General features: G+C 41.9%; 1 protein-coding gene across 1 annotated transcript; it reads left to right on the forward strand.

Moving 5' to 3' along the window:
- The first annotated feature begins 3,597 nt into the window (after positions 1-3,597).
- mybpc2a (myosin binding protein Ca) lies at positions 3,598-43,266 on the forward strand. Its single transcript, XM_078269201.1, has 27 exons — positions 3,598-3,678; positions 8,531-8,614; positions 8,757-8,905; positions 10,826-10,943; positions 11,180-11,228; positions 14,948-15,004; positions 15,091-15,266; positions 15,546-15,678; positions 18,945-19,069; positions 22,750-22,855; positions 23,225-23,394; positions 24,445-24,610; positions 25,128-25,234; positions 25,320-25,349; positions 27,680-27,819; positions 28,080-28,239; positions 29,056-29,160; positions 29,319-29,507; positions 29,647-29,781; positions 30,740-30,907; positions 31,222-31,310; positions 34,708-34,903; positions 35,975-36,114; positions 37,070-37,229; positions 40,558-40,694; positions 42,430-42,616; positions 42,923-43,266. Exons 2-27 carry the CDS (start codon positions 8,557-8,559, stop codon positions 42,955-42,957), a joined length of 3,285 nt encoding a protein of 1,094 aa, XP_078125327.1. The 5' UTR covers positions 3,598-3,678; positions 8,531-8,556; the 3' UTR covers positions 42,958-43,266.
- Positions 43,267-72,089: the final 28,823 nt, after the last annotated feature.

Here is a 72,089-nt window from a genome sequence, read left to right on the forward strand (position 1 = left end):
ACAGGGTTGGCGGTTCGATCGCCAGCCCCTCCTGTCCACATGAAAATAAAGTGTCCTTGGGCAAGACACTGAACCCTGAATTGCTCCCGATGGTCAGCCAGTACCTTGCATGATGGCTTGTTGCCATCGGTGGGTGAGTGTTAATGGGCGAGTGTAAAGCAAATTATGCTTTGCATAAATGCGCTATAAAATGCAGCCTTTTACCATTTATATACCAGAGCAAGACGTTTATGATATAGTGTAAGTGTTGGCTTCAAACGATCAGGGCTACTTGACCACCAATCAAAGCCCTACACGGCAGATTATGGTGTTAGCGGGTTTCTAAATTAGCAAGTGTAAATTAGCTGCAGTTAGCAGAGCTACATTTTGGGCTATATGTAATGGACCAGAGGAAACTTACCTGAACTTGTGAGTACATAAAATCTCAGACTTTCCTCTTCTTGGTTATCTTCTGAACTTCTAGAAGGGAGGATAGTATGAATAGAATACTATAATATTAAAGCCAGAAGATGAACTGAACTGTGGCAATACAATGTGACCCTACCCAATTACCTGAATATAATTTGGATCCAGCCTGACTCGGGGTCCCAGATCAAGTATCAAACACCAGGAACAAACTGCAGTCAATGCAGCAGTCTAGAGAAAAGATAAGATAGGAACTGTCTTTGTCCAGAGGGAAAGTGTTGTGCAGCAGTTGCAGTACAAAGTAGGAAATAGTGCAAATATAAAATATCAATAGGTACAAGGTACAAGTATAAAAATATCAATAAACAGTGGACAAAAGCCAAAATATAAACAAGGTTAAGGATTATAAATTGCTCATATCTTAATAGAACAGTAAATCTGCATGAAAACAACATAACTCACAGTTGAACACACGTGTAACAGGAAAACCACTTCATTAGTTTGGAGTGATTTCAGGAGGTCATTATGTTGTTTGGCCTGATTTGCACTGTCCTGTCTGAATAAGTGTATGTGTGTGTGTGTGTGTGTGTGTGTGTGTGTGTGTGTGTGTGTGTGTGTGTGTGTGTGTGTGTGTGTGTGCACTCATCTGCTAAATTAAACACAGATTTATCTCTAAAATGACCAATATCATTTACAGAACCATTGCTAAGCATTATTCTGTCATAGTTGTGTGTGTGTTTATGTTCAGTCTGTATATGTATGAAATGCTTACATTACATTATATCTACATTTCCACTCATTTGGTTCTCTAATCTGCTTAACCTGTGCCTATTCTTCATTAACAGATGTCCAGCCTGCTGTAGGTAAGCACTTTGCTTTGTCTGTGTATAAGTGTGTGTGTGTGTGTGTGTGTGTGTGTGTGTGTGTGTGTGTGTGTGTGTGTGTGTGCGTGTGTGCGTGCGTGCGTGCGTGTGTGTGTGTGTGTGTGTGTGTAGAGTTTCAGTCTGAAGATGTTGTAGTTGTCTCAGTGAACAGGCTAATACTGTATTGTCTTTAATCCGATCTTTGATGAACAGCTTTGAACACACACACACACACACACACACACACACACACACACACACAGCCTGAGGTGATCAGCGTCACTGTAGGAAGTATTTTAACCCATTGTCCACACTACTAATTTCCATGTACCAACTGTTTCTTTTCATTCAGCGAACAATGAGCCTAGGGATGGTAAGGAACACAACACACTATTTCCCAGCCTGTTTGTGCTTTCTTTTTCTCTGCTTGTTTTGTGTCAACCACTTTGTAACATGTATATCTGTTACTGAGTGTTGGACAGACTGAAAGTGTTGCTCCCAGAAGCCTGGGACTGCTCTGGTGACAGCCATCATTGGTGGTTAAGATCGAAGGTTTTCTCACAGCAGATGGATTCATTATTGCTTATGAACGTGATAATTCTTTTTTGCAGAGATATAGCCTTGAAGATTTCTGGACATTGAGTATAATAATGATCACAATAATAACTTTATTTATGTAACAAACAAAGTGACAAAGTGCCTCACAGCAAACAGATAAAGGGACGTAGAAGAAAAGGAGGAAAACAATGCAAAGACACATCTTGAAAGCAGCTCGAGCCATCAGATAAACTGTCAGATGAAGCAATTAAATAAAATACAAATATAACAGACAACAGAGAAGTTTATGACAGCAATAAAACCAAAGTGATTAAAGTGGTTAGATTGCTTCCACCAAAGCATCCGAGAGAACGTTTGAGAGTGTTTTCAATGTGAAATGAACTGATAAGGTCTGGTTTATAAAAAGTGATATATCCTGCCTATACTTATGCTGGGTATATATCAAATGTGTGTGTGGATATGTGGATATACTACAATATACTACTACTGACTGATATAACAGTGCAAGACTGCTGGTAACCACACTGGTAATATGATGTATGTACAACATGAGATTGAAGGAGTTTGAGACACTTATCTGGTGGTGCTCTGATCATAAATGGAGAATATACTGAATAAATAATGACTGTGAAATTACACTACTATACGTTCTATGAATAGAGTATATTTTATGGATGGAATGGATAGATATGTTACTATTTTAGTGCAGTAATTCCCAGTCAGGGATAGAATATTTAATAATCTCTGATTTTACGGGTCCATAAATTCCTAATCATTTCCTAATAATTCTCTAGGAAGGTTCTTAGAAAGAACTATGCAATTTGGCATTAATTATAATTAAATAATCAATTCTAATTGAATGCTTTTAGTGAGTAGCAGGTATAGCTGAACAATGTGCAATTTGTTGATGTAGTGAAGTAGCAAAGCAAGTATTACAGGGGGCATAACACATATGTATGTAAAAACAATACAAATAAATTAAAACAGACAAAAAAGTAAATAAACAAGGAATTGTCATGGTTAAAATAACAACCACTCAGTTAAGATTAGGGAACAATCGTGGTCATGGCTAAAATAAACCAAGGTTGACTGTTGAAACAGGAAACGATCAGCAGTCTCCTGTGTTAAAGTCTGACATCTTGACCCATCTCTCCACCTGAACTCCTCTTGATGTGAACTTTGCTGCTGTAATAATTTAACCTGACTTTTTGCCAAATGGATTAAAGAGTCACTGAATGGCTTTGTCACCTTAACAGAAACATAATTTGTTCTTCTTGGGAGGACAGTCTTAAACTAAACTAGTCCCAAACTCTGTCTCTATTTTTCCTAAAATAAGTTCCAAATTACATTTATTATTTCCAGAAAAGTTTCTAGAAATGATAAGGAAGTTACGAGGAAATTCTGGGCCTGTAAAATTAAGTTTTACTGAATACTTTAAAGTGCTCATATTATGCTCATTTTCAGGTTCATAATTGTATTTAGAGATTGTACCAGAATAGGTTTACATGGTTTCATTTTCAAAAAACACCATATATTTGTTGTACTGCACATTGCTGTGGCTCCTCTTTTCACCCTGTGTGTTGAGCTACCGAGTGAGGCATCTCACTTCTATTCCATCTTTGTTGGGAGTCGCACATGTGCAGTACCTAGGTAAGGACTACTAGCCAGTTAGAAGCAGAGTAGGGCGGGCCCTGACAAGCAAGCTAGTGTGATCCAAAACAAACCCGCTTCAGCTGGTAACCATGTCTTTGGCTCAGCCGTTTATGTTTGAACCTGAGTCTGATCCTGAAACACAGGCAGAACAAACCAAACCAGCTTCACAACCTAGCCTGGAGCAAGACGTTTCAGAGTGGTAAGGTTATTTAAATGTTAACAAATTAGTCTTTCATACATTAACGTTTTAATTCTGCACTTTCTCCTGGACATGGCGCTACAGCTGTCTGAACTCTTTGGGCCTCCGCTCTAACTAGCTTGGTTTGAGGGCGTGCCACACTAGCAGCTAGACGAACATTATAATGTGTGTTACAAGGTGACGCAAAATGACACGCGTTTGTCACAGAAGTAAAGGCTGGACTGCAATAGAGCTTTTTCGAGCAGTTAGTGAACAGTGTTTTCTGTGGGAGATGGTATCTCCCTTTGGGCTTTTTCACTTTGTAAACCTATTACATGCACAAAAAAGATATATAATACAATAAAGGAAAGGGAAAAAGCCAAAAAGCATAATATGAGCTCTTTAATGTGGGTTAAAGTTTGCTGTCCAAATTCAAAATTTCAAAACTTCCCTTCTCAGAACCGAGGACAGTGTCTGGAGATAATTTCACCATGCAACCCTTATCCCAAACACAGCAACTCTCCAATGTAAAACTGTAAGAGCGTAAACATTCAAAAGTGTCCCCTGGGTGCCATTCCAGGATCGGCTTTACCCATTTAGCATTCTAACTGAAACCTTTTAAATCATCCTGAACATCTGAACTGGGATCTGTCCTCAGGGGCACTTTTGATTAAAAGATCAAATTAACTGAGCCCATAAAAGCAGAGAGAGAGAGAGAGGAAGAGGAAGAGGCGCCGACGGTGTGGCTCTCTGAATTTATGGAGGCGCATGACCTTATTTGACACGTGACCCTGGCTCCATTCTCTCAGCAACTGCTCTCGTCCAATAGATTTCCACCCAAGGCCTTACTCACTCTACGTGGTCCGATGTTATCTTTACCTGCTGCTTGTCCATAAACCCTCTTTTCCTGTAACACTTAAGGCTCATTTATGCTCCCTTACAAAAACACATAACATCTATTTCAAATGATGTAACCGTCACTGCCCACATACTTCCATACGTCTTTTATGTTGGCATGGATGTTAAGCAATACAGTACATCCACTAGAGGAGGCTCGAGCAAATTGGTCTCGCACGGACCTCCACTTTTCCTTTGTTACTGTCCAGCTCACATTTAAGTCCTGTCCAATCTCCTCCCAGCTGTTCTGTAGTAACTTTTTGTCCATGTGCCCAGGCGAAGTAAGTATAGATGTTTACAATTTCTGACCAACTTGCCCAGCCTCTCCTCAAAAGGTTTTTAAAATATCGTTGTTACCTATGGTTATGTCTAACTTGAACTATTGGCTACATTGCCTACAATGCCCCCACAATTTCCAGTGGTAGTGCTCCGTTTTGTCTGTATCTGTAAGCTTTCAGAAAACATGTACAAATACGGACAAAATGAGCGCCGAGTATGGACAGAAGTCTCCGTCCGTATCTATTGTTGAGCATAAATAGCCTTTACAGTATGTCTGACCCTGTTTACACTTGGTTTTAAAATGTGTCTAGGGCGATTGGATCACAAGTGGACAGTGCTAAATACAAGCGTAAATTAAAGCTGCAAGCAGCGTTGGACGGGCCCTCGCTCCTCTGCGCGCGTCGGGGTTACTGGCGAACACTGCTCCTTGCGACCGTGCATTTGCGTTGTCACTCAGACACTGCAAATCGTCACCAATGAAATGGGGACTCCCTGCTGAGTTCAATAATACCTGACATAAGACTCTACGTCATACAGTTCATTAGCTGTGAAAGGGGGCATGGCCAAAGCATAGGTGGGCGGCCCAAACCATCACCAATGAAGAAGGAACTCTCTGCTGAGTTCAATGATACCTCACACAAGACTCTACCTTAAATGGTTCAAAAGCCATAAGAAGGGGCGTGGCCTACATACATGAGCGTGGTTAAAGTATAGGGGAAGGCTCAGTAACACATGTAGACCACACATTATAAGTTTCATGTAAATCGGATGATGTTTGTCATATAAGGCGGATTTCCTGTTGCCAGCGGGGGGCGCTATGACCAAAAGTCAATTTTGGCCTGTAGGTGTCCTCAGGCCTGGACCCTTGTCAAATGTGAGAAATTTCTGGCAGATATGACAATGTACACCAAAGATACAACTTCTTTGTTCATTGATAAATGCTCAAAATGGCCGCCACACCCACACCGTTTGACGAAAAGTTTTTCTTTAAATAACTTTTCATCTTTAAGGTGTTGAGATGGTACACATCAAATTTGAAGTCCATCAGATGAAATCTCTAGGAGGAGTTTGTTAAAGTATAGCACCAAAGAATTTCTAATAAGGGAAGAAGTTCCACTCTCTCATTACTTCCGGCTTCTGAACTGGTTGCAGTTCCACCAGAGTTCCATATAGGGGGCGCTCACAGGCCAGTGCAGAATAAATGGGACTCTATGGAGCTATAGTCAATAGTTGCATTCGAAAGGGGAGGCTAAGAAAATACACACTGCTGGGTGTTAGATTTTTTTAAAGTGGCTTTTTTGTTCTAAAAAGCCTTTTAAAATGTCAATGACGTCATACACATATATGGCCAGAGATACTGCTTTACGGCAACCTCTGAGTCGCTTCCTTTGTTCTCTCGAAGCATCGACAACACAGCTGACAGGTTAGACTCTCCCTGTTAATACACGTGCTAGAAAGAGGTTCGCTAATGTTTTAAAGACCACGGCGAAATATTCACTCTGACATTCTGGTTCTGCTTTGGATGCCGTCAAGCGGGATCTCCGATCGTAATCAGTCCTTCACTGACCAATCAGCATTCATTAGCAGAATGCTAGCGTGTTATGGGCAACAATGACTCAACCTGTAAGAAATCGAAAGGACACAAGTACTCGTTCATTCAACTTTTGACCTATAATCCATGTTGAACTTGCAAAAACTACAATCAAATCTGAGATTTCTCAACGACAATTGGGGCGAAAGAGACAAATTTAGCTGTCTAGCTCCATAGAGTCCCATTCATTTAGCACTGGACCGCGATCACCCCCAGTGGAACTCTGGTGGAACTGCAACCAAATTCGGTACAATGGGGCTGAATAGGGAGTGGAACAGCTTTCCGTTGACAGGCTTTGATAGCACCTTGACTTTTAGGTCTATTTCCTGTTGCCACTAGGTGGTGCTATGACTTTGAGCCAATATTGGCCTGTAGATGTCGTCAGGGTTGGATACTTATGAATCCTGAAAGGTTTCGAGCCAAGTGGAAAATGTACACTCAAGTAACACCCACTTCCTGTTTTGATGGTGAAACTCACAAAATGGCCGCCCCGCCACGGCCATGCCCTATGACGAAATGTTTTCTTTTAATAACTTTTCATCTTTAAGGTCTTAAGATGGCACAGACCAAATTTGAGGTTGATCGGATGAAATCTCTAGGAGGAGTTCGTTAAAGTACGACGTGGAAATGGCCAAAATCGCACTAATTTCGAACTTTCAATTCAAAATGGCAGACTTCCTGTTGGGTTTAGGGTATGTCTCCAATGAGCTTTTTTTGTACGTAGTATGTTAAGCCCCTCATAAAAGGCGATTCATTTGCCGGGAAAATAATAATTCCTTCAGTTTCAATAGGGCCTTCGATGCTGTTGGCGCTCGGACCCTAATGACCAACAGGCCATATTGTGATCTGATCACTCAAACCACTTGCCGAGGTGGTCTAGGATGCATTTGACCACTTATCTTTTGTAGGGTTAATGCTAATAAGTCCTGAACCCTGTCAATGATGTAACAGGAAAATACCTCGTCAATGCAGGACGTGGTGGTTGTTTTGGTGGCAGTGTGCCAACACTCTATAACTTACCCATTTTACGACGAGTTGGACAAAGTGTTGGGTGGTCTTGGCTGTCCACTTGTGTTCAGATCACTGAAACACATTTTAAAACCAAGTGTGATCAAGTCCTCGACTCAGGAAGTGAGAGAAACAAGAGTTTATGCATATTACGCACAGTTAACAACCCTCCTGACTTTAGCACAGTCAAAGGGATTTTTGAACTTGATTGCTGAAGACATAACTCATTAACAGTTGTGTGTTTTTCTGTAAAAGAAAAAAACAGGATCTGTTAATTAGACTCAGAGAAAGAAAGATGTGTTTTTTTGGAATGTGAAAGCACATCGATTTAACATGTGAGTGTTCCTCACCTGAAGTCAAGATTATCATTGGGCCTATTAATGCTTGTGTTAAACAGCACAGATACTGTACAGACTGACGTGTTCCCCGCTCTCTCTTTCTTCCCCCCCCCCATCTGCTGCAGAGTTGCCTCCTGATGGTAAGAGAACTGAACACATTAGCGTATCTGTAAAGCAAATCAACTGACAAGCAAACACCTTACAGAGGTTTCATCAATTTACCTGCAAAAGAAGTGAACGGATAAAAGAGCAACTTGTTTGTTTTTTTTATCACCAAGATAAGAGTGTACAGCCTCAGCTTATGTTCAGTCAGGGTGGCAGCAGATTGCAGAGTCAACCCTAATGTGATGTCTTCAGAGGTGATCTGAGGAGTTTCTTTATTCCCTGGGGCCATTCTGTTCCAGGGGACTCCTTGGTAGCCTGTCATTTATCAGAGGGTCCCAAATGGTTTATGCAGTGTAACATCAAAGGCATTACTTGCTGAATATTTTTGCCTCATGGAAAGACTGTTACTCAGTTTTAGTGCCAGATAACCGTATAAAAGTAATAGCTTCTGAGCTCAGCGGGTGGAATTTATTGGTTTAAGACATCTCATCAACAAATTGATGATGATTAAGAAGACTGCTGATTAGGTGGTTTGCTTGGTCGACTTGTCTCCTGTTGTCATCCGTTTGTTGTGTCTTTATGTGAGTCGTGCCCAGATCATGATTTCCAGCTTTAATCTGTCTTCTCTGATTCATCTATTCACCACCCATCACAGAACATGTAGCAGGGGAGGATCCTCAGATGTCCGAGCTAAGCGGCATGTTCGTGCTGAAGCCGGAGAGTGTCACAGCAACAAAAGGTCTGGCAAGACGAGCCGCCATAAAAGCCCTGAATTATATCCCAAATGAAAGGAGTTGCCCACTTAGTGCCAAATTCCCTCTGGAATACAGACAGCTAATCTATTTGAATTAATTACTATGTCTAATTCTTGTTCGTGGCAGGCAAGGACATCACGTTTGTGGCTAAAGTTGACTCCTCAAGTCTGCTGAGGAAGCCGAACATGAAATGGCTGAAGGGGAAGTGGCTGGACCTGGGCAGCAAAGCTGGAAAGCACCTGCAGTTCAAAGAGGTCTATGACAGGAACACCAAGGTGTGTGTGTTCATACTGTATATGTGTTCATATAACCTTTGTACATTCATTGTTACAGAGGTTAGTAGCCGTGCTAACACTGTGGCTCTAAGCAGAGCAATAGATTGATAAGTTGATTCTACTGTCCTTTACCAAGGAGATGTGTTACCACCGTCTGTACAAGGTCTCACATACAATGTTGGTTGGTTGGTTGGTTGGTTGGTTGGTCGACTACTTTAGTCCAGACTAAAATATCTCAACAGCTATTGGATGGATTGTCATGACGTTTTGCAAAGCTTACTGACTTTGGTGATCCTCTGACTTTTCATCTAGTGCCATCTTGAGGTCAACATTTTAACTTGCCAAATACTTTAGTTCATGAGCAAATACCTGCATACTAATGACATTATCATCAGCCTTAGCTGTAGTTTGTCACTACCTAGTCTCGCTTTGCCTCCTCCAAAGCACGCTGGAGGAGGGTCTGGCTACTACACATAGCATTCGGGGATGGGAGGAAAATGTGCTCTGGTTTATTGGCATTTCTTTAAACCAATCACAATCGCCTTGGGCGGTGCTAAGCACCGGGAAGTATGTGTACGTTTAAAAGTTGTTTTGTAGTAAAAAAAAAGTAGTCGTGCAACAGAAACTCAGATTGGACAGATAGTCTAGCTAGCTGTCTGTATTTACCCTGCAGAGATCTGAGAAAAGGTTAACTACAGTCCTCATAAATCGACCGGAGTTGAAAATGCCAACACAAAGGAAGCCCAAGGCAACGGATATCCGGCCTGAATGAGTGAAATCCGGCGGACTTTCCCTCGGAAACGGAGCAATCCCAGAAGTGGGACATAAAGGATATAGACTAGTCACTACCCAGTCCGTTTTAAACCTATCCTGACCCTAACCATTCTAGGTCAAAGCCTAAACTCAACCATCTTCGCACATGCCTAAAACAAATCGGCTTTCCGGTACGGATCGGGCAGCCAGCGTTTACTGCTAATTAGAAATGCTAGCATGCTAACCGGCTAAATAAGATAATGAACCTCGTAAATATTCCCTGCTAAACATCGCACATTAGCATTGTCATTGTGAGTACAGTATAGCATGCTGATGCTAACATTAAGCACCCCTGTGCCTAGGTACAGCCTCATTGAGCCGCTGTTGAAAAGATATGTTTTTATATTTGTGCATTTAAAAACATTTTCTGAATAATCAGGTTATATAAACTGTTTCCTCCACCATCTTGCCACCTCTTACCATCTTTTTTTATATGTCATAGCTGAAGCTTCAACATTGACATCTTGAACTAAACCACCTGTCTATACTTTGTATATCACATTGCACTTCTCGTTGGATGCAAACTGCATTTCGACACAAACAAACTGTACTTGTACTCTGCACAATGACAATTAAGTTGAATGTATCTATCTATCTATATTCTATCGATCTAAACCAAAAGATATTCTAAGATATTCCAACTATTTAGTTTAGTTTGTGTGTGTGTGTGTGTGTGTGTGTGTGTGTGTGTGTGTGTGTGTAAGAGAGAGAGAGAGAACGTGTCTCATGCTGCCTCTCAACTTTTAAATGAATCTGAGACTGCAGGACTGTAGGTTTGCATACTATCACTTATTTTATATCACAACTTCCTCATTCAATGGATTTCCCACTTCTGTGACACAGATACTTTATACATTAACAAACTGGAGGGAATGATGAGTGTGTAATCAAACAAACGGCCCCGACCAACCAGCTAATAAAAACCAATATTGGCTCGATGGCTTTATCAGCAAACCGATATCGGTCAAACTGTGTTATGCATACTCTGAGCTTGTGAGCACGTCCTGCATATCTGTGCATGCACGTGTGCGTGCACGGGCGTTCATTTAACTGCATATGTTTCTAGCACATCATCTCTCTCTCTCTCTCTCTCTCTCTCTCTGTCAGATCTACACTTACGAGATGAGCATCATCAAAGTAGTGGATGGAGACGCAGGTGGCTACCGCTGCGAGGTCACCTCCAAAGACAAGTGTGACAGTTGTACATTCGAAGTCTCCGTGCAGGGTAGGTCTGGAGACAGACAATCTCATTATTGTCATCTTCCATTCTGCGTATCCACCATTACTATATAACCGGCTTTGTCAGCCAATAACTCAGTGAGTGCGATACGCATTAGGTCCTATCATTTAGTGGCCTAGCGAGGTCATCAGTCCATTATTCCTTTGCTGCTCAAAGCCTGCTGTGTAATGAATTAACCTAGCCGGGCTCTCACCAGTCTTTCTCCTACCGTCTACTTTCAGCTGTACAAGAGGAGCAGCAGGACAACATCTTGGAGTCGTTTAAGCGATCGTGAGTGTCAGTGTCGGCGAGGGTCTACTCAACATGTCACCCGTCACACTGTCTCCCATATGCTCCTCTGTAGATCGCTGCCTCTGGGCATCTGTCAGTCTCAAGGAGTGTCTCTGCCTGTGTGTCTGTCTTTCCCTCAGTTGTAGCCGACTTTGTACAAGTCAGGCCGTCTGCCTTCTCTCTCTTTCTGTCACGTCTCAATGCGTCTGCCGCCTTGGTGTTGCTTGCTTCACCTGGAGTCCCTCATGGTTTAGCATCTTATGTACTTCTTCATATGTCTCGGTGGCAGTCTCTGAAGAGACTTTTTTTAACTATATATATATATATATATATATATATATATATATATATATATGTATCTCTTTCCCTCACTGTCTATTTCCGTCTCTGCATCTGCATGTGTGAAGTGTATCGGAGTGTGTATTCTGTTACTGTGTAGCTTTTTTAAAGAGTTTTTATTTTTTATTTCAGCTGTTCTCAGCCTGTATACTGTATGCATCCTATGTGATCGTAAATCAGCCAACACTTTCGCACTGACATCTCGAGTCCCATGTTTGTAATCTGTAAAAATATAATTTCCCTCCGTTGTTAGAGCGCGAGCAGAAAGGCGCAGGTAAGATGAGAAACACAGCAGGCTAAAAGACAGAATCATATTGTGGTTTAGACAGGATGTCAGTGTGCTTATTTGCAGAATGCTCATATGAAGGAGAGAGAGGGCAAGGGGAGAGGTTGGTGTGATGAATGGAAAGTGAAAAGTTGGTTAAAACTCAAATATGTTGCTGAAGAGATAATGAATGAAACACCTTATTGTGTGGAGGTCATGCAGCTCAACCTCTAAAAGGTAAGCATGGAGCGTACTGTCTCCTATAAGATCCTCTGTGTGTTTCTCTTAACATGTATTACTGTCTGTTTCCATTCTTTAGGATATTCACTTCTGTTCACTGCTTATGTCTGTGGAGGTTTTTTTTATTTCTTTTTTTTAACTCTGTGTCTTATGTGTTTCATGTCTGAAATAGCCCAAAGTTTCAATCATACGTATGCCCCGGGCATTTCAGGCTATTTCCTCTTCTTCATGTTGTTGCTTGGCTGACTGGTTGGTCAGCTGAAAAGGCTACAAAGGGAAACAGAAAATATTCCGTGGAATACATCCTGTACGCTGGCACAGCAGGCTGAATGAAGCCTACAGTCTAGCTCACCTCCTCTGATGGCAGCCACCTGCCACTCAGAGTGGCACGCTCTTAATTATGCAGAACATCAATATAATTGAAACGGGTGAGTTATAAAAGAAATTCACCCCCTGTATAGTTGTCATGAAGGAAAAAAGTAGCTATAGAGACCAAAACCGTTTTTTTGTACCAGGCTGTAAACATGCTTATTTCGGCTACCACAACAACACACAGCACAGCAACACGATCCACACTAGCCCAACGCAAGTAGCGCATTGGAATTGACTGCCACTCAATAGTAAACCATTAATTTGTCTCATATTTACCACAAGCTACTTTCAAATTTCACAAGCTTTTGGCTGACTGGTAGCTGGTGCTAATTCCCATCTGTGCCTAGCTATAACATTAGGTGCTTAGCAAAGTTAGCTTATTTCACCTGTAGTATCTTTACTTATTGATGCCCGGAACATGTCCATTATTTTGGAGCATTTCGCTGCCTCCTCCTCCATCATTTTTTTCCTTTTGAGTCTGACCTTCTCAGCTCCACCTTTCCCTTTTCTTTTTTGGCTTTCCATCATTAGACTCACACACTGTCTGTTAACGTTACCGATAGATGATGACTACGTCATAGGCCGACCAGGGCTATGCCATTTGGGGAGGGGCCGCTCACTGATCCCCCTATATTTCTGAAGATCCTAGACATGGTTGTGACCTGCACTTTAGTTAGTGCTTTCTGATTAGCCTGTGTTTGTATTGAAATAAGAGTCTGCTGCAGCCCGCCGTACGGGTTGAGCAGAGGCTACACAGTTTGACCAGCGGGCAGCGGCCGCATACCAGGCTGCTGGATGGTGTTGCTAAGAACTTGCAATGTATAACTATTATCAGACCGGCCCTTGCGGCCTCGAAAACACTACCAGCCCACCGGGAAAAGTCCCGAGTCTCCCAATTGCCACTCCGCTACTGGCTGTAAAGTTGGACATTTCAATATGGGGGTCTATGGGGATTGACTCCCTTTTGGCCAATTACTTTGTTATGTACACTTTAAGGTTCAATAACAGCAATTCTTCTGAAACATGGTATGTTTGTCCATCACTCTACATCAGCATCAGTTGTGCGTGTCACTGAAAAAACACTGTTTGCATTTCAGTATTTGAGCATCACGTTCCTGCTGCAGCAGCTTTATGAAGTGTTTCTGATGACATCGGCTAATATGAGAGAGATGAGCATTTTGTGCTTTGCTCTCAATGCACATGAAAGAGAGCGCTCCCCTGAGTCCCATTTTCATGTGAATTCTAGTCCAACTGACTTCACCACAACAGATTTGGAAAATCAGTTTTATTGCATCGGTGAACTTTAGTGTAGATGATGAAAAGATGTGTTAAAACAAACTTAGTGTAAAAGCTTCCTGGAGCGCCCTTCTTCCATCATTTGATGGTGCTATCTCTCAAAAGTGCTCAAGTAGGTTGAATTGTAGCAATTGTTGCAATTGCAGTACACTGCTAACATCGTTTTCATGCTCACCCGATCATTTGGTGATCACATGCGCCGCGTGAATGAGGGCATTATCACCCTGGGAAAATGTCTTACAGCATGGCAAGGACAACTTGGATGGATGTTATCCTTGGATGAACTGTTCATCCATAGGATGAACACGATTGCTCGGAATGGCTTTGAATTTATTGGCATTTACCTTTGTCTCTGAAGGGTTCAATGAGCCTCAACAATGCCAGGAAAACTGTTCCAAGTGGAAAACAACAAGCACTCAAGTCTGTAGACACACTGCCACACACAGTTTTGTCACCTTGTTGAGCACAAGAAGGTGACTGATGACTCAAGACCACGTGATTGCTTTTCATCACTTGGAAATGTGCATGTGAGGGGGGTAATAAAGGGTTTATGCAGTGGAACACAGTCGTAGTTTCCCCGTCTGTGAAGTTCTCAACATACAATTCTGCCTGAAAATGCCTCAAGGGTGTACGTCCATTTACTGATGTCTCAGACTTCCATATAACATCACCTTGAGCCACATCTGTACTAACAATATTTTAGCCATGCTTCAGAACTTGTGCAATCACCTCATTAATGCGCTTGTGCTTTTGCTTATTGCTCATTTCTGTCATGTCTGCTGCTTATATGTGCGTGTCTGTTGTGATTTCTGTCTGTCACTTGAATTTAGGGCATGATGGTAGCTTGTAGTCCTCATCAAACGCTCTGCTCTATGTTCTCACTCATCCTATTATTGCATCTATCCAAACACAGGATGAAAAAAGTGTAAGCTTTAACTATAGCCACTAATTCATTAGAACTCTGCTGTTGTATTTGCTTGTGTTGTCTTTCTTGGGTTTATAATAGTCTTTTAATTTCTGTGTGTATTTATAGATGTGTGTAATGTGGAATAAAAAGGGGGATGTATTATTATAAATGTATATCTCCTAATGCTCTTTTTTCTTTTTTCACTAACCAATTCACTGGTGTTGTAAATAACTCAGGTTTATAAACATACTGTACCAAGATAATCCCCCCCCCCCCAAATCTCTTTTCTTTTAATTCCAGTGGAGATGCAGGTGAGGATGCTGGTGATCTAGACTTCAGTGCCCTGCTTAAGAAAAGGTAACATCATCTACAAAGTACAACAGTCATAGGCATACATCATAACTTAAATTTGGGTCTCTTAAATTTGGTTCTCTTCCAAAAAGGGAGAAGAAACACAAGGAGGTTGTTGTAGAAGAAGTAGATGTGTGGGAAATCTTGAAGGAGGCTAAGCCATGTGACTATGAGAAGATTGCCTTTGAGTATGGCATCACAGACCTGAGGGGAATGCTGAAGAGGCTGAAGAATATGAGGAAGAAGGTGGAGCCCAAGAAAAGTGATGGTGAGGAGCGAGGGAAGAGACAGGAGAGGTGTTACGAGGCAAAAGAAGACTAGTGCAGTAGGGGTGAGGTGGCTGGCAGGAAACAAGAGCTCTTAAATGCAGGAGGCCGTAAATACCAGCGACGTTTAAAGGCCTTGGGGGGGCGGGGGGGAGTTATATTGCAGGGACAACAGGTGGAATGTGTGTTAGCATAAACTTGCTGCTGCTTGGCACTTTAACTTTATTATCTGGCTGTTAAAGCAGTGGTTGAACTATACTAACTGGATACTTTCTTGTCAGCTTTCCTGAGGAAGCTGGATTCAGCCTACTCAGTGGACAAGGGCAAGAAGATTCAGCTGTTAGTGGAACTAGCTGACCCCAACGCTCCAATCAAGTGGCTCAAAAACGGACAGGAAATCAAACCATCAGCCAAGTGAGCAAATTACCATTTTAGGTGGCACACTGAACGGTATATGTGTCTGTCTGATTGTGGCATTGTACTAAACCCTGGTTATGTTAAAGAATATACTACAGTAGGACACTTAATTTTGAGGTCTGACTACAAAGTGAGGACAATTGTGGTAAAAAGTTGTGAACCGTTAAACTGTAATATTTTTTGAGGGCCTTTGAGTGCTAGCTATACTTTAAACTATAAACTCAAAATCATGGACATTTGTCTATAACGTTACCTGTAGGTTTTCATGTTCATTGCTGTTGCATCGATGGAGGTTTACCACTCGCTGCCATCTTGGTAGTGGCTTTAGCCAGAAAAAAAACAATCATTTAGACACAGAGCACACACAGACGCCTCCATAACTGAGGGTGATGGGCTGAGACTCCCATCAATCAGGTGTTTTGGTCTCTTGGGGGCATCGCAACAGGCTGTATTTCAAATATTTTTACTGAGCCAAAGAAGATTATACACAGTATATTGTTGTGTCAATGCTTATTTCCATTTATAGGAAAAAATTATAAAAAAAATATATTTAATATTATACAATCACACATATAAAGCAAATTAAAAAGAGAAAGGAAAACATTTCAAAATAAAATAAATAATTGCAACAAGCTGTAAACATTGACAACTTCAAGTTGTTATGGCTAATGCGTTAGCATACAATTGCCAATTTACACATCCAGACCACCTGAAGCAATATTAGCAATTATTAGGAGTCGTGTTTCTGGTCACCATGTCCAATATTTACTCTCCTTTTAGATCTGTTTTGGAAAGATAGGACATATCTGGCTTTTGCTACAATGCTTCATTATGTTAACCAGCTAGTTAGCTAGCTAGCTACTTTGTCTGTGTGCCACTTGGTGCTGGGTAACAAGATTATGTTTTTTTCGGTGCCAAAACCAGCTGCCTGCCACTGCTGGAAATGAGGTTTATGAAAGTGGTGAGATTAGAATTAAACAGTAAAGTTGTGGAACAAAACAAAACTACAACCCTTGAACTTGAAGACACTAAAACGCTTTGTAGTGATTGAAACCTGCAGAGTTGGTTGATAATTATCTGAGGGTTCCTAGCTACAAGTGACCCTTTTGCTATTTCTTCCATTGTTAATACAAAATATTATCACGATAACACACTTCAGAGGTAGTAATATTTGTTACGTCTTGTGGAAAAAATGCACTTTAGAGAGGTTAAAAGTTGTTTCAGTCACATCATTGCAGGTGGAGTTGGGTAGTAATCATTCCTATAGAGTCAATACATGTAAAACTGTATTTTCATGTTCACTGGAGTGTTGAGTTGTTATGTTAGGTAGTCGCAAGGTAATGTTACCTAGCAGCTGTCCATAGCGACTAGCATTAAGAGTAACTTGTAAATAGTTGGACTAACTAACATAAAGCTAGACTTGATGATTATTATTACACCTGGCATTGCATATGGACTGAAAGCCCACTGAGATCAGTCGCAACAATGCTCTATATAGAGAAATAAAAAAGAAATCTTTAGGAGCTCTGACTTTCTGACTAACAGACAGTAAATATAAATGTTAATTTTGAGCCTCTTTAGCCTGCTGAGCTCTCCTCAGTGTCTCTCGCTCCCCTCTTTGCTCTTTCCCCTCCTTCAAAGGCTTCTTTTGGTGTTTTATTGAAGAGGGTACAGCTGTTGCGAGTGGTGTTTTTTCAATGGCTTCACCATCTGCCATTTTGAGTAGCTTAATGCTGTTTATTGAAAGTAAGGCAGTCCTATCCTGTTTTGATGAAGACAGTTACTATGGGAAAGGGGACTTTTTCCAGGCTCTGCACTGTGACCATCGAGAGCTAAACCAATCGAATGCTTTGGGTTACAGAGTTAGAGCCGGTGGGATTAAGGCTTTTCCAGTCAATCTAGGTTTTCTTTGTTTCCTTTCAAACAAACCACTGCTGTGGTTAAGATATACCGCTGAAAATAAACCAAAACTGCACACATTTAGTGTGATTCAATATGAATATGGTACAGAGAATTATGTTGTTGGCTAGTGGTTTTCCAAAAGCTACTAGCCTCTCAGCATCTTTAATAGCCGTACGTTTTATTTGAATAAAGTTCACTATGGTTTGCTACAATTAACTTGAAGAACCAGATTTATAGCCCTTTTAAATTGAAATGAGCACTGTAAACACCTAAATCAAGACTACATAAAATATAACACTGCAGTCATCAAATATTCAGCTCTGATAATGTGTGTAAAGATCCTTTTTGAATGAAAACATGCAACCGAATAAGACACAGACATAAAAGAGTAGCTTCTTATGCATAGGCTAGGTGGTGCATGGGTGTAGAAGATTAATTGAAAGTTGGTGAAAGTGATTTGGATTGCTCGCATGTCACTTAGCAGCCAGCATGCGCCCTCGGTGATGGGAAGCGGAGCACACAGACCAAATGTCCTGCTAAATGGCCATAAGAGCCACTGTACTCCAGCCGTGGGCTGCCGTTGCACACTGGGTCACAGCTGTGTTCCTGTGTAGGGCGGCGGCACAGTGGCACAATACTCCAGCCACCAGTGTTACAATATAAAGGCATGCCACCCGCCAAAGTGGCTAGTGAGATTGACCGTGTTACCCGCCACTGCCGAAATCTACCCGCATGTGGCAAGTTGGCTAATGTCAAGCCCTGTATATAATATATAATTTTATGACGCAGACATTTTCGTCCTCTATGGACATCCGATCAACTTTGTGAAAGTGATGCAGGATTAAGGATCCTGCATCACGGAGGATTAATATACTATTTTATATCATAAACACTTAGTTTTACTGCCTCACATGCTTCATCTGTTGCTATTAAAATGAAACGTACTGTGAATGTCGCCACCTTGAGTTGTCCGATGATGTGAACACATGTAACCATGGGAATATTTCCCATCACTACCTTCCATTGCGTGTGATGATCAGACCGTGGCATTACTAATCCTTTGATGTCTGTCACCATATTTGTACAGCAACTCTGGTGCGTGTCTGGTTTTGTGTGTGTGTGTGTGTGTGTGTGTGTGTGTGTGTGTGTGTGGGAGCATACTTGTGCTTTTGTATCTTTGTCTCGGTCTATTAACTGTGAGTCACTCTCATTGTCTCCAGGCCTCTCTCCATCTGATTGTGGCTGGATTCGCTGAAAGCAGTTATTCATTATTCTCTCTCTCTCTCTTTCTATGTCTTTCTCCCCTTGTTTGTTCTTTATCGCCTTCGTATGATCTTCCCCCATCATCCTCTTGCGTCCAGGTATGTGTTTGAGAGCGTGGGTAACAAGCGGACACTCACTATCAACAAGTGCAACCTGTCTGATGACGCAGCGTACGAGTGCGTGGTCGAGGAGGAGAAGTGCTTCACGGAGGTTTTTGTCAAAGGTACATGAGTCACTGTCTTTGGAGGAATCCTTTCAGCAGCAGAGCTTTTTCTGCTCGGTTTAGCAAATGCTGTCATTTGAGCGTCGAGAGGCTTGACAGCTCTGTTCCCTTCTCGTGTCTGTGTTTGTCATCTATAATCTGTTTATTTCCATGCTTTTATAGCATGCTGCTCTCTGTTGTCTGCTCACTCATTTTTAATGGGTATGTGGAGACTGAAAGTCTGATGTTTTGTTAATTGTCATGTATCACTGTTGTGCTGTGTTTATGTGTCATATTTATCAGAGGTTGACTGATATGTGTGTTTTTAAAGGTCACTTTCATACTGTTCAATTAAAATATTAATTTGTGGTAGCATTCAGTATATCCTAATTTTATATTTTATAACCTTCCAAAATAATAATAATATAATACTAATAATCAAAAGTACTACTATCCCTTCTCTTGTTCTAATAGACAAACATTATATTATATAATAATATATTGTATATCTTATATTATAGATACTGTTTTTTTCAGTCTAACTCTGGTGCTTCAATATGACCTCATGGAAAGGCGTATAAATAGCACACCACATTTAAGTGTAACTTTTAAGCATTTTGCCTATCATGTGTATGCATTTTAATCTTTTTTCAAGTGTCATTTAACACCCCGTTCTCATTCCCAACTAATGACTAACTAAAAAAGGACTTGGTTATGTTTTGTAAAAGATCATGGTTTGGGTTTAAAATATTACGTTTTTAATGTAAACAAGTTCCGTACATACGTTGAGTAGTCAACTGAAATACGTCAACGGTGACTTTTGGTTTCACACGGGACACGGACAGTGTTCTCCTGGGTGAAAGTCCTGTTTGTTTGACCCATCCCTCCCTCCTACGCTGACTTTCCCACTCAAAATATAAGTCAGTAGAGGCTGAATGGCGTGAAATAACACACAAAAAGCAAAAAATGCATAGTGATAACATGTAGAGGGTAAGCTCTTCCCCACAGACACTGCTCCTGTGCAGCTCAACTGTGTGTGCTCACACAGATTTCGATGGACACAAGAACTCTTTGTTTCCATAAAAAATATAATTTATGTTGCTGTTTGCAAACAAGTACCTAATAAGTACCTTTTGTCGTTGATTTATCTTGACGTTATTGAAGGCAGTGAGGAGTTCAGCATATGACAACTAGTCAAAACACAGGACTACCATACCACTACCATAGACTGTATAAAAGAAGTGGAACGTCGCCACCAATTACTTTGTGGACCATATTTGGACATGAGGGTGGAGCTAAATTATCAGCTACTAGTGCAAGCTTGATTAGCAAGGTGTATCTGTAATTCAGGTTAACTGTGATATTAATTAATTGGGATGCTAATTTTGACTAGCGAAAAATGTACTCACCGGAAAAAATTAAAAGCTGACCCTTTAGAGTGTGTTTTAGTACAGCCGAACGCTTAACAAGACATTTTTAGGCGACTAAAATGTTACAATTAACGTTCATGAACTGAAAACACACTGTGAAAGGGTCACAGTTCTAACACAAAAACACGAACAACACCCAAAAACAGGTTCATGGCTATTTAAATGTACATAGTGCCAGGGATATGATTTGCTAAGCTTGTACAGGTGGTAGCAACTTGTCAATCACAAGGTAGCCAAGCCCTAAAGCTTGGTAACCCTTCTTTATCGTCTATTTTAAAACAAATGGGACCATCATTTACAAAATGAACATCATGCTGTATTAAAGAAGACTTGAAAGTAGCGATTGTGTCCACAAACTTGTTAGGTAAATGTTTATTGAGCTAATAAATTTAAGTGAGAAGTAATGTCATTTTCTTATTAGTCTATATCCAGACGTTCTACTTCCGGGATTGCTCCGGTGCCGCAGGAAATTCCGCCGGATGCATGTCTTTTCACCGAAGACCGCTTCCTTCCGCTTTCTTTGTGTTGGCAATTTAAACTCCGGTGGATTTCTGAGGACTATGGTTAACTGCTGCTCAGATCTCTGCAGGGTAAATCCAGACAGCTAGCTAGACTATCTGTCCAATCTGAGTTTTCTTTCGCATGACTAAAACAACTTTTGAACGTACACATGTTCAACCAAGTTCCTTCCCGAGGCTATTTTGCAGTGGCTCCGTGCAGAGTTTAGTGCCGCCCATGACGATTGTGATTGGTTTATAAAAATGCCAATAAACTAGAGCACTTTTTTCTCCCATCCCAGAATGCTGTGTGGACTAGCCAGACCCTCTTCCGCAGTGCTGTGGAGGAAGGTCTGGCAATGCGAAACTATTTTCTTATAGACTTCTATATAATCTGACTTCTTTTTGGACCCAGTGGAGTCTCCCCCTGCTGGAAATTAGATAGAATGCACGTTTAAGGCACTTCCGCATTGGCTTTACTCATCAGACCCTGATGCTTCGTCCACTTCTTGGATAACAGTCTATGGGTTTTACGCAAACCAAAATTACACTGAAGACATCAAGCTCATCTTATCAAACGATTGTGAGGCCCGCAGTCACATTGCATATGTTCCTGTGGTGCTGTGACTGTGGTTCAGAGAGTTTCTGGGCTCTTCTGCTGAGATTGAAGAGAATTGAGATGTCCAGAGAGGGACTGGATGCTGACGATGACAAATAGCTGAGGCTAGCAGAGCATCGAGCATCACACCATGTGGTTACACAACGTGACTCCCACCACCTCAGGAGACTTGAGGTACCTTCCACCTACAAGATGGTAGGGTTTGGTGGCATTGATAAGGAGTTTGGGAGTATATTGTGCTAAAAAAAGGGCATGCACATGCTCTTAAGTGTGTTTGAGAACACTAATATACATGCCACCCACCACCAATTCACAGAGGAGGGAAGATTATAAAAACACCTGAATTATAGATGTTTTTACTCAAACCACAGTTTTGTCATGAAAATGTTTTTTCTATTAAAATTTATATTCTGATTAATGAAGTTCTGATTGATGATGATGTCTAATGAAGTCCATGTTCCATTTACATCAGACAAAAGTCTTTAACACTTTAATATATAATTTTGTTCACTTTTTAAAGACACATTTTTAGGCCTTTATTTCCACAGGACAGATGAAGTCATGAAAGGGGAGAGAGAGGGGGAATGACATGCAGCAAAGGACCACAGGTCCGAATCGAACCCGCAGCCGCTGCGTCGAGGAGTAAACCTCTATATATGTGCGCCTGCTCTACCAACTGAGCTAACCCGGCCACAATTTTGTTCACTTTTAATTACAGAATGCTTTAATTGAGTCATCAATTAAATTGAATTATCTACAAACATAACATACTAATAATGTCCTGATACAATATAACAGATAGACAATAAATTATGTTGAATTATATCCCATTTGAGTGAGGTACATTTCCACATTATTGTCCTTGAAATTAAGACTTTGCATGAGCTAGAATTCCAACAATTACCATTCTTATTGTTTTGTCATGTCCTGTACCAAAAAAGCCTTACTCACTTTACACACGCACTGATACCTTCCAGCTCTGTTTATCCACCACACTGCTCTCATGTTCCTTGTCAGTTTTACTCCAGTGATTTAGACGTGTACAGTGTACAGAACAGTAAGTGATTCACATAATACAGTAGTACGGTTTGTTAATGACTCAGTATCACTCTGCTGTTTCAAAGTTTGACTCAAAGCGTTGTGTTTTGTCTCTAGAGCCTCCAATCACCATCACCAAGCTGCTGGATGATGTTCACACCGTGGTGGGAGAGAAGGTGGAGTTTGAAGTGGAAGTGTCTGAGGAGGGAGCCAACGTCAAATGGTGAGCGAGTATATCATGCATTATCATTTAATAATTTGTGTGGTCAGATTATTGTCTGTTTACAAATCCCCCTCTACAAATAAGTAAACATATATATATATATATATATATATAAAAAACGTATATTCACTTGAGGTAATAACAGCAACATTCACACAATAAATGCCAAATATGAAACTGTATGACCATATTGTATAATCATGACATTGCCAGCTCTTTTCCTGCACCCAGTAGTTTTTTGTTGTGCCAAAGCCTTGTGATCCCTGAAGGCTGTAGCCATGAAGACCATTGCAGACGTATCAATCAGCTCTTCCTCCCACCTCTGTGTGTTGAAGTGTCACTGAAGCATGTGTGTGTTTGTCTCCTCAGGATGAAGGATGGAGTTGAGCTGAACAGAGAAACAGCAGGTTCAAAGTACAGGTTTAAAAAGGATGGCAAGAGGCACATTTTGATTATAAATGAAGCTACTAAGGAGGACATCGGAATGTATTACGTGTTCACTAACGGCGGAGAGTCAAAAGCAGAACTGGAGGTTGAAGGTACAGTGTCTTCTATTAAAGTAATTACACTACAATACAACACAGTCTAATCTACAGCAGGAGCAACTTACGGGTGATCAGCTGGTGTATAAACTATAAAGTTAACAAGCATTTCAGACATAGCTACTCAATTAGGAACTTAAAGAAAATGTACACATCAGCACATGTTGATGTCTTCCATCCTGACAAGCATGAAAAGCAATAAATTAGTCATTACTCAAGTCATAATTAATATTCCTTCATTAATCCCCTGTATCAGTAGTCCACCACACTGTTCATCATGCTAATTTTCTTTTACACCTCCAAAATTGATGTTTGGATCCCGTCTTACCACTCAGACATTACACTGTCTCAGACGCTGCATACTTGCACGCCAGACGAGTCTCGTAAATTGATTAGAGTGTGAGAAAATGTGTGTCTTTCCTCCTCAGTGGACACTACAGTCGCCAGGTGATCAATATGAACATGGTGTTGAAACCTAAAATGCTAGACTGCTCTAAAAAGGTGTTGTGTCCCACATGTGGTGTTATAGCTGACATCCACAGTAGTCACAAAAACATAGCTCAGAGTGAAATTAGATCAGATATCAGATAAGTCCTAAAATATATAAATATATGACCTGCTAGACACCAGTATCAGGCAGCTCTCTTTTCAATTCGTTATATTATAACTTAAAAGTAATTTATTTATTTATTTATCAATCTTTTTATTGAGTTGTCTGCAGACATGGCAAAGTCCGTACAGCAAATGCAGAAAATTACAAGAAAAAAAAACAATATATATATATATATACCATATATAAATAATATAATATAAAGTAATACATGCATTTAAATAAATAAATAAATAAAATTAAATGAATAAATACATGTGATCTACTACAACAAATAAAAGTAATTTTAAATGTAATAACATGACTGCATGCATTTCTTGCCTATTGTTACACATTGCCATCTGCCACCACTGCACTGGTCAGACTAAAATGAATTGTCTGCGTGAACAAACATCTGTATGCTACCTACTGATCTATGTTGGTGTCATTTTCTTCAGATAAGGAGCTGCAGGTTCTGCAGAGCATAGCTGACCTGACAGTGAAGGCTGCTGAACAGGCTGTGTTCAAGTGTGAAGTGTCTGATGAAAAAGTGACTGGGAAATGGTTCAAGGACGGCGTCGAAGTCCTGCCCAGTGATCGCATCAAAATGACACACATAGGAAGGTATTATATCTGACTGTTGTGGGTCCAAGTTTGAATGTCAAAAAACAATTTATTCTTTTTCTGAACCATCAGGCACACGCACACACGCACGCATGCACGCACGCACGCACGCACGCACGCACGCACACAGACAGACAGACAGACAGCATAGCTATCACAATAAGCACTGTCTGCCACACGGCTTGGCAAACTATTACCAAAGGGGTTTCTTAGTTATTTGACCCAGTTTTTCGGATAGGCTGCAATCTGTAAAGCTCTACCCCCTTAACACACACAGACACACACACATCATACACACTACTAGGTCCTGGGGTTTCTCTCAGTAATCCCTCCATCAGAGCTGCCTATGGCACGAGATACGCCAAGGCAACAGCGGTCACACAAGGTGAAAGCCATTTAGTATGTTTCTAACTCTGCGATATTGCCTCATGGAATATGTTGCTAGGGCAACTGTCTCATGCATAATCGCGGACCACGAGTATTGTCTCCTTGGTAACATCTGGTAACACGTCCCCAGGACCCACAAGCTGATGATTGATGATGTGAAGCCTTCGGACGCTGGAGATTATACCTTTGTCCCTGATGGCTATGCACTTTCTCTCTCTGCAAAACTCAACTTCCTGGGTAAGAGCAACACGTAAATATGCAAATATGAAGCATTTGATGAGCTAAGCATATTTGAGACTGATTCATATATTTTACCCCTCAGAAATCAAGATTGACTATGTTCCCAGACAAGGTAAGTGTTTTGTATTCATCATCTTGCATGTATATGCTAGATCTATGTGAGGGTGCTGATACACTGCATAGGTCCAATATTGATCTAAAGTTGGATATAGGCAGGACACTTAGTGCCAATAGACTGAGAGGGTTACTTATTTTTCTTCTTTTTTTTTCTTTTTTACTCTACAACTTTAATGCTTTAACCCTATAAAACCTGAATGGAAACCTTCACCCTGCTAACAAGAACGTTTCTTACTTACTACTTAAAGCTACATTGTGTAAGAATTTCTCCCATCTAGCAGTGAAACTGTATATGACAACCAACTGAATATTGCTTTCTAGCCCCTCCCATTCCGAGTGCATTTTAACTCCGAAGTACGACTTTGTCCGTGAGTGTTCCTTCCAGTGTAATAATAGTTTTACGTTATTTTGGTACCATTTCATTGCTAACATCAGCTGTCAGGTTCCCAAACATATGCAAGCTAATGTTAGAAAAGTATCAGTGCTATCGTTATTCTGTATATTGTATGAGATTAATAGTGTAAGACAATGTTTACAGTGTATGAGAGAAGCAACAGAGGTTTGTGTTTTTAATATATTTCTCTGAGCAGTATGAACAATGTCAATGAAACCAAAATTAGCTCTTAGTATCTCCATCATTTACACGCAGCTGTTCTAGCTGTAGCTACTCTGTGTTACAACTGCATTATGTGAGTTGTCTGCCAGGGAAATCACAACACATATGATTACATTTATGTTACAAGGTAGACAATCCTTTTTCATCATTGACGCGAGGAAAAGTATCCTTAGACGTCGTTCTAGCGTTATGCACAACCATGCTATAGTTAGCCAAGCAACTATAAAACTTTGAATTTACACAAATAGGCAGAATTACCTGTCAAGAAGAAAGCAGTCAACTTCAGTGTCCCTTTAAAAATTCTTGCTCCTTATGAGCTCTTTCCATCTTGGAAAAGCCACTCCAATATTAACTTTGGTCTTGTTGCTTTGCCTGTTGCGTTGTCGTTTTCATTTTTGATTTTTAATTTTTAACTCTCTTTAACTTCCTTGGCGACTCCGTTACATGTCCTCGAGAATAGGCGCAATCATCCATCTTCAACAGGCTTTCAAATCTGCCGGCAGTCGCAAGTAATCTTCTCCCCCTCCCTGGCATTCGTCGCTGTGCCACTGAGTGTAAAAACGCGAAAGGCGGAAGTATGTCCCTCTTTGGCTAATGTATTTTAAAGATGGAGGCGCAACATGGCGGCCGCCATTCGAGTGACTCGCTCGTATGTATTCTGAATGATTCTGAATGGCAGATTCTACCCGTATGAGAATACTTTGATTAGTTGGTGGAAGTAATTACACATGAATGAGCACATATTTGTGAAAGAACAAAGTTTTTTTTTGCTAAGAATCAACTCAAAAAATTACACAATGGAGCTTTAAATAACAATGTTGCAGTATTCGATGTATAGGCATGTGTCTTTAAAACAATAGATAAAAAGATAGAAGTGCTGGTGCAAGTACCTGAAAAACTGCTCACAGGCACGTAGTAGCTTTACAGTTGAATCGCAGAAAACCAACATTTCAGTGTCCAACCAATGTGCTTTCATAAGATAGCCCTCTGACAATCAGTTAGTTTGTTGACTTTTGTGTTTTAATGTGTTAGTTTGGATTCACCAAAGTCACACATTAACAGAAACAAATGAACTGGCAGGCAGGCAGCAGCGGTAGACCAGACCTTGTCTTGCGAGTGAAAGTTATTGTTTTTGTCAAAGGAGTTTGGTGGCTTTGAAGAAAGCATAGATGGGTAAAACGGCTTCAGTTCCCTGTCGGAAAGGACTGTCTGCCCACAGCAGTACATTACTTAGTTTCCTGTCTGCTTCATTCAACCTGCTTCATACAACCCCACTTCAAAAAATTCCAAACTATCCCTTTAACACCAGATTTTTCAGCTGCTGCTTCTCCCTCCTCAAAATTTAGTGGCCTGCTCAGAAAATGCAACACTCGGTGAAAAGATGAAGACAAAATACTGAACTGAAGCGCCTGAGGGTCACAACACACACAAAAAGTAACTTAAATTTTAAAAATATTAGAAGCACTCTAAAAAAAAAGGCACTAGTGGACACATGCCCCAACTTGCTTGTTAACATATTCACCATGACGCTGCTCCAAATGTAAATGCTACATTTCATTTCAGTATTCTATCAAATTTCTAACATTTCTGATCAAATTTAACATGCTGGTTAATAGCACACAATGCCATCTTCAAGAAGTTCTTCCCTCAAAACATGTTATGCTTCTCACCTGAATGACCTCTCTCTCTCTCCTCTCTCATAATGAAAGACCCTCCCAAAATACACCTGGACACCAGTGGCACCGGCAGCAAGAACACCATCACCGTGGTGGCTGGAAACAAACTTCGCCTTGACGTTGAGATCACAGGAGAGCCTGCGCCCACTGTGTGCTGGATGAAAGGAGGCGAAGTGAGGAAGAATAGAAAGGAGTCTCACCATTCACCTCATACACACTCATACATCAGATACTCTCTACCTTTGTGCATGAATCAGAGTATCCAGCCGTTAGTCACTGAATAGCACAAAAGAAGAATGAAACATGAACTAGAGTGGGAAGGTTGAATCACCTGTCACTGTGGCAGCTGTGCTCTCGTCATGGGACACCGTTGTCTTCAACAATCCCCTTTGTTCTGTCTGTCTCTCTTGCTGTGTTCCACCCTGTGGGGTAGGTGGTCTCTGAGGCCGAGGGAAGGGTCCGCGTGGAGACGAGGAAGACCCTGAGCAGCTTTGTAATTGAGGGGGCGGAGAAAGAGGACGAAGGCCGCTACTCCATCACCGTGACTAACCCTGCTGGAGAGGACAAGGTTGAACTCTTTGTCAGGATAGTGGGTCAGTGGCTTTTTTTTTTTTTTTTATCTCTTTTGCCTTTTTCACCTCATTTTTATTTAAATTGTTGCTCCTTTTCTATTTTTCATGACTGACTGAGAGCTACAGGGCTTTGCTCTTGACCTGAAATTGGGTAATGATCCAAAAATATTTACGTTAAATTAGTGAAAAATTGTCACAGTTGGTGCCATCTTTAGGTCCATACAGCGCTTTTGCATCTTGTAGCCAGTGTACTCCAATTTGCGTATCCAAACTGTATGTATGAATATTTCAGCAGTAATATAAAAGTATAATGATTTACCATGTAAATCATTTTGGCACCACATTCTGGGTCTTCCGCATCTGTGCTCTCGGAGTCATTGGAGCCGGAGAATGACTGTAACAGTATTAGTAGAAGTTCTTGAGCCTAGAAGGTAGCTCAGGGCTTGTGCCCTTTTCTATCCATAAAAACAAATGCAATGTAAGGGAGGAGCTGGAGAAGGAGCTGACGGAGGAGGACCCTGACTGTAACAGCACTGTAGCAGCACCCAGTATAGTTGTGACATCACAACCGTACGGAAGTCCTGACGGCTCGTTTAAAGGGACAGTTTCTGAATACCGACTGGGTGCATGTCTTTGTGGATTGAGAGCTTTGATACTTTCACAGTATTTATTTAAAAATCTCACTTCTTGCAAAATGGGGCCTCTAACTACAAACAATACATACTATACATACAATACTTACTGTACTCCCTAAAAAAACCCACTTCTGTCATACGCCTTCTAGCCTTTCTATCTCTTTCCTGTTTTTCCATTTCCAACTGTAATGTGCCTCTCCAGATGTGCCCAACCCTCCTGAGAATGTCATGTGCACATCAGTTGGCGAGGACTCTGGCACTATCACATGGGACCCTCCGGCATTTGACGGTGGAGTTCCCATTAAAGGTACCCCTGAAACACACAGCAGCTAATGTTCACATCTGATGTCTCCCTCCCTGGAGTTTAGAATCCACTCTGTTTATCACATTGCAATGTCTAAACTCTTTTCTAAAGAACACTGATATTTTAATGACTACATCGTATGTTTATATCGCTTCCTCCAGGATACCTGATGGAGAGGAAGAAGGTTGGCTCATCTAGATGGACCAAGCTCAACTTTGATGTTTATGAGTCCACCACGTATGAGGCTAAGAAGATGATTGAAGGTGTACTTTATGAGATGAGAGTGTCTGCAGTCAACGGCATTGGCATCTCTCAGCCAAGTGCAAACTCAAAGCCCTTCATGCCCATTGGTGCGTTGCCATTTATCATTAGTAGAATGGTTAATTAACAGAGGCTTTTTACACAATGCTCATTTTAAGGCAGCTTAACCTACCTCCCATCCCATTTACACTGGGTATTAACGTATTAATTAGCTCCTGTCTCTCTCAGCCCCCACCAGCGAGCCCACTCGTCTCATGGTGGACGATGTGACAGACACTACCTGTGCACTCAAGTGGCGTCCTCCAGAGAGAATCGGAGCAGGCGGCATCGACGGTTACATCATTGAGTACTGCATAGAAGGAGGTAAATACATGCAAAAATGTTTGGCACTTTATACTAAGGCATTATACAGAGTTTATAAGCTGTAAACACAGCAGATCTGTCAAGAACTTTGCATTTATAGAGTTTGCAGGGTGGTGTCTCTTTTTAGCTTATCCAAAACCCAAAACTACAAAAGAAAAAGTATACAATAGCAACCAAGCATTACTTTCATATCATTTAAGTTATAATCTTGAATATGTTTTGTTCTCTTTGGCAGCACCTATGGCAATAATCAATAATTGATAGGTGTGTTTTTGGATCTCACTTCCAAGACACCCAAAGAGTATTACCTTGTGTTGGTATCTACTGGGAATGTCACCACAGACACCCAGTTCCTAATATTGCAAATGACTGTTGAGTTACCTCATTTGGTGATAGATAGTGACTTAACAGACATTGTTTTAAACAAAAATCTTGAAGATTATTACTTTAACTAACATTAGTTTGTGTGGTTACAGGTTAGGTAAAAAAAAGTCCCATTCACGACTATATATCTACTGCGTAGTATTTCTCAGTCTTAGCCTTAGCAGGAGCCTTAGTCTTTTAGTATTATATAATGCATGCCGTCATCACCCCCAAAAAATTCTAATTTCAAAGCAAGTCTACTGGAATTAAAAAGTCAGCCATAGACAGTGTTTTCAACCAATTCATGGAGCTAACATTAGCCTAATTAGCTAGATTGCTTGAAGCTTGTTTAAAATTACTTTGAATTCTGAGTGCTAATTCAGTTATTACTAAAAACAGCATAACGTGCTGTGAGATAATGGAAAGATTGACAGTCTTAGCAACAGTAACTAAGGGGGCGGGACTTAGCGAACGGTCAATTAGTGAAAAATATTTACACCGGATTCCTGATTCACAACATTATCCTGAGATCTTTGGATTGTTTTTGCTTTTCTGATCCGTTCCTTCTCTTCTTCTGCTGCGACTCCTTCCTCAGGTGATCAGTGGGTGCAAGCTAACGAGGAACCAGTGGGAAAGAACCAGTACAGGGTGAAGGGTCTCCCAGTAGGGGAGAAGATGCTGTTCAGAGTAGTGGCTGTCAACATCGCTGGGCGCAGCCCCCCCGTTACTCTCACCCAGGCCGTCACTATCAGAGAGATCATGGGTCAGAGATGTTTGTCACCTGTCATTTTTTTTAACAGAAATGCATATTTTAAAACTACTCTTGTTGGAAGACATTGTAAATATCGAAATATGATTTAAAGCTGTAACAGAAACCCAGCATTGGTACCAGCCAGCCACTGTTCAAGAACTATACTGCTTGGTGGAAAAACATTAATTATCAAGCTTCACATTGGGTCTTTGCTGTTCTAATATTAATGTAAACCTCATAAAATCTCAAGTACGTACAGTTCCCCACCATCCGCTCAAATTCTATTTATCTTTTCCTTCCCTGTTTCTCATGTGTCCACCACTCAGAGAATCCGAAGATCCGCATGCCGCGTCATCTGAGGAGCAAACTTGTCAAGTTTGTGGGCGAGAAAGTGAACTTGGTCATCCCCTTCCAGGTTAGTCCGAGTCTGGCCAAGCTCCGGCTTTTCCCACTTTAGTTTAGAGTATATTCACTAGATTTGCAAAAGCAGAGCAAAACCAGTTCCGCCAAGAGTGAACAAAACAAGGTGCCTAAAGATTACTGCTTCCATATCGACCTTTTACGAAATGGATATATCTGACTCTTAAGTTTGGGCCTCTGGGCACATACTGTACATGCAAAAGGGGTCAGTGTATCTTTTGGTCATTCAATTTTCCTTTCATAAACAAAAAAACAATGGTTGTTTGATTTTCGTTTTAAAATACAAAATTTGAAAATTGAAATACATTTTTCCTTTTCATGGTCAAAATGGGATGAGAGAAATTTAAAACATGCTTTGATTTTCATTTTCTATTTCATATAACAAAAAATGAAATCACTAGAAAATAGAAACGTAAAAAGGCCTGTTTTTTTCCTATTCAGAGACCAGATGTTGTCATTTCCAAGGCAACAGCACCAGTGAGTGTACCAGTGTTGCTTTCAGCACAGGCTAAAATGACTTTGGATTCCTACTCTGATGTGATTTTAGTCATGGCGAAAAAAAGGCCTGTCATGTGCAGAAATCTCTGTGCGCATATCGCAGGTAAGAGATTTTGTGCTGAAAATGGCTCAAACTTGATGTGACCATAGACTGTATGGACTCATTTGACACCACGCTCTGCTTTGCAGCGTCTGATTCTGCAGTTGAGGGAAACTTGTAGCCCAACTTCCTGAGCGACTGATCCTCCATTTTTTTCCACCTCTTTACATAAATATACATAAATATGGCTATGAAAAATACATCCTGAAATTAATAAATGAGGCAATACATATAAAGATATAAATTAGTCAATATAGTTCAATAGCCTACATACATATGTTTTACTTTTATTTATTTCAGGAGACTTTATTTTATATGTAACGTTACACATTTATTTCCCTATTTGCACGTTATATTTAAATTAAGTTTGGTTATCTTACAGACTCAGACTAAAAGCAACTAGCTAGCCTCCCTGGCATAAGTGCATCAAACCTTATCACTATCTGCCAAAGGAAACAAAACCTTGATACACCCATGAATAAAACATGAGCTTGGCAGATTCGTCTGATAACCAGCTATTGTTAGCTAGCTAGCTTCGCACACGGACCAGAATCAGTCAGCACCGGGGACCTGGGTTACAACGGGCTGATGGCTAGCTGCTAGCTAGCTGCTACTTGAAGAAAACAGCAGCAGCTAATATAAGTCCCAGTGCCAGAGGTCTGATCCTCGTGATCTGATCCCGAACCGCCTGTGACTCTCCGCCAGATCAGCACTCAACGGCAGCAACATAAAGTTTGCTGGGATCAGACCTTGGCGCTGTAACAGTAACGTTAATGTAACGGTAATGTTACAGCCGTGAACTGAACGTCTATTATTTCCTGAGTTCCTAAGTTTTCTCTCAGCGGGGGGCGAGATAGTACAAGCATTTTGGGAGGAAAAAAGGAGTGAATCTCCCACAAATTGCAACAGAAAATTTGACAAATGTTTATTACTCATAAAAGTCTCCTCTATAACATATAAGTTCAAGTCCAAGTTGAAAAATACTGAAACACCATTATTTATGCAAATTAGCACATATTTAATTAGACAATGCCTCAGTCATTTGCATAATTAAACATACGCGTTCAGAATACTTGTAATACAAGAGATTATTGTCTTAATGTAAATAATCAACTGGGGAAGTTTAGTGGAGATATCTGTTAGTTCAAATATTTTCCCTATTCACCTGTAGTGTCTCTTTAACATAGGCTGCAATGGGAAACTGGCATTACTGATTTCAGTATTTTTCAATACTCTCCACCACTTGGATTTCTTAGGACTTTTTATGTTATAGAGGAGACATTTATGAGACTAAATCAGTTGAAAGAGTTTCTTTTGCAATTTGTGTAGGGTCATGTTGCATAATGCCGGTACTAAAAGTCGGAGGGAGGCATAAATAAATGTGACATTTTGAAGTCCGTTCAAGCATCATCAGAGTAGGCTTCTGAAGCATAGACTGTAAATATTAATATGAACAGTCTATGTTCCAAAGTCATTTCAGCCTGTACTGAAAGCAACACTGTTACACTGGTGCTGTTGCATTGGAAATGACAACATCCGGTCTCTGAATATGGACAATCGTTTCTATTTTCGAGTGACTTTATGTTTTGTTATATGAAATAGAAAATTAATATCAAAGCATATTTTTAAATATCTCTCATCCCCTTTTGACCACGAAAAGGAAAAAACGCCTTATATTTCAATTTCAAATTTTGTACTTTAAAACAAAAATCAAACAACCATTCGTTTTTAGTTTTTTAATACCTATTTATGAAATGAAAATTGAATGACCAAAAGAAACACTGACCGTTTTGCCTCTTTTTTCGTTGTTGTTTCACATCTCTTTGTAGCTATTTGTGTCTCTTTGTAGTCATTTTGTGTCCTTTTGGGTTGTTTATTGTATCTATGTAGACATTTGTGTCTCTCTGTGGTCGTGTTGTGTCTCTTTGTAGTTATGTGTCTCTTTGTGGTCATTTTGCATCTCTTTGTGGTCCAAAGGTGTCTCACGAGTGACATTTTGCAGGTGAAGGCCAGGGAGCCCCCTGACATTTTGGGTCCCAGGGCCTGTGCTCAGTAGGCCTGTTCTATAATCCATCCATGTTAACTGTGTCTGTATAACATGTCCAAATGCACTTTGCTAGTATGTTTTTTTGATAGGTGAAGTAAGCCAATACATGCCTAAGATTTCCCCCATAGCTGCATTTTCTTCTTCTTGTGAAATGCAAATCAGATCTGTAAACTTTACAGTCACAGAGAGAGCAGGAGCTCAAAGGGCACAGGGAGCATAGCAGCACTTGACAGGAAATACAGCATTTGACAGGACCCTGCAAATGATGGTACTGGTAAAAAGAAGCTAACCATACAGTAAGGGGAAGCCATTGTTACAAATAAAAACAGACAAGATAAACATGATGTTCTCCTGGGAGAAAAGAGCACCCACAGCTCTGTCATCTTATCAAAGAGCTGGACGGAGTCTGTTCTGTTCCAGTAGCTGTTTTCACACATAGGAATATTGGTGTAACTAAAGCTGAGACATGTTTACCCAGAATAGGATGCCCCAAAATATTTCACGCCCAAAACATCAAAGAAATGTTCCGTCGCAAATAACTAAAAAACACATTTCAACATATTCAGAAAGGTGTTCTGCAGAGATCGACTTGCATGTTACCTTGATAATCACAAGCCAACTGACAATTACAAACTTATTGCACCAAGTTATTCTGTTATTTCACAGATTCTTTTTCTTTTTTTCTCTCTCCACGGAATATGTCTCACAGTACTTTATTTTGATTCCCTTCCATTACTCTCACTGCAGGGTAAACCGCGCCCCGTCGTGACCTGGTTCAAAGATGGTGTTCTCCTGGAGGACAATACAGTGGGAACTCGTACCAGTGAAGTGGACACCATCATCTTCATCCGCTCGGCAGAGAGAACCCACTCCGGAAAGTATACACTGTCCGTTCAGATTGAGAACATGTCGGACAGCGCTGACATTTACATCCAGGTTGTAGGTCAGTCCCGTCATGGCACCTCTGTACCATCTTTCAGCTTCACCTAGACAAACGTACACTCCTGTCGCATGTTCTCGGTTAATACTTCACAAGGTACACAGTTAATAACCTGTTTGCAAGGGGATGATGGCTTGAGACCAAATCTGTGACATGTCAAGAGTTTTTTTTCCTTCAAATTTGATGATAATTCCTAATTTCATACTCCCAGGGATCTGTAACTCAAAGTATCAAATCATCAAAGCACTGATTCCTCTCTCTCGTATAATCCTGGCTCCTGCACTGCCACTGTGGCCGCCAGCTCATTCCACTTCTTACAGCTCGTCTCCCCGGGTCAGGGTGCCGGGTGGATTATTTGGCAGGGCTCCGCTGGGATTATTTGCGTGTAGACTGGGATTAGGTTTGGATTTTGAGGGCTACTCTGTCACTTCCTCTGCTGAGAAGGTTGAGCTAATGAGAGGCTGCAGCTCCTCTGATCAGCACCCTCTCGGCTGATTTGTCACCACACTGTTACAGCAGGAGACAGAATAGGAAGGATTAACGGGCAAAAACAGTAGCGCTGCTCCCTCTTTGTGCTGTACTCCACAGAGGAGAGCACGCAGAGCAAGATTAATGACAAATACATTACTATGTTGTACAGTATTTCTGTACAGTGCTGTGTATAGTGCAGGCCACACAGAAAGATCGATGATAAGCACACTGCATTCCTCTGCTCTGTAATACAGGCAGGCAAAGCATACTATTTATTTCTTCAGTTTGTCAGTTCTATGCCAATACAGTTTTTCCAGTAATGTATGCGTCTCCTCCTTTCCTTGAACCTTTGTCTTTTGCTGTGCTAATTTGTCAATCTTTGCCAAATCTCTACCGCTGCGAATGTTGATTCTCTTGGTGGCACTTTCCTGTGCCAGTTTATTAATCTACATCTCTCTCTCTCTCTCTCTCTCTCTCTCTCTCTCTCTCTCTCTCTCTCTACCTCTAAAAGCTTGCCTACATGTCTACCCAGGCAGTTATATCAACCAGCTATATAACAAAATCCTCCCACTCTATCTCTGTCTCCTCTCACAAACCCACCAGAAAAGCCCGGTCCTCCAATTGCTGTGCGTGTCACAGAAGTCTGGGGTTTCAATGCTGCGCTGGAGTGGAAGCCGCCCAAAGACGACGGCAACTGCGAGATTATCGGCTACACTATTCAGAAGGCAGACATGAAGACTAAGGTTTGCATGGTGGGAGAGAACTGTATAAGAGTGTACGGAAAGGTTTCAGGGATATAACTCCCTGGCAGCCATGTTGGAGGTCTGCAACTCTTGAGCAATAATGGCTGTAAAGGAAGTTGCGAAAATTGATGCCGAATTGACAATGTGCTTCAAAGTTTTCGGAGTTGAGGACCACCATGAAGTGAGGCGACAGCCAGCAAGCGCCTCCCCCGGCCTCTAGCTCGTCGCTCGGCCAGTCTTGCTCAGACACCTCGCTGTGAGCTGGAGGTCTCTCAGACCGCTCTCGTAAATAAGAGGCTTTTATTTCGCCGTTGATGGTTCGTGTGTTTAAATATCACAACACATGTCCATCATAAGATTAACGGGAACCTGTGGTTAACTGTCTTTTCAGAGTTAAACTCCACAAGCGTGTCCTGCGGCTCACCGGCAAAGACCGTTGCAGTGCTTGCGTCACTCCCTTACCCCTCCTACCAGTCCCTATGGCCACTTGGCCAGTGGGAATGCAAACGGAAAAAAAGATTTTGGGGGAGAGTAGTTCTTAGAACTGCTTAGAAGTGTACTTTTCCTCTAAAAAGTACAAGTACTATCCAGTTGGAAAGCACCTTATGTTGTATGAATTGACAAGAAGGTGGACCAGAAGAACATGGATGCTGGGGATAGGAGATTCTTCACCTTATATAGATCTCAACCTCGGCTATAAGCCTCTTTGAACCTCTGCTTCTCCTCTCTCCCTCTGTCTCTCTCTCTCTGTCTCTCCCTTTGTCTCTCTCTGTCTCTCCACCTGTCTCTCCACCTGTCTCTCTCTGTCTCTCCCTCTGTCTCTCTCTCTGTCTCTCCCTCTGTCTGTCCCTCTGTCTGTCCCTCTGTCTCTCCCTCTGTCTCTCCCTCTGTCTCTCCCTCTGTCTCTCCCTCTGTCTCTCCCTCTGTCTCTCTATCTCTGTCTCTCTCACATCAGGATTGGTTCACGGTCTATGAGCACAACCGCAGGCCCAGCTGCACTGTGTCTGACCTGGTCATGGGGAACGAGTATTTCTTTCGAGTGTTCAGCGAAAACATCTGTGGCCTCAGCGACGAGGCTAGCATCAGCAAAAACACCGCACTCATTACCAAAACAGGTAATGTAATCCCTGCAGAGCAGCACACTTTGTAACGTAACGATGCCAAGGAACATCTAGTGCATGCTGAGCTGTAGGCTACACTGTATTCAGTTAAAACATAAAGTCAACGTTATGGCATGTAATGAGCACAATGCTAAAAAGAGAAAGGTATTGTGGTTACTATTACACATGCAAATATCTGTAATAATGATTTTCAATTATAGAACACAGCATTAACATTAGAACTATTTTTTTTTTTGGATTGTATTAATTACTTAATGAAAATGAATTCACACTGATTATGTTAAACAGAAATATTCTTTGACAGAGTGAATAACATTTAATACTGGCCGCGGTTTATGAAAGCAACTAGGCTGGGAAATCAACACCTGCCACCAGCCAAATGCTGCTACTGTTGTTGTGTTGTTGCCTTTGCTTACTCTACCAGTAAATGTGGCAGCCAACCAGCCAATCTCTTTTGTGTTCCAAGCACTAGTCTGGCCTGTACAATTGTGAGGATTGTTGATTATAGTACCCACCTGACATCATGATGAAACAAAAGTCTGTTTCCTGTCTCGATAATTCAAGTGGTAATCTGCAAATTGAAACAATTAGCTAGTTTAGCAGCCTGTATGGATATGAAAAGCAAAACAATCCCTAAGGGACCGTTCAGTATTTATGGAATGGACCACCGGAGGAAAATAGGGGATGGTCATGTCTTTTTATTCTTTGTTGAGGGGAGGGTCACCCAACTTTTGTACTCATGAAAACAGCAACATTTCAAAGTGGCTTGTTTGGTGCATATTTTTTTCATGTAGCTCTTAGTCTCGGCCCTCCTTCGCTACCAGATGGGTCTGACCCATGAGTTTGCAGGGGGGCAGAGGGAGCACTTCTCCCCTGGTGGCTGAAACTGGTAATTGTATTGTTTAAAAAATGAGTGGAATAATTACATCTGGCATGACCAGATATTTTATAAATATTTTAAATAGCACATTAAATGGTGGTAGGTAATACATCAGATTTCATATACTGCTTTAGTAAAAAAAAATATTACCTGGCTGACGATGGGAGCAGCAGACGAAAATTACTGTTGCACTAGTCTGGACATCTTGCCGTTTCCTAAATGCCATGTATATAAATGTCATGTCAGCTTACTAATTGATTGCGGGTTTTGTGTAGATTTTGACTTTTATACGTTTATTCCACTTTGTTTAAACGGTGAAGTGGAGAGGCCTTGTTCACCTGTTTGGAGCTGGCTGGTGAATATTTTATTTCATATGAATACTAGTTTACTAGAGGAGTAACTTAGTATTTGGAGTAATGCAGTAATGCAGGAAGTGTGCATTTAGTTTCCATGCTTATTGTGTTTCCACAACAATGTTAGTGAGTAAATCTACTGAAATGGCCACCACACCATAACAGAGGAGTGTGATGCGTAAGATGAGAATGCAGAGGTTAACTTCTGTATGTCATGGCTGTAAAAATCAAATGGCATCTGTACATCTTTGCTAAGTCCAAACTGGCACGTAAGGGGAGGGTCATGCCTCTTTTTCAAGTCATTTTGGAGGGTTATACAAAAATTATTACTGGCAAGGGTAGGGTCAAGTCTTTTTATTCTAAAGGTCCCAAAACTCCTCCGGTGGCCCCTGAAATAAATAACAAACAGTCCCTAAGCAGCTGAAAGACACAACAGTTGGTCTCTAATGAAGCGATTTCAGTCAATGTTTTACTTAATCCTGGAACAGATGTGACTTTAAAAGTGTGACACGAACTAGCCAATTTGTTTGGTATGGTTTAAATTGTAAAAAAATAATGTCCATCAAAACATGTCAGAAATCTGTTCACCAGGACAGCATGATTTATTCATCACAAATGTTTTTGGCTATTTGGCCTTCATCAGGGTGGTGTCTGAGGTTATTTTAGGTGTCCTTCTATATTGTCTATTGATCAGTGTTGTGACTGATAATTAGGGATAGACCGATTATCATCCCTGGCCGATTATCTGGCAGTTTTTTGGCAGTTTGCAGATTATCTGTACTGGCGTTTTATTTGCCTGATAAATAAATAAAGTTATTGAATTAAAAAGTGTGCTACTTTGGCTCGGCTACAGCTCTGTGTCTGTCCCTCTGCTTCGGTTTCACTCACCACCGATTCTGACTTAATGTCCCGCCCACAACACTATCTGACTATCTTTTACTGTGTATTATGTTGAAAGTTTCTCATTCATTAAATAATTGCTTAAAGCATTTAAACTAAGTTTTGTGTTAGAGTTTGTAAAATTTCAAAGTCTTGATATTGATTTAAAGATTTTCATTTTAACGGTCAATGCATATAGGTTCCAAATATCGGTTATCCGTTTCATTAACTACTAATAATCGGTATCGGCCTAGAAAAAACAGTATCGGTCGATCCCTACTGGTAATCCTCAAAGATAGCAAGCATACAAAACAACATAATCAACATGGTTTTCTTCTTCTAAAATACTTGTGATGATCCCTGCTGTGGCTGGCTGTTCACCTGTCTCTGTCTCTGCAGAACACCTGAGTGTGTCCAGGCTATTTAAGCCTGGCTGCAGTGCAGCTCTGGGCTCTGCTTGTGGCTGGTTGCTGCTGGACCTGTTCTCCCTAGTTTCATTGGTTTCCTTTTTGGTTTGTTTATGTAGTTTAGTATATCTTTATGCTTTGCTTGCACTGTTCACTCACGCACACACACACACACACACACACACACACACATAATCCCTCATGCGCACTTACACCACTGACAATACTGACAACCACACTCCACACCTTAATAATCCTTTTATTTGGTCTAATTTGGTTTGATTTGAGTTAATAAAGTACATTTTTGGTTAAATTTTATCATGGTGTGTCTCCTCTTTGTCACATGCTTTGAGCCGGTTTGTGACAAGTGGGGGCTCGTCAGGGAATTGAACACGGCACCTCTCACAAACCTGCATTTACCATTACTCTTAGTGGTTACATAAATGTACAAGATAGTGAATATAAATACATAACCATATTTTTAGAATATTCTCAAACAAATGCAATCTTTCATCTTAACCCATCACTGAGTAAAAAGGTTGAACATTAATTTTTAAAACCAGGGAACACATTCTTCTGCATTCTTCCAACCTCACACACCTCATATAAGGAAACCAGAAACTACCCTAATGAAGGCAAGACAACTGAGAATGTTTGGTAAATATAGCATGCTGTACTGGGCAAGAGTTTTCATTTTAATGAACTTGAAGCTCACACTGTTCTGCACCTGTACAGTGAGGTGTACGTGCATTTTTTAAAGTAAGAAATACATTGAGACGTGTAACACTTCTCCACCTGTCCAGGGTTGGACTACAAGCCTCCACCCTTCAGAGAGATGGATGTGAACCGTTCCCCAAAGTTCACAGCGCCCCTGGTGGACAGATGTGTGGTTGCAGGTTACGCCGCAGCCATCAGCTGTGCTGTCCGTGGCTACCCCAAGGTATTTACATCTTAGTTAACATGACAGTTAACCAGTGTGTGTCATTGAAACTATATTTGTTTTTTTAGTTATTTAATAATCAGCTTGAAGATTATTTTAGCTGAACTTCAGCAGCAGGACCGCACCCCAAACACTCCTCTTCCAATTCGCTCTCAGAGTTGTTTCTGCAACAAACTTAAGCTACGACCAATAATTAGTACTGAAATGTTTCAAGACTTTGACTTACCTCCTTTAGCTGACTGTCTCCCCGACTGCAGGACATCCACTTCACCATTCCTCTACAACCTCCACAAGAATGCTGTTTTAATTAGCGATACTGGTTGCCAGTTACTCATTTGGCTATTCTACCTTAGATATTCTACCCAATATCCTCCAAGCACCCTCTTTGCAATGCCCGTTCTTAGTTACGTTGCTGCCCATACCTCCCACCCAACTTCCCAGTCAGTCTTACAGTCCTAGAACGCCAGTTTCCAGCCTACGCAGACAGTTTTGGCAGGAAATGCTTCAGCCATAGCTAAAACCTAATCCTTTATCATCATTGCCCCCCCCTCCCCCCAACTCTAGCTAGCCCATTTTCTGCAGCATGAACTGTCTATACTCAAGACACCTTTCTCTCTTTCTTGTCTGTCATCAATGTTTCTGCTGACTTCTTTGGTCCCCTCTGGCATTCTGAGTTAACATCTATTGTATATCCCAAGCCTACCAGCTGTTCATGTGCTCTGGAGCTTTTAAGACAGCACGAATCCAATGGTAGACCCTTCCCAAAGCTTTCCCCACTCTGCAGCCGCCATCCTGCTCCACCATTCCCCCGTGGCATTCACTACTCATATGTTTCATATTCAATTAACTATTCATTTGAATATCAGTAGATGGTGTGGTCATTGCTTTTGAATCTATGGTTAAGCCTTAAGATTGGAGTTCATTTCTGCCAAAGTGATTCTAATTATTTATTTTTCTGTTTGTTCATTCGTTATCAAGAAAAACTAAAACGAATTTTGGTGGCAAGCTTCTCCATCGGACATGGAATAAGCCAGAAGCTGTTGTTGCAGATCCAAGAAAGTTTTAAAAGAGCTCTTTGAACGCTCTGATTTTCCCAGAAAGATCTCGCCTTTCACTTGCATGAATGAAAAAACTGCTAATCAATAAGTGTATTTTTTGTACTATATGTAATAAGGGTGTATTTCTGTTCAAATATAGGCAATGGGTAAAGTACAAATCATATTTGGACTGTCATTTAGTGTAGAAACATGCAGAATATAGACAATGTCCCTACTGTATCTACTACTGTATCTATCTGTGAGCAAATTATACATTACAGCGCTGCAGCACTACCCATCCAGCTTACACTTTATCTGTGTTGCCCCCTGATAGCTTTGCTGCAAGGATATGCCACAGATTTCATGTTTTGTGTTTTTAGAGTGTTCAAGTTTTGAGTGTCAAACAGTGAATGTAGAACAGTCAGAGAGGATTTTGATGCCTTTGCAGCAGGAGTGTATTTTTATGTCTGAAGCTAGAACAAGAGGTGGAGCAGAAAGATCTTTGAACACACTTTTTTTTTATCCCTCCGAATCGGCAAAGATTTGTCAAGCCGAAATGTTGACCTAATTTCACCTCTCCCTTTTCCCTCTGCTCTCCTCCCCTCCCAATGTGCCTCGCTCTGTTTATACGCTCCCTCCTCCTCTCCTCTCCTTCATCCCACCAAATTCTCCCCCTCCTCCAACACACTGTGCTTCAGCCAAAGATCATTTGGATGAAGAACAATATGATCATCCGTGAAGACCCCAAGTTCCTGATGCAGAACAACCAGGGCGTGTTGACTCTGAATATCCGTAAGCCAAGCACGTTTGACGGGGGCAGATACTCCTGCAGGGCCATCAATGATCTCGGGCAAGACGAGGTGGAGTGCAAGCTGGAGGTTCGAGGTATGCTGAACTTCACTTCTATAGAATACCATAGTTTCAGAGTAATGAGTGAACATGTCCTGGGTCAGGGCTAGTCTTCAATAAAGCTCTGCATGACAAATCTCCATCTCCCCAACCCCCTTTCGACTGATCTCTTCTTGAGAAACTATAGTTAAAATTTGAGCCACTTGCACTAAAAATAAAACCACCTTATTGTATTTGTCATAAAGTCTCAGAGCCACAGAAGACTCTGAGTGCTGTCGTTTCTTTAAACAGGATGATCTACTAGCCTCTCATGCTGATTTAAATTTCTCTTTTTCTCCCCAGTTGTACAAGAGAAAGGAGTGGAGGCGAAGAAATGAGCGACAGCACGAAACAGCAGAGGATACAGTCGAACACGAATAGTAATGGATTATGTATAATGGGATAGTCATGAATAAATATGATTAGAATAGATCACTGGTGAAGCTTAAAAGCCAATCCCCCCCCCCTATATGCTTGCCTCTCACCGCTGCTATGACGAATGCCACATCAGTAATATGCCATAAATTCTTACAGCAAGCTGCCACCTTGTCACATCCTGACTGAGAGAAGCTACTAGTAGTGTAGTAGCACTGCCCCGCTGTGACCACACACAGATGGATCCTTCTTATCTGTGAAGTGGACCTGTCACTGAACACACTTATAAAACAGCCTTTCATCCATTACGGCTCCCTGTGTTGTCTGTTTTGTGTCCGGGACGTTTTTATAGGTTGGGATGAATTTATGATTGGGATGCATCTGTAGCACTGAAACCTCTGCAGTGTGACCGACCAGCTGCACACCCCCTCCCGTGCTAGGTGTGGGATGTGTGTGCACAGGGGCCTGTCGGCCTGTCGGTGGTTAAATGTAGGGATCACAATTCAGCCAGGCATGGCCGAAATCATGGAGCAACCAGGATTAAAGGGGTTCTTCTACACAGATATAGACTTGCTGCATCCTTCAAGTGTGTGTGCGCGTACACACACACAAGCACACACGCACACACGCACACACACACATACACACATACATAAGGCGCCCATTATAACTCACAGACACACTCTCCCTGTCTTCACCCATTCCCACATGCTCTCATACTACATTCCTCATGACATGACCTATAGTGGTAGGCCTTTACACATACATGGCTTACACTCATGCACATGCAAACACAAACACACACACCGAATCAGGGTCTCATTAGCATCACACACTAGAGACTAATTAATGCACCCATCAACACTGCCCTAATTAGCTCTCCCACGTCATTACTGAGCAAACGAATTACCGCTAATTTACACACCCGCAAAACAAACACAGCACCGTCTCTGTTGGGAGAGTCCGCCGCAGCTCGCCTCACACACCAAATTAAAGCCTCACCGATGTGCTGCAAACCAGACCGGCGTCCCAAGTGACCCTGCTGTTCCTTACACCCACACCCCCTATAACTCAAGCTGAAGTTCAGATTGAACGCACCAGATGTTTGAGGAGTTATATTGAGTTATGTGCAGAATAAATACATCACCCTCCTCTGGAGACGTGAGGGACTTTACTCTCCAGGACCGTCCCATCACTGTCTGCATCAGGTCCTGGTCTCCTGTCTCTCCAGCAGAGGGGGTAAGAGAACAGTGACAAAGACCATGACTGCCCATCATTAGGGTCTGGTGGTGTAATCATGAGTGGCAGGTTATAAAGAACTATTACATTACCAATGCATCTCTGACTGAAGCTTCAAACCTGACTGCTTCCAAAATATGCCAGCCTGATTCTGACTCTTTGCACTCACTTCAAACATTCAGCACTTCTGAGTACAATAGATTGCTTTTCCTCCTTTACATTGCAGCATGTTGTTAAAGATGAGTTGAAATAGGGTGAGGGCATAAATGTCCAGATAAAGCAGGGAAAATCCTCCAGATACCTAAAAGTAGGCCATGATTGGTTGCACAGTAGACCTGCGGTGCAGCACAAATCTTAAATGTTGAACCCTGTGAAGCAGTAAATGACTCTGCAAGCGTGAGTGTGGCTGTGTGGATTATGTGTGGTGTTGATATAATCTTATTGTCAGTTAACCTGAGACACAGCGTGGCATGTTACTCTGCTGATTGACACATGAAAGCGGCGCTGAAGATACACCGCATGCTACTTTGCATGAAAGTTTGGGGAAAAACAGATTCTTCAGAAAAACAGCGTGTAACCTCGATATTCCACCTGAGCTTTACCCCCTGTTCCCTCTCTCAAAAGTGATGTTCAGTTGCTAAGCAATCAAACTAATTGTATCTACTGGCATCATCCGCCAGCCTTATGAAACTTTCAAAACATGAGGTGAAGGTTTACAATGCTAGTCAGTGATTGTGTGTGCCTCCCCCCTTCTTACACACAAAGCTTTAAGTGGTAAGCTTTTGTTTTCCCTGTGACACACCTTAAGGCTCTTTAAGTTTGTGATGTCTGAATGAATAATTAATGAGGAAGCATGGCAGCCCAGGAGTAAACCATCGGCTTCTCCTTGCACACTGTATCTGCTCTGCTGTCTTTCCAATATTAGAACAGGCCTCCCTCAGAAGAAGACGAGACAAAAGAGAGTGACAAGACAAGTCTTACCACCGGGTGAGAGCGAGACAGAATCGGTAGGGTGCAAGCACTGTTATGTCTGTGTGTGCCGAAGAGTGTGTGTTCAAGAAAAAGACAGACAAGAGATACCAGAGAGACAGAAACAGACCTCCTGAAACAGTAGGATGGAGGGAACTATAATTATGCTAGTAATTATACATGAAATCACAGACTTGGAGTGAGAAAGGAAGAGAGAGACAGAGAGAGATAGAAGAGAGAGGAAGAGCACTGGAGGGAAATGGCCTTGCAGTGAGTCTCAGCCATGTAATTACAGTATAAGAACTAAATGAAACAGAGGGAGAACACACACATATCATATAGAACCATCCACTTGTTTTCTCTGCACCACACACAATGTCCATCCACCTCCCTTTTAAGCAACATCCTGACAATCTTACTGTACCTTTCACCACGCTTATACGCACATGGGCATTCTGTCTTCATTTTCTGTTGCTCTGTTTTTTTTTGTGTGTTTGTGTGTGGTTGCCGTTGTATGCTTTATTGAATACCAGTGTGACTTATACCCTGTGTCATTGTGTTCATTGATTAAAGAGCCCAAACCCTCCCAGAGCTCATGACCCATATAATGAGCACAATGTATCTAGGGGGTGGAGGCGTTAAAGGAGAGAGCTGCCCTCACATTTCACAATAATGACAACTTCATGACTGCATGTGGCTGACAGAAACAGACAGCTTTGTCTACACTGAGGGCAACTCTGAGATGTTGAGCTTCTGTCTGGGAACATCCTCCAAGGTGAAAACATTTTGTCTGGGTCTCTTATTTTTAACACAGAGCTGGTAAGGGTCACAGGTAGGGCTGCACGATATGAGGAAAATATGCGATACGCGATAATGTTGTTGAATATCGCGTTAACGATATTACTTGCGATAAATTAACAGATATTCAAATGTACTCAGTTCTGCATTTCTGCTGCTTTCAGTATTCTTCTACAATAGAACAAATCGCTTGTTGAATTTAAAACAAATAAAAGGAAATCATTTCTAACATTCTTTTATTGAACAAATTGAACATTGAATTGACAATAACAGGCACCACTAAAAAAGAATGACAGTTACACTTTAAAGTTTTCTACTGATATTTTCTTTCAACTAACACAAAAGATCTCATAGTGTCTAGTGCGATATGTCGCAACCTTTCGCGATATCTAATGATTATTGCGCCAGTTGATATCGCGATGACGATAAAAAAACGATATATTGTGCAGCCCTAGTCACAGGGATCAGAGTTAAGGTGGAAGAAGGAGGGACAAAGTCCATGTTTTGCAAGTCAGATGCAAAGCTCAGGTTCCAAATTAAGTATAGTTTTAAATCATTAATTTTGTGACAAAGTGTGTGTTTATTCATTTTATGTAGATTCCATACAGTAGATACTCATGACAGACGTTTTGGTATACAACAAAGAAAAGAAGCTGTAGCCGCATTAACATAACATTTTCATGATTTTCCAAAATAAAACAAAGCAAGTGTTTTGCAACTAAATGAAAATCAAGTAGAGAACTCTGGTTTGTTTTGACATTATTTTCTATCATTCTTTTTAGTATATCAAACATTTTCCTTCCACTTAACATGTTCCAGGTCACAGGAGAAGCATGGTAAGTAATTTAGTCGAGACATCCTTCTCCACAGCCACATCCTCCCAACTCCTGGTGATCCTGATGTATCCCAAGGCATTCTCAGGCCAGATGGGACATATAATCCCTTTAGTGTGTCCTGGGTGTCGTCTGGAGTCTCATTCCACTCATTTGGACATGTCCAGAAAACCTCCTACAGTGAAGTATCCAGATCAGATGCCCGAACCAAAGTTGGCTCCTTTCAAAGAGCAGAAGTTTTTTCAGGAAATCTGAACTCGTAAAGAGTAGTAAATCCACAGCTTTGTATCAGTTCCTTCTTCATTATGACAGTCCTATACAATGATATGCCTATGATCCTACACCAGCCTCCTGTCATTCCACTTCTCCATCTTACATTCCCTCACTTATGACAAAACCCTGAGACACTAGAACTCCCTCACTCCCCCAATCAGATGGAAGCAATTCATAGATTTTTTTTTTTTGGCAGATACTCTTAAATATTACTTTCTTTAGACCATATCCATTAAACTTGGAGGTGTGGAGTGCTAATCTTAAAGGACTTTCTTAAGCTTCTTTAACTGTCTTAAAACTATACTCACATGCCCATATGTAGGCTTTTTAAAGTAAAGGGTTACAGGGTGCTGTTATCATTTTACTGCTCCATATTGGTCTTACGGAGATCCCTACAAAATCTGTTGTAATGCAAGTGATGGTGTACTTTAGTCCTCTTTCTAAACTAAAATAAACCAAACCGAACACTGTGTGAAAAAAAGACGGATTGGTGACAAGTCACAACCTTCACAGTACAACACCTACTACTAAGATGTCTGACTATTCTTAACAAAGTCTCACCATTTGATTTGAAATAAAGCTCATTATTCCTCACTGATCCCTAGTCTTAACAGGCTGCTCTTAAAACCATGCATGTCTTATCCAGTATTTTGATTGCTCTCACTGTAATGAAATTTCTGCTGAATTAGAAATTGTGTTCAGAATTGATTAATATTATAGAAAAGGGTGGAAAAGATGCAGGTTTAACCCTTTATAGTTTTAGGTTGCTACATAGCGGTGAGAATATGGTTTTAGGGAATAAATATAGCCAACAGAAGGTTCTCAAGTAACGTGTGTGGGTGTGCGCATGCACACACATACACACACACACACACACACACACACACACACACACACACACACACACACACACACACACATATGTGTGTAGGTGTTTTATGTGTTGGCACACACAAATGAGCCACAAATTGTGTATGTAAATCCATCTGCATAGTGTGAAAAGAAACCGTCTGGATAATCATGAAAATATGCAAAACACTGACAAACTGCACTGATGAAGATAAAGAGTGGTCAAGACAGATACTTTAAAGGATGGCTGGTACACAGTACAAAACTACAACCACCACGTATTTAACTTCTCAATGACAGCAACGGCTCAGTGAAACGATACATTGAGCATTACAAATCTTCAAAATAGAAAAGAAAGATGGCTAACTCAATGTAATAAACTACATCTAAAGAAAAAAAAATTTGGTTTGTTGTCATTTCAGTTTTTCTTACAATTTGAGAAAGCCAAAAAGGCCCTGTATCAGTTGTCAACTGTGAGACATGATGGTGGGTCTGTAACAGCAACTGCGGTCAGTCATGCACTGGCATTTGGTCTAATGATTGATCTGCATGGTCATGTAACAGACAAGGACTATGAAGCCATTTCAAATGACAGCTGCAGTCTCGGGTATAAACACTGCTCCATCATGATTTCTCCACACTCCACAAAACACTACTGCATCCATACACACAGCTACACGAGGCAAATGCATGGTGAGACTGTATAAATATACTGTGTGACCCAACCTGTCATGATATACTATCACAGATTGGGTCATGATCATATATCATAGTCTTTGTATTCTGCATCCTAATGTGAATTGGATTGCATTCAGCAAAGGCTCATGATGTGATGCTATACAGTACACCAGTGATTCCCAACTATGGATGTGTTATATTTACTGGATACCAGATCCCAAAATGGCGCCTGTTCAGTTTAATGGAGTTTTACGCCTGGTGCATACACCAAAAAAGTTTTTAAGCTTTCGGTTTACTTCCATGATATGTGGCCCGCTGAATATGCACAGTAGTGTTTCTACTGCTAGCCCCGCCCGCGAGTTTCCGCTTGGCCCATAGACTTTACATTGTGGTAACATCACAGATTTTTAAATCGCTTTTATCGGCCAGAGGGACGTTTTTTCAAATAGAAATAGTCATAATCAACCTTGCTGCTGTTTAAGGTGTCCTGGCAGCAGTTTTACAGATGTCTCTTTTACAATGGTGGCCCATGGGGAAAATCCGTTTTCTGGCCGCAGGGGGATTTTTCGTTGCAATAGGGCCAATAGTGGCCATTGGACAAAATTGGCTGCATGGCTAAGCGCACATCCTTGGGGCTTGTTCCAAACCAGGGTACGTCTGCAGTTGCCCTGCTGTGGATAGATTGTGGAGTAGCTCAACTAATTTGAAAAATAAAGGAATTTTCTTTCTCCAGCTTTTCAGCTTTAACACCTGACCAGTGTTGCGATTGAGTATGTGTGCTAACTACTTATCAAGTGAGCAGAAAGTCTCAACACTTCTCTAACAGTAATGGCTGAAATAATTATAGTAATTAGCTAAAATGGCTAAATGGCACTATTTTAGCTAACAGTAATAAAATAGACAGGTAAAAATAATTAATAAATAGTTGAAAGAGAAACCTACAACTAAAAGTAATGGCTAAATGGATGAACCGTCCATCTTCTGCCACTCTTCCACTGTAAATCTAGATTTTGTTATAAATAAACTTTTTAGTGGTCACTTCTTATTCTTTCATGTTTAAAAAAAACAAAACATATTCATTACTAAAATAGATTAGTTGTTTGTAATAATCAGCTTAAGTATGCAGTGCCCAGATCATATTAAGCAGAAATAACTAAGGATAAGTTTCTGTATGGGTGGGGAGGGTCGCTTGAACTGTTCTGTGCTGAAGCATTGCAAAGGTTCATGGGAAAAATAATTCTGAATGGTTTCTGTCCTAGTTAAAGTGTGTTTTAATAATATTTTGTTAATGTTTTGGGCGTGCATTTATGTTATCTGGGTTTTAGTTTTGTATGGTTGATTTAGTGTTCATGTCTATGTACATTTATTGTTGCACCATGACCGAGACCCGGGGGAGGACTCATGGGGTCTGGGCAGTGGCAAATTTAATTTTTATATGCGCACATTGGAAACTAGTAGCTGCTGCACTAGTAGCTCTGATTCTTCAGCAAAACTGCCTTCGCTGTGCAGTACATTGGAAATTTGCAATGCTTTGTGTGTATTATCTAGTATGTTCCTATGCTCAGTATATTTAATGCATTTATATTAAAATCATGCTGATTCAGGATAAAACCATATTTATATCAACAAAGGAATGCCTTGGTAGTGATAATTGGCTTAATGTTTGTATTTGTCATGTTTCTTTGCAAGTTTAAAGCTATAGTGCGTAGTTTCTGTCTTCCCCCCTGAGATCTGTAAGTATAACAGTCGCGCACCACGCCCACCCCTCCTCCACGAAGTTGCTAGTAGCAAAGGAGGACACAGAGGGTACAAAAAACACGATGGATTCTTCAGAAGAGGTAATTATCTTCACTCGATTTTCTGTGCGCGGAAGTCACCGGATGACACCAGTTTATAGATATACTGACAAATACAGAGAATATTGTGGAGCTGATAGTCCTTATGTTCTTTTTCCGCCCAGCATCATCATCTTGGATCATGATGGCACCTACATCATGGTGGCAGCTGTCGCTGTGGTCCTGCCCTACGCCCTGCTGTGCCCCATTACACCCTGCTACGCACTGCAATGCCCGGCTTCAACTTGCTATGTCCGGCCAATGCCCTGCCATGCCCTGTTACGCCCTGCTGTGCTCTACGACACCATGAACTATTATAACTATTACAATATCTTTATTGTGACTATTATTGCCATTGTTCATCATACCCCCAACCAGCACCGTCAGACACCGCCTACCAAGAGCCTGGGTCTGTCCGAGGTTTCTTCCTAAAAGGGAGTTTTTCTTTGCCACTGTCGCACTTACGCATTCATGCATGCTCTTGGGGGAATCACTGGAATTGTTGGGTCCTTGTAAATTATAGAGTGTGGTCTAGACCTACTCTATCTGTAAAGTGTCCTGAGATAATTCCTGTTATGATTTGACACTATAAATGAAATTGAATTGAATTGAATTGATAGTCTTAAAGGGATATTTCACAGCTGGAAAGATGAATATTACTAACCGACTAAATTGGGTCATTTATGTAGTAGAAATGTGAATTTGTTTTAGAAGTTGGTGCCTCCTAGACCGAGAACAGCCAGAAAATTTATTTTTGGCTCATGTGGATGAAAGACAACAACTCCCAGAATGCACTTGCTTCACTTCCCTAAGAGTCCACTCCCAAGCCACGCCTACCGTTTACAGACATAGACATAGTCATAGTCAAGTGGTGTTACAAATTTAAAATATATAAAAACGACATACGAAACAGGCTACATTTAGTGCACACACATAATAGGCTCCGTAAAGTTCAGCTAACGCATTGGTAGCATTAGCGCTTGGTGTAAACACAGAGTATAAACACAGCCGTGAATTTGCGTGGAATGTAGAATGGTCGGCATTTAACAGTCACAAACGCCACCAGCGGTTAGCAGTAGTTGGATAAAAGCACCCCATTTCTGCACCAGTCTGTGTCAGTGTTAACACAGCCCACCTCCACGAGTCTTACCCAATAGAACAGCATCTGCTCGGAGGGCTAGCAGGCCTGGTAGCTGGATAGTCCGGTACACTGTTGTTCAGCCATGTTTCCACAAAAACACAGCAGTCTCTGAATTTGCGTTGGGAGTTTCGTTGAAGTTGGATGTAGTCCAGTTTGTTGTCTAATGAGCGGACACTTGCAAGCAGGATGGATGAGACAGGTGGGCGGCTAGTGTTAGCTTTCCACCTAGCTCGAACTCCTGCCCTCGTCCCGCTTTTCCGCTATCACGCACACCGCTTTAGATGTCCCCTGACCCGGCTAGCAACACCGCAGGCTGAGGTGCTGGTCTCCGTAGCAGGCGAAGCTCGGTAGTGTGTCAAGTATTGCGTCTGTAATAAAGTTTCCTGCATATTCTCCGATCTGTACCAATGTATTGCAGTGGTACACATGTGCGGTAGTTAGAATGCACATTAATTGTTGTAAAAGTTTGCTGCTGAAAAGAGAGAGCCTGTTATTAGCTTAGCTTCAAGATGGCTGACACTGGAGTCGCATTGGCTAGTTACAGTCCCACCCCCTATGGACGGGTTGAAAACATGCGGAACTCGCTAGCTGTAGTCCATAGACTCTGGGCAAAAATGCCTCTGATGACGCTAAATGACGATTTTTGCATCATCGGAGGCTTTTTTCCAGACCCACAATACAGAGAAGTCTCGTCTCAGGGGGACATGAGGGAGGGAAGCATGGTCATTCGAAAATACTACCGGGTTTCTACTGATACAATGCTTAATGCTAATCGGTGAAGTATCCCTTTAATTAGCTTTGTATCAACTCATTTGGCAATGGCTTTAGTGTAACGGATGTTCATTATTAAAAAAAAGTTACGCACTAAAGCTTTAACATGCTTAATTTAGACAACATGACTCCAGAAAAAAATATTTATGTTTACTAATGATTTTTAGTAATGACTACTAAACTTGATTTGTCTACTTCATCAACTTACCGCTCTGTGTTAATACAACTTGACCTGTTAAGTTTCACGTGTCAAACTCAAGGCCCACGTGCCAAATCCGGCCCCTCGCAGATTTTGATCCTGCCAGCATATCAATTTCGGTTCACAATAAATGTTGGCTCGCCTAGTGTGCGCCAAACCAAAAAGACGGTAAACTGTTTTCAAACTGCAATTACGTGACACTCAAAGCAGAATTTAGCTGATTCGCCGACTTTGAGACGCAGAAATCCCCACAGAACCAGAGCGTTTGCATATTCAGGCTGTGAAAGGCATTGTTTTGCTTGATTAGCTTAAACTCTTTGATGGCTAAGGAACGTTTTTTGCTAACTTTTTAGGACTTTATGTGGTCCAAACTGCGAGTGAGAAGGCTATATGAGACATCCAATAAAACAGTCCAAAATATTGGACTTTCGATTAATAAAAGCAAGTCAATAAACTATACATGTCTGGCCCTTGATATGATTCTCATTTTCCAGTGTGGCCCTCAGTGAAATTGAGTCTGACACCCCTGGTTTAAGGCAACATGTTTCCACGCAAATTTCTAGTAAAGTCAACTAATTTGGGATAACAATGTAGAAGTGTGACTGAAAACTCAACCAGACTGACCTAAAACTTGACAGTTCAATTGTATGAAAAAAACACTATTATACAAATATAATGAATTATGTTAAACCACATCCAGTTTAAAATCAATTTAAATGAACACATTTGGAACATGAGTGGTTGTGTCAATCAAGGGGTAGGCCTATTGATCATTTGACAGGTCTGAGGAAAATGGTTGAGAATCATTACTGTAGGCTATACCGGGGGGAAAAAATGCAATCATTTATGGCACTTTGTCTCACTGTAAAAACTTAGAAGGCCTGATTGCCCATTGGAGGCCAGACAGCGCACATTACAGACACTTGTAAAACATTTTTTTTCAGTTTTTTTCTAGAAAAATAAATGACTCAGAGAGCCTTGGACATGTTTTGAACAAAAAACAAAACAATGAACTGCAGCATTGTCTCAACCTGAAACACCACTGAACTTTTATCAGAAGGTTTTTACTTCCCTCGTCCCTTTCTTCCCCTCTTGAAAAAAGCTCCCAGATCCCACTACACGCAGTCCAAGAAACCGCATGAAAGCTTCACAGCGAGGACTGGAGCTGTTCTGAAGGCAGCGAAGGGTGGTCGTCCTCCTTATTAGCTGCTTTATATTCACATATTGTTAGGGTGCCTCTGTTATTTTGTCAACCCCCCGAATGTGTTCATTTTGTTCTCTCTGCATGTGTTTGATCATAATGTCCTCACCTCTGCTGGCTCCTCATCATTAACTCCCAGGAAACCTGCAACTGTCTTCTCAGCCTGCCACAGACCGGATCGGCCTACGTTACAATCCCACCTCCCCCTCTCCTACACACACACACACACACACACACACACACACACACACACACACACACACACACACACACAATACTCCCCAGAGAAGAAGAAACTGGCCATACTACCAACTAATCTCTGCATTTTGGGAGTTTTTTCCCCCCCTCATAGGCTCCTCTGCAACGGAAAACCCTCGCTGTTGAATTAGATTTGCTTACTCGACCTCACCCATCTTCAAAGGACTCAGATAACTGAATATACCTTTTATTCATTTCATGCCGCTGTAATTGTTTTTTTTCCCCTACTGAGCAAATCCTGAGCAGTTCTTTGGGGAATAGACTTGTGTATATGACTGTGCTTTCATCTGCATTATGTTTAGTAATAGTATTATTATTTTAGGGTATTGTTTTGGTAATTTTTCTTCGTACTATTTGTTTTTTCTGCTGTTACTGTGGTTTTTGTTTTCTGCTTCCTCTCTGATTTTGGGGACAGCCTGGTGCTTTAGATGAGAGGGACTCATCAGCTTTCACAGGGTGGAGAAAAATGCCTTGAGGTCTTTTCATTAAAACAATTACGCTAATTTCACTTTACTTGCTAAAAAAAAAAAATGGAAACGTTTTATTTTAAGGAATGAGGGGTTGGAAAAATTGCAAGCAGAGAAAAAAGTACAGTTGCATGGCTTTCTTTGATGAAGACAATAAGGACAGCTCAACGTTAAAGGGATATAGAGATTTCTCTCCACATATCTGCACTTCCTCCTGTTACATTAAGGAAGGGAATTGTTTTATCTGCCTGGTTTCGTGTTGAGAGTGATGTTATTAGTTTTCCTCTGCTTGTATGTCCACAGCCTTACAATTAGATCTTTCAGATAAAATCAAAGCCTACTGTTGCATCAGAGCTATGGTGAGATATCAATTATTACAGACAGATCTAAAATAGGACAGATTAAATTTCACAGTTATGGCACTTTTTGTGCCCTTCCCTTTTTGGCACACAAGAGAAGTCACACAAAGCATTGTTGGTTGCATTTCTGTGTAAATGTTTTTCTCACATCTCTTTCTCAGTCAGCACTGTCACATTCAAAGCCCCCTGTGTTAGAGAAAGTATTCTTATATGTATCTCAAAAAAACTAAAATAAACAACTTTTAATAGCTCTTCGATGATAAGTCAGATCCAGCTCACTGTAGTCACGGAGTCCAGTCAAGCTGGGACTTCTTTTGGTTAAACTTTTACTTTTGGAAAAGCTCCAGCACATTATCACACACACACACTAAACCTCAAGCTACAGTAAGCATCCCTGGCTCATCTGAAGAGGGATCTATCACAGTTGGTAAATGAGGCAGTAGATATGTTTGACAAGACAGCCAGTGGTGAAAGCCGTTTCAACCTAAATGTCCCTGCTTCATGCGCTCCGCTGTCATAAAGTAAGCATTGCCTTTCACTGGAACAACATAATCAGGTTCTCACACTAATTGGTGCTTTTAGGATGCATTTGGCAACTCGGCATATTCACAGATCCAAATGGAAACGAGAGGTCGGTTTTGATCTGTTTCAACTAAACAGTACCCTATGTTTATAAGTGCACATAGCACCGTTATGTTTACCTAATTGGTGCACTTTCCGTGGGCAAAATGTGCATATACCTGACATCAAAACGTCATTTGGGACCACATATAGGCAGATCAACATGCATATTAACAGGAGCATTGACATCCAACTTATTATCTCTTTCTTTAGCCCTCTTTCTTTAAAGATATTTGCTTAATAACATATTCATATCTGCATATTTCCTTATTTGTAGGTTTAAATCTTTCTTGTGTTATGTATAATTGAATGGTATCACATACACTTAGTTGCCAGTTTATTAGGTACACCAAGCTAAAACTAATGCAGTCTAATACAACAGTTCTGCAGTAAATCATCCCTTTACAAAGGTTATATTGTTCTGTTTAACTGTTTTAGAAATTTGGTCACAGGTGTTTTTTTTATTATATCCACCCCCTTAATATCAATGAGGGTAGACTACAGTAAATAGGCTACAGTAACAGAAACACCTCCCTGTATAACATGTATAACTTTCATGAAGATAGGATTTATTGCAGGACTGTTGTATTAGACTGCATTATTTTTTAGATATAGGTGCACCTAATAAACTGGCAACTGAGTGTATATTAGCTAACAAAATTTAAAGCTACAGTGCCCCCATGCCCCCATGAGGAATTCTAAGTAATGACAACAATTCTGTCAGTGCATCCACATGACACAAACCTTCCGTGATCGCGCTTCACCCTCACCCCTCCCCCACAGAGTTACTATGTAGCCAAGGAGGACACAGAGGATTAAAAAAACATGATGAAGGAGAGGTAATTATCTTTACTCGAGTTTCTGCCTGTGAAAGTCGCCAGACAACTTTCATTATTTAAAAAAAGTTACGTACTAAAGCTTTGATAGTTTGTATTTTCCTACTCGCAAAGAGTGTTAAAAACGCAATAAAACCACGTCACTTTAAATAGGGCAGATCTATGGTGTCTTACTTGATTTAGGCACTAACCCAACCTACTGCAACTTTAAAATCAAATAAAATTGTAATTTTTGGTGGAGGTCTGGGTCTGGCTGGATTTATGTAGAGTAGCTGCAGTAGTGCCAGGCCTAGTCAGGAGAGGGCTGCTGTGACTTGACTCCCAGGCAGCCAGTCAGTTCAGTCCTACTCCGGTTCACATGATCAGGCTGCATCCCGGGGGGAGGAGTCAGAAGTTTGAATGACAGGCATGCTGCTGAAACACTTGAGAGGACAAGCTCAAGGTAAGTAGTGGAGGAGGAGAGGAGGCTTAGGCATTAGGCACTCGGCCATAATCATGTTTGGTTCCTGCAGAGAGTGCACAAGGAGAGGATGCTACATGCATGGACACGCATACATGTGTGTGTTAAAGACAATCGGCTCACACGGCCACACGGCCAAAACCTCAAATCATTAAAGCACATCTAATCAAAGCTCAAATCCATGCATGTGGAGTTGTGGACATAACACACATAAATGCAGTAATGGCATGCTGGGTTGCATACATACACGAGTGCAGGTTAACTGCGACAACAATATTGTCCATAGTGAGGAGGCGAAAAAGGAGAGAGTAAAGATAGCATGAGGGAGAGGGAGAAAAGAGGTAGAGCAGGGGGCGAGTGCAGCAGTTTTGAAAGCGTTTGGCTCCGTTCAAATAGTTGCCATGGTTTCGAGATGTTTCCATGGAAATGCTAGCTGCCAATAAAATGAATTTGAGGAGGATCTTTGCAGCAGGTTGGCAAGAAGGTGAGAGTGATGCGGGAGAAGGGGGCAACAGGAGAGGCAACAGAGTTGGGGGAGGGAGGTAAAGGGGGGGGGGGGGACCTCACTTTGTAATGCGCTAGTCAGTTGCATGGACGGACGACAAGGGGGGGGAGGGTCAGGGGAAGAATTTAGGGCAAACAAGGTGAGGGAAACATGCCACGCCATGAAAAGCAAAAGGCACTGAGACTATTTCAGTCCAAATGGGTTGTCATAGTAACCATGGCTTGACAACACAGAGACCAGGTAAATACATAGGAGCCTGGCTGGCCACTGATTAACATGTGTGTGATCACATTCACATTCACGTTTGTGTGTGTGTGTGTGTGTGTGTGTGTGTGTGTGTGTGTGTGTGTGTGTGTGTGTGTTTGCGCACACAGACTCACTCAAAACACTTTCCACTAACTCTTTCATGGAACCAGAGCCAGCGAAAGGAGCTGAATGCATTAGCAGGGTGCAGACTCTGACGCACATTTGTTTATGTGTGTACACGAGTGTTTAAGATCACAATGTTTCATACTTTAGCTGCTCCTTCAAGGGCTAAACAAGGATTTTAATGTGCGCTCAGCCAGTGAGCAACGTCTGCTCCCCCCGAGCTCCCCTGTACAGTATCTTCTGTCCCCCCTCTTCCTTCCTCCCTTTCTTTCTTCCATTCTTCCTTCCTTGCGTCCTTTGTCTTATTCCATCTCTTCCTTCTCTCTCTTGTACTCTCTCTCTCTCTCTCTGAAGGACAGAGGTATTCCCACATTTCTCGGTCACCATGGCAACGCTGCAGCAAGAAAGAAAGAGAGGCCGCAAGAGGAAAGTGGTGATGGGGAGCTGGGGGTGGTTGGGTGGGGGGTTGGGGGGTGCCGAGGCTGGGGATGTGTGAACAATGCTAATGCTACTTCACTGATCATCGATTGTGTGTTTCCCCCCCCCCCAAACTCCTGACACAACACCATACCACCACCCTCCTCCTCCCTCCCACATTTATTTCCCTCTTTTCATTTGTATCGTTCTCTTTCCATCCTCATTACTTTCGCGCTCCGGCCGGCGTCCTTCTCCCTGTGGTTTAAAAACTCAATCTCCACATAGTGCTGTCATTGTTATCATTATTATTATTGGGTCATTTAGCAGGCAACGTCGGTATCCACAGCAACCCGGAGAAGTGGCACCGGTTCCTTGGTGAATACCAATATAGACAAGCATCCATCAATATCCCAGTGACTCATTATCAGTCTAATGGTGAAGCCGCTGCTCTCTCGCCGGACTATAAATAATGTCGTCTCATTAGGCACCACTGCCGCCACCGGCACATGTGTAAACAGGTCCAGTGTGTGTGGTGCAGGCGCAGAGTTGGCGTGCCCCTGCCTGGTCAACGACGCTTGCATGTGCACAAGAAAGTGCTTCTGTGGTTGCGCTCAACTGCAGAGGGGCACAAACGTGCTCAAGCCTGGTGACTTAGCGCACAGCAGTGGCAGAGGCAGCCGAGCCAAGGGGGCAGGCAGACAGCTGCATCAGAGCCTGACTGAGGGGGTTGACTCAATAAACCTGGTAGTGGAGTAAATAAGGCTCTCACACTCCCTCGCATAGGTGTGTACGACTGCAGGCTCTGCCCCCGTGTCTGCTGTCTGTATCCCTATCTGTTGTTCACACTCGCAGACCGACGCATGCACGCACGCACGCACGCACGCACGCACGCACACACATAGGCAACCCTGCAGGACAGCAGTGGCTGGTGCCTGTCAGTTCTCCTCTGTAGCTAATCGATGGATTGAAGATGCTGATGAGACTGAGAGAGGGAAAAAGAGAGAGATTCACCTCAACCATTGCCTCGTTGCCTCAAGTCATTAATGCAACTACTTGAATCGTTTAGCCCTGCAGCATAGGGATCGGAGGGAGTGGTGGCAGCAGTGACCATGTGCACAAGCGAAGGTTGCACGCCGCGCAGTACATGGATTTTAAAATGTACTACAAGTGCACAATCTCGATGTGCACCATCAAGCCAGTTAATTCACCTTGGGGAAACATACACAGCACCTTTATGTAAGCAGGTGACACAGAGTGAAGAAGTTGGGGGTTAGTGTGGGAGGCGAGCTGACTATTCTATACAAGCAGCTTCTGTTTGCATGTCAATCATCTCCAATGAGTTAGGAACCTGAGAGGACTCAGGATTCTGCAGGGTTGCGCGACAAGACATTGCGTGTTGATTGCCTGTTTGCTGAATGGTAATGCATTCATAATCGCATCGTGTTTGTTTGTACAGATTGTCTCCCGGTTGTTCTGCTCTAGTCTGGAATGCTGAATATCAGAGATAATTATCTGAGATAGCAGGCTGGCTGAAACGCTCTCATCTCCTTTGTCAGAGTCCTGTCGGATGTCAGGATTTGAGGAGCTCTGTGGAAACGGATGCGTGGACGTGAGCCCATTGCTGTGTCCAGACGGGAGCCTGTGATATCGCCATATCACAAGTCAACATGCTGCAAACACTGTGCTCCACAAAGAATGCTCTGGCACCTCTTTAAGGAGAAGTTTTTTTTATTGCACACACACTCACACACGTTGGCTGGTGGACTAGTGTAACGTTGATGCCTTCACCGGTGTCTGACTGAACATATGCTTGCTCTCAAAGAAAAAAAGACATCTCTTCATGGATAGCTGTGCATGAAATAGTGTCCCTGGATAAATCCTTGTTATAAATTACATATTGTGTTGTTTGCAGGATTTTTTTTTACCTTCTCCTGGGATGACATATTCTCTGCTCTGTCCCCACTGCAAAACTGCTGATGTCATACCTGCCCTTGTATGTGAGCCACATGTGGCCCAAAGTGTGTAGGTTTGTCATTATGTTATGGTGTGCTTAACAGTGCAGTTAAAATGTGTCCCAGTCAGGTGGAAAATGATATCCCCCGTGTCTTGCCTTTCAAGAATTGAAATAAATGGCCTTGTTTTGAGCTTGACTGACATGCATCGCCTTGCAAAGCTACCCTGAATCTTCAACTAACTTTTTGCAAAAGGATTTCAGTTCGGTTAACATCCACACGATTTCTGAATCGATTTCTGGCGGCTACGAGTCGGACAAATGTGGTTTATATCATGACAACAACGAGCAGCACTGGATTTTGAGGTTGACATCAACTCACTGCATCTTAACTCCTGAGTGCATGACCAAGCATATCTAGACAGATTTAAAATTGACCAACTGTGCATCCTGTTTGTCAACTCAAATCTATTCAGGAAATGATTTGCCAACATTTCCGGATTAGCTGTCATGATTTCCAGTTTGCAGAACCTATAAAATAAACTTAAGGATGAGACAATGAGTGGTGTGTTCATCTTGTATCAATGAATGTCAATCATCTGTTGGTTTGTTGAAAGGGTGATCCAATCAACAAGTCCTACCAACTATACGACGATATAGGTAATTTATTCCTACCCTCTAATACCTCCCACAGGAGCGTTTCAGAAATTAGCGCTTCTAGAGATGCGTTTTCCCTCTTTATATGTAAACCAAACACAAAGTAACAGTTGCGGTTTTAAACACTTTGTTAATGTTGTGAAACGATCGCACTTTGGTTAGGTTTAAGCACAAAAACTACTTGGTTAGGTTTAAGCACAAAAACTACTTGGTTATGTTTAGGCACCAAAACTAACATTACTTAGTTAAGTTTACGATCGTGGTTTAGGTTAAAATTATCTGTTACGTTACTTAACTTCCGTTTCTGCACATGATGCAGAATGTGACGTAGTTTTGTTTGTTCTGTAAAGTTAAAAATACTTGCTGTTTACTTTGATTTTCAACCTACCTACTTACATGGAATTTGGTGCTCTTATACTTCGTCACCTTACTTGCTGCTTTGCTCCTGTAATAATAAACGGGAGACCACTAGAGTCGTAATTGCTGCTTGAACAAACGACTTATTTTGGGGGAGGACAGTATCAACCCAATCACCTGCAAAGTCATTTTGGTCTGCTCCCACTGATGACACCCAACGAGCTAATCCAAATTAAGGATGCATGATCATTACAAGTGAAGCAAAATAAGTATTTTAAAAGCCTGACGGGATGTTTTCTCCACCCACAGACAGTCATGTATCCTCCCAAACTGTTAAACATTGATGAACTGCAAAGATTTTCACACAACAGTGACAATTTGTGTCACCTTTAATCATGGGTGCATGTAACAGCGTGTACACACCACTCTGCACATATGTTACATCCGCATGCATATGTATGGGTATGCTACCTTGATACAGTATGTAGGATGTGTCATATGTTGTATGTGTCATTCTGTCTTCTGTCTCTTTCTCTGTGAGTCACATTACCTCTCCCCTGCAACCTGCTTTCTAATCAATAACTCATCTCTCGATGTCGATTCCCCTCTACCCCCACAGGAAAACAAACGTCCTTCCACAGGACAAACAAAGAGAGGGGAGGATGAAGGGGGACAAGGAGGGAGGAGAAGGTAAAGAGGGAGGCAGATAATTGAGAAAATACTGTAAACCCAATAAAATACCTAAGTAGCCTGTTGCGGTGAAGAGGAGGGAAAAGGTAGAGGAGGTGGGAGGCGACAGCGGGGAGGAGAGGTGTAAAGAGACAGTGAGGTGGTGAGGTGGAAGGAGAAGGATTGAAAGGGTAGCTATGGGATGGATGATTACCCCCTGTCTCCAAGGTTACACTTTACAACTGTATCACTGCAGAGCGGGAGAGTGGTGAGAAGAAGAGCGGGTGGGGTCTGTGGAAGGGTGACATGGACCGTTCATCACACGAGACTGAATTTAAGAAGACAGAGGCACCTTTTTCTGGCTCTGACCTTCCCATCCAGGACTACCGCCAGCCCTGACCTCCCAGAGTAACCATGACGCCAACGCAGCATGAGCACCAGAGCAGAAAACCAGATACAAATGACAGTGAGGAGGAGAGTGACATGCAACAGGCCCCAGAAGGGGAGACGCAGGGGGAGAAATCACTTTGATTTCAGCCAACTGAAAGAATTGGCCTTTTCATGAGAAGGGGAGGCAGAAAACGGAAACTTGTTTGCCGCTCATCGTTAGGACTCCCCTCTCCCTTCGTCCTCTTCCTCCTCCTCAGATCCCCATCCCTGTCCTTCCAACAGCTTTTCTTTTTCCCTGACAGTTTCCTCCCTGCCTGCCCCCCTCCCCCACCTTCAATCACAACTATTTTAACCTAACTAGAGCTGAGAGAGAAATAGAGCCTTGTGATTGAGTTGCATGCTTTAGCCTCACTGTTTTGTCATGTATAAATTGCCCTGGATTTCATGCAGTCTGTTCCAATCTTTAGTGCGCACTCGCTGCTTTACCCTTGAGTCATGTAGATACTAGTGTCGGTGAGTTGAAAATGAGAATTGTTAGGTGGTTTTGCATAATCTATTCAGCACGACCGTAAACTGCACTCTGGATAGCATGTACGCGAACGGAGGTGGTGTCGCATCAGCATTTAGAATTTCCAACACATGCAGAAAGAGCACTATTTTCCACTCACTAATAACCTTCCACCATGCACTGAAGCTCATGCACCCATGCAGTGAACATGTCACACTTTTTTTTTAAATATGGTAATACAAATTACATGTTTAACATGGATTGTCCGCAGACATCATGCAAAGCAGGACAGTGCTTGTTTGCATTTGCATTTTTTTTGCTGCTGCTTCTCATGCGCACACCCACACAAAGGCTGGAGGAGTAATACATAATGTGTAACTGGATTACAATAATCTGATTACAGAATTCAGTGAATTTTTGGAGAGAGAAAAAACGATAAGCTAAATTGCTAGATTACCAGCTTCGGAAAAAAAAGAAGAAGAAATGCTTTCTGGTTTACATGTAAAAGCTGTTAGAAGGGAAATGGGAGAATGTATGCAGTAGGCTCAAACAATTGTGTGTATGCATGATTTAAAAGTACAGTTTATACATGAAGAATAACTTGTATAGACTGTAAGGATGAAACATCATGCCTTTGCAGCGTGTTTAGAGTGTTGTGACTTGATTTTCATACAGGCAAAGTAACAAAAATATAATGTAAGGTAGTAAATATAAATCTCAGGCCAAGTGTCAAATCCTCATGGGAAATTTCAAGTCAAGTCTTCACATTGCAAGTCATTTGCAAGTCTCTAAGGTCTTAATGAAACCCATTAGGGTTTGGATCTTTTGAGTCTTATGCCTCATTTCCATTGCACAGATCAGCTTGGCTCGGCTCGGCTCGGCTCACTTTTAGTACCAGGTCTTTTTCTCTATTTCGTTTCTCTATTTCCACTGCGGATAGTACTCCGTCAGCTGCTCGGCCCATAGCGCCGCCATGTGAAACTGCCATGATATTGTGTTCAATGCATCCAAACAGAGGAACGTTTGCACTTTGTCAGTTGTACGGCGTAGTGTACATAGTGTATGGCGTATTTTTGTGGACTGCCATTTTTTTTTTTAAATCTGGGTGAATACATTTTTTTTTATAAATTGTGGTCACAGTTGATGGTATCTTGGCTATTTAAAAATGGCGGGTATGTGCAGGATGTCCCGTGCCGTGACGGTTCTTTCTGACCAATCAGTGGTCTGCAGTGTTTATGTAACTCCAGCTCGCTTAGAACGTCGGCCGAGGTAGTACTAAAAAAAGTACTATCCACAACTTCTGCTAATGGAAAACCAAAAAAGAGTGAGTCGAGTTGAGTAGAGCTGTACCGTACCATGCAGTGGAAATTCATTAATTCAAGATTGAATGTTTTTCAAGTCCAGTCAAGTCTCACAGCATTCAAGGCCAAATCAAGTCTTAAGTCTGCAGCTCATCGATTATGTTTCATTCCAGATTACATTATTGAGCAGTTCAAACCTGGCTATTTTTAATATTGTATATTGTCCCAATAAAGACACTGACACACACACACACACACACACACACACACACACACACACACACACACACACACACACACACACACACACACACACACACACACACACACACACAAACACTTTCTTAGTTGTGCTCAGCTGTCAGCAGGTTTGCGGCAAAGTTTAGGGATAGGTTTGGAAAGGCACTTCACTGAAATAACATCTAACACTTTCAGAGCTTGATGCCTTTGTTGCCGATCGACAAGCAGTTAACTGCCAGAGCTGTGACTGTGATATTAAAATAGTTGAAGAAAACAACCAATAACCCCCCCCCCACACACACACACACACACACACACACACACACACACACACACACACACACACACACACACACAGTAAGCCAATAATTGTAACCCTGAGTCAGTAGCATTCAAAAGCTGACCTCTTGGCAAACCCCCAGCCAGCACGAGATAAGTGTTCACCGCAGGCTAAACAACATCCCACGAACAACACACACACACACACACACACACACACACACACACACACACACACACACACACACACACAGACATGCACCCACATGAACACAAAGACACACGCATATGGGCAGACGTGGGGCGCAGGCGTAGGTCAGCCGCTTGGGTCACGCTACACCCTGTAGCCAGCCGGTCCACAGCCTCAGTGTCAAATCAGCTTTAACACACTGACACAATGCCTTCGAAACACTCACACACATTCTCCAACACTGCTGCGGCACACTGAGAAAAACAAACTGATGCTGACTTAAGGAAGAGAAGGCTTGCTGGGAAAATAACAGCGACGTAGAATAACACGCACATTAAGAATTCACATACATTAATTTACACACACACATACAGGCAAAAGTGACCTGCAGGTTTGTCGCTGCTGTGCTCTAGCGATTTGAAACACATAGTTTTACGTTACTGTAATAGACCTACAGTCCAAAATAAGCACCCCAATCGCACTTTGAATTTTGTGAAAAAACGTTATTTTTATTTCATAAATTTCTCAGTATGGCACATGAACAGAGATTGAACGTTCTGAAAAAAATTTGGCACAGAACCTTGAAGCAGAACAAATCCACCCTTCTCCATGCATACACACTCTCTCTCTGACACACGCACACACACACACACACACACACACACACACACACACACACACACACACACACACACACACACACACACCTGTGACATGGTCCTCCAGTGTTAATACGTACATCTGTGGTTATAACAGGTTAAAACACAGTCTTAAGAAACAATCACAAGAACAACCATAGTCAATATTGCAGAATTAAAGCCAAAGCGGAAAAAAAAAAAAAATAGCAGATGGTGGCCATGTTTAATTGAACAGAGGGAAGGAAATATCAGAAGCCTTGGTTTGTTGTTGGGTTTGTTTTCCATTTTCCTGAGAGGGGATCCGAGTGGAGCAGAGGGCTGACGGGAGCGTGGGAGTGTGTGTGTGTGTATGTGTGTGTGTGTGTGTCTGTGTGTATTTGTGTAGATCAAGGGGTTAATACAGAATCACAAGTTGACAATTATGCAGGGGGGTGAAAAATGCCACAAGAAGATGGTGGGAGGGGTGAAACAGGAAGCATGAGGTAGATAGAGAAGAGCGGAGGAGGGGAACAGGAGGGTTAAAGGGATGAGAAGCACAAGAGGAGGAAAGGGGGATAATGCGAAACATACTCCAGTGAGCGAGCTTATGTGTGTGTGTCTGTGTGTGTGTGTGTGTGTGTGTGTGTGTGTGTGTGTGTGTGTGTGTGTGTGTGAGTCAGAGAAAGAGGAAGAGGCCGTGACTGAGGCTTAAGCTACATTTCTGAAGGAGAGGGTGAGAAAAAGGCAGAGAAGCAGGGGAAGTCAGCTGTGCTCCTCCTCTGCCTCCCTTGGGTCGGGGACAGAGAGAAGTCATTTCCCCTCCAGCACTGAGTGACATATAAGCACCACGGCGGCCCTTCCTCCTTCATGTCTTTATATCTGCCGCACACAGATACACAAACACGGATACCACCCGCACTCAAGTGCACACAAGTACGCACGCAACCCACTAGGATGTAAGCATAAATATGCATACTTACACCACTCATGCAGATATTACACAAACACACACTGAGCGCACAAAGCTGGGGCCTCTGTGTGTGTGTATGACATATTACATTCATGCATATACACGTGCAAACACACACACACACACACACACACACGTAGACTTAAACCTACATAGATATCTAGTGACAGGATCTTCTTTCAGTCCTCCTGTCGTCCTTGTCTCTTTTCAATCTCTCCTTTCTCGATTTCTGTCTGCCCTGTCCTCCCTTGTCACTCTATTTCCTTTAGGCTCAGAGGGTGGCGAGGCCTGAAGCTGTTGCGTGGTAAGTGGGCTGTACTGCTGGCTGAGCAGTACAGTGAGTGGCACAGCCATGATGGGACGCACAGAAACACTGAAGCTTGAGCACAACAGAGGCCACTGTCATGCCTGCTGAATGCCGCTCGTAAGCATCAGGGTTAAAAATATATCTTGTAAGACTGGTGTCACATAGACAGGGAGCAGAAATGAGAGCAGACATGAAATGAGGGTACTAAGGGCCAGACCGGATAAATAAATCAGCACCAATGAGAAAAGCAGCATGGCTAACTGGCTGACATGTGGAGGTGGAGACAAAAAAAGGGTAAAAAAAAAAATCAATATCTCCACTAAAATGTTTATTTCATTTTGATGGCTGTTTACATCTGTTTCCTGCGTTTTTTTAAACTTGGTTCACTGGGAGGATGTTGCAGGTCTGATTCAAAGCTCAGCTGGGGAGGCTTATCTAGGTCAGGGCTGATTTCTGCTCTGGCTTCACCTCTGAGCCCAGACAACTTCTGACCCTCGCTGTTGACGTCTGGTCCGGGTTTGACCTCACGTCCTCCCGGGCCTCTGCCTCCTCAGTAGACAGATAAGGGTTAGACAGCTCTATTATCAAACCACCAGCTTATATCCATATGGCTGTCGCTATCTCCTCGCTGCCCTCCATATGGTGCTCCAACCAGACCTGAATTTACACTTCAAAGCCCTGAAATGTACTCTATAGCCCCGGCCCAGCTTCAAACAAACATCAGACACAGCAGAGGTGCCTGAGCCAAGGTTCCCATAAACAGTAAATCTGGGACCTGAGCTTCTGGGGATAGGAGGGAATGTGCGTATGGAAACTTAACTGTGAGCCTGTCATCTGAGAGGAGCCCAGCTGCTGGGTCAGCACATCCTTTAATAGTTACGTATGGTTCAGGACATTCCACTACAAGTCCCCGTGTTTGCACACATCACAGAATTGAAGGGGAGGTTTCCACTGCGCTTCAGGGCATGAAGTTGCTCCAGAAGAATGTATCCAAATCCCAACACGAGCCGCAGAATCCCAGATTGTTCTCAAAACACAAATCTGTGTTTGAAACCGCAATATGTCGGGTGAAAACCTTGCATTGCCCAAAATGCCAGCTTTTCGGGACCTAAGAAAAACAGTCTTGTTTTGAACCTGCCGCACCATTTTGTTCAGTTAACCCCACATAGTTCTGAAAGGGTTTCACCAGCACCTAAGGCTGCACAGTTTCCTCAGCATAAATATAAAAATGTAATCACTCCACTGATTCTGTGAGTTCCATGAGTTCTGAAACGTTTTCACATGACGACACTGATAGCCTCCTTTATAAAGCATTCATGAGAAGCTCTGTGTTAAGTAGCGCTCTGGCTTTACTATTCCCATTAATCGGTACTTTACAATTACATGGGCTGTGAGCGTGTCCCATTTTACTATTTCAATCACTGTGTAGATTTTTCTCAGTTTGCGTCTGAGCAGCAGCTCACAAGGCCCCGCTGACCCACAGATGAGTGACACAGAGGAGATAGTCATATGGGATGAGACACAACTCATCACTCTCACGTCACAGCCCACACACACGACGAAGCCCCCTCCGACTGCACACAGCTCGCAAAATGACCGAAACGGACATCTTGTGACCAACGAAATGGTTACCAAGGCAACAAGAAAATAAGCTATGTGCTAATGTCCCAGCCATTCTCAAATTAAGGACACCTTCACAGGATATAAAGCACACACGTGTCAACTGAAGCACAATGGCAGTGGTTGAGAGGTTTGTGTTAACCTCCAATGCACTCGGCTGCAAATTGTTTAAGAAAGCTCCACCTCAATCAATAAATCACTCAGTCAGTCAGTGTGTGTGTGTGTGTGTGTGTGTGTGTGTGTGTGTGTGTGTGTGTGTGTGTGTGTGTGTGTGTGTGTGTGTGTGTGTGTGTGTGTGTGTGTGTGTGTGTGTGTGTGTGGTTCTTACATGTGCACATGCTTGTGTGTGTGGTAAGGTTTGATAAGTGGCTTCAGGGCAGGTTTTCACAATGATGACACAGAAAAATGTCTGTGCACATCTCATCTCAAGCCCCAGCAGAAGCAACATTACAGTGACAAAAAAAAAAGCTTTTCTTTCTCTCATAACAGAATGACCCGGGCATCTAAAAACTGGTGCCATCAAATCGGCCTTAGACCAGCATGATGGTGATGAAACCAGTCCCCTGACTGTCAAACATCCCGCAGCAGAGGCACAGCGAGTAGTAAGACATACAGGGCTGCTGCTGGGTGCACGGTGACACAGTGGCACACAAAACATTGCTGCACTTAACACAATCACAGCAGCCATCATGTGAGGAGACAAGCTGCTACGTTTGGCTCCGCTCTCACTGACCGTCTTGATGGCCGTGTGAAAAATAATAGCAATAACGATGCATATAAATTACAGCGGTTTGATGCTCTTGGCCTCTGCAACGAGGAGAAAATTAGCACCGGTGCCTAAGCACATGCATCATTGACACCATGTGTATCAATAATGCATTGAGTTCTGCTGTCACTTCACTGCTATTTTTAAAGAGGGGGTGACAGAAAAGAAATGAAGCAGCGTGGAGCTTTCGCAGGGCTTGTAGAACTGAGGATAACATGTGTGCGACACCACCCTTAGGGACTGGTGCAATTGTGGCCACAATAAGCAGCAGACTGAACCTGGCTGGATCGGCCTCATATCTGCGCCAACACAAACCTTACGCCCCATAAGAGAGCAGCAGCAAATCATTTTGTGTGCATCGTTATGATTATGACTAAAAGCCACATCACTGTCAAGACGATTAACCATAAATACAGCCACTGAAAATGCACATTAAGAATCACTTAAGCTCCACCAACAGGTGTTGCTCTCGTGTATAGCTGAGCCAGGGCAAAACAATAAAAACAAATGGCACAACTCAAAATGGGAATGCTAACCTTGATTAGCTAGCTGAGGATGTACGGTAAACAGGAGCTTCCACTAGACTTAACCCTTGAACCTCAATTTGTTGTGGCAGACTGACAAAGAACTACACGAGGCAACCTCTGAAGGAGAGGTTGGCCTAATTGAACAGACCTTTCATCAGTTGGGTTTATCCCAGATTTCAAAGAAAGAGAGAGAGAGAGAGAGAGAGAGAGAGAGGAGGGGGGCGCTGCTTAAGCGAAAAAGAAAACCCAGTTTTTACTTTAAGTGTCAGTGAGAGGATCATGAAAGTAGCCTGAAGCAGAGGGAGACAGACAGAGCTGGTATAAACTGGGGATTTAAAATGGAGGTCTGACCGCCCCTCCTCTCTCTTCCCCTCTTTACACAACCTAGCAAGTGTAAGACCACCTGAACATGCACACACACGTTCAGACACACAAACACACACACACACACACACACACACACACACACTGAGCAGTACAATGGTGTAAAATATTTTGCTATGACTGTACTGCTTCAAATGTCCTGATTTCTTTGCCTTATACAACAGTACAACGTGCATTTTATAATCCAGAGCTGCACACGCAAAAACACAAACGCATTCACACACACACAAATTCTGGTGTTTTTCACCTATTCCCTGAATGGGTGAATGAGCGGGTCCCTTCCTGAACAGTAAACACAGCATTTCCATTAGAGTGTTGGGAGTGTGTTCAGTGCTCTGTGACTCAGACACTGCAGCACTGTGACTGTATGTCTCCAGCTCAACCGCTGCTCTGTCTACCACTGAGCCTCAATAACATGGCCTCCAGTTTGTGCCACTTCACAGGAGCTATAGGGGCTACACAATGCTTTCCAAAGTGACGAGCTACTACAGGCAATAGGCAGGGAACACAGTATTTGAGGAATTAGGGGTAAATAGCTTTTGTAACAGTCCTTGCTTTCAGCCACTGAGCCACAAAACTGACTGACACACACACACACACACACACACACACACACACACACACACACACACACACACACACACACACACACACACACATACACACATACACACTGCACTCATACCCACTAGCATGCCCTCATAATCATTTCTCTGTTATTTGCACACACAGAGGCAGATGAATATGTAAATAACTAGTGAGGGAAATATGAATCCCTTGTGCTGGGAAAGGAATATGTTAATGACTGATGCAGGGTATGAGTGTTAATCACAGGTGTAGGGTGCATTTAGCAATGGTGTGGGGCCTATGAAAATAAAATGGCAGTTGATAATATATGATATGATATGATATAATAAATAAATGCATAGGGGATAGTTGCATGTAAATCACATGATTCACTGACAGAAAGTCCGTGGTGTAAGAAATATAGTTGCTGGTGTAAACAAATCAAATTATATGAGGACATGGGTACAATGCTCAGGTTGATTTGCTACCATTAAAGGAACACTGGCCGGCTCGTCAAGATATGGCACCTAAAAGAAACGTGACTGACATGTGGCAACAAGGTGCCTCATGAGGCGCCGATGGTGACGCCGTTTGGCGCATTTGTCTGAGTGTGAAGTCATGGCAACAAGGTGTTGACATAGCGCAATCGCACTCTAAACACTGTGATGGCGATGCCATTCAGGAAAGCACAGAGCAAGTGTGAGTGAGCTTGTAAACCAGAACAGGGCCTTTCCTGTCCCCCTGTGCAGAAAAAAAGGACCCAGTGCTGATGATTGCACATTCGCTATGTCTCATCTCAAGCAGAGCCAAAGGGATACAAACAGTGATACTACAATTAAAGTTGGTTACAACAAAATGGAAAAAAAATAGCCACCAAATTTCACAGACTTCAACTGCCATTTTATGTGCCAGGTTTATTTAATTTTCAAAGTGACCTCTGCTAACAGAACATCTCTCATACTTTTAACCAGTGTAATTAGCTAATTATAATAACAATAACAATATTACAATAAAGATATCACTTGATTTAAAAAAACAGAAAATAATCAAACTAGATAAAAACCCCAAATGAAAAACACTTATCATAATAATTTTTTTTTTTTTTAAAAGAGATCTATAAGGTTCTATATTTTTTCATTTAAGTGTCTTTTTTCTTTAGAAAAACTCTCCCACCACTGTATACTGTACTGTATGTCACCATCTCCTTCACTGAACGAGCTTCGCTTACCTTTAAAAATGCTTGGCAAAGCCTGTCGTCCATTTAGCTCCCTGCTGCCATGAAATCCACTCATACACGATAACACTGAGATACAGTTGTGTAATAATCCCCTGCAAAGGAGCAGTCTTCATCAAAGGTTCATGTCCTGTCTTTAATGCGTGATAACATGAGGGGTCCTGACTGCTTGAGACATCAAAGCAGACGAGTCAGTGAGGGCTGGCCTGAGGAAGCCATTTTGAGGGCCAGGTTACTTCCTGCTGATGCATGTGGCGTTCACTTAGTGGCACGTTGAGTCTGTCCCACTGCCGTTCATTAGCCGAAGTCCAACAGGGTCAGTCACAAAACAACTTCAGTGTCATATACAAATGAAAAAAGTACTTCTGAGCTATTTGTAGGCACAAGTAGTAATAATAATAGTCATATGAATGACAATAATGATAACATAATAATGATGTGTCATATCATCATCGTGATACATTATACTGTATGTTGAAACCA

This window comes from Sander vitreus, chromosome 15 (assembly GCF_031162955.1).
Source record: "Sander vitreus isolate 19-12246 chromosome 15, sanVit1, whole genome shotgun sequence".
NCBI classification, from domain to species: domain Eukaryota; kingdom Metazoa; phylum Chordata; class Actinopteri; order Perciformes; family Percidae; genus Sander; species Sander vitreus.

What these genes read in the sequence shown, in the direction of transcription:
- mybpc2a (XM_078269201.1), top strand. Translation starts at nt 8,557, where the DNA reads ATGTCCGAGCTAAGCGGCATGTTCGTGCTGAAGCCGGAGAGTGTCACA. An exon ending in AAAATGACACACATAGGAAG is followed by an intron (nt 24,611 to 25,127) that starts GTATTATATCTG and finishes ACACGTCCCCAG; the next exon opens with GACCCACAAGCTGATGATTG. An exon ending in TGAGTACTGCATAGAAGGAG is followed by an intron (nt 29,782 to 30,739) that starts GTAAATACATGC and finishes CTCCTTCCTCAG; the next exon opens with GTGATCAGTGGGTGCAAGCT.